At 35.3% G+C, this 52,500-nt stretch overlaps 2 protein-coding genes and 1 pseudogene across 2 annotated transcripts; 2 read left to right on the plus strand and 1 right to left on the minus strand.

Moving 5' to 3' along the window:
• Positions 1-84: 84 nt before the first annotated feature.
• Positions 85-10,160, minus strand: LOC113089372 (elongation factor 2-like; annotated as a pseudogene).
• Positions 10,161-11,129: 969 nt separating this feature from the next.
• LOC113089373 (armadillo repeat-containing protein 6-like) lies at positions 11,130-17,454 on the plus strand. Its single transcript, XM_026256000.1, has 8 exons — positions 11,130-11,218; positions 11,489-11,626; positions 12,280-12,365; positions 12,452-13,010; positions 14,408-14,553; positions 14,634-14,765; positions 15,830-15,967; positions 16,915-17,454. Exons 2-8 carry the CDS (start codon positions 11,506-11,508, stop codon positions 17,125-17,127), a joined length of 1,395 nt encoding a protein of 464 aa, XP_026111785.1. The 5' UTR covers positions 11,130-11,218; positions 11,489-11,505; the 3' UTR covers positions 17,128-17,454.
• Positions 17,455-18,299: 845 nt separating this feature from the next.
• Positions 18,300-28,711, plus strand: LOC113089371 (mitochondrial coenzyme A transporter SLC25A42). The gene is made up of 8 exons (XM_026255998.1): positions 18,300-18,618; positions 22,911-23,021; positions 24,380-24,491; positions 25,718-25,743; positions 26,062-26,228; positions 26,316-26,432; positions 27,237-27,388; positions 28,342-28,711. The coding sequence occupies exons 2-8, from the start codon at positions 22,932-22,934 to the stop codon at positions 28,665-28,667; spliced, it is 990 nt and encodes a 329-aa protein (XP_026111783.1). The 5' UTR covers positions 18,300-18,618; positions 22,911-22,931; the 3' UTR covers positions 28,668-28,711.
• The last annotated feature ends 23,789 nt before the right edge of the window (positions 28,712-52,500 follow it).

Below are 52,500 nucleotides of genomic sequence, written 5' to 3' on the forward strand. Positions count from 1 at the left end.
CTCTCTGTCCAGTTATATTTCTCTTCATGGACACATTATGACTCAACATCTGCACTGAGAGGCAATGAAGCTCCACACAAGCACTGGAGTAATTTTCCATTTTTATTTTATTTATTAGATTTACATAATCCACTGTTGTTTCCTGTCTGAAGGTGTGATGTGTTTGTGCCCTGTACGGTCCAGTCCCTGTGCTGAACTCTGAGGGAAGGAAGCGAGCGCAGGAGGGAAGGAATGACACGAGGAATGAGTGTAAAGCATTGAGGTCGTGCTGCAGAACGTCAGGTCGATTATAACTTGTCCAGGAAGTTGTCGAGTGCCGGGATGCCCTCCTTCAGGCCCTTACGCTTGCGTGTCTCGGCCACGACCTGGAAGGGTTTAGTCGCGGGGTCTTTGGGGTCACCCTGCAGGATCTGCCAGTGATCGAACACACACTGAGGGAAAGGCCTGAACCGCCGGTGTTAGAAGCGCAGGTCAGCGGTGAAACCTGCAGAAACACAAATTTAGTTTGTGAAAAGTTTTAAATTCACTTCCAAATTAAGGAGCTGTTATTTTCTCCTTAATTTGGAGTTTCAATGTGGAAATGATAAAATTGCAATTAATCACAATTAATAAAAAAAAAAATGCATGATTAGTATTTTTTTTTTTTTTATGATTGATAGCGCTGATGTTAACATTTCAAAGATGTTATTCTTGGTATATTCATTTAACTGCTATAAAAATAAAAAAAAAATTAAACTACAAACTTTAAAATTATACTAGGATCAAGTTAAATTAAAAGATTATACTAATAAATTACACTACCATTACAATTATTCTAGTGTAAAAAAAAAAAACCTAACACTATTACAATCGTGAATATTAACACACAAAAGAAACGAAGTAAAAAAAAAAAAATTAAAAAGAAATATACATCTCAGTAAAAGGACACTTGGTAAACAGATGCCATTAAACCCCACTTAAAATACACCCTCTGTGTTATGTGTTCATTAATTTGGAGTTCAGTGTGAAATTATAACAAATATATGCAATTAATCACAATTAATAAAAAGTGTGTGATTAGTTATTTTTTAAATGATTGAGCGCTGATGTTAACATTTCCAAGATGTTATTCTTGGTATATTTGTTTTTTAACGGCTTAAAAAAAAAAAAAAACCCACACTACAAACATTGAAGTTATACTAGTATTAAGTTAAATAAAAAAAAAATAAAAAAATAAAAATAAAATGATAATACTGCTAATTATAAAAATAAATAAAATTTTAACTTAAATTATACTAGGATCTAGTTAAATTAAAGATGCTACTAATAAAATTATACCATTTCAATTATTCTAGTGGAAAAAAAATAAATAAATTACAATTCGTGAATATTAGGTTAATGTACAAAAGGAAACACCAAGTTATAAAAAAAAATAAAATTAGAAATTTACCCAAATTAATTACCACTCCTAAAGAAATTAATAAAATAATTTGCTTGTGTAACTGACAGTGAGAGAGTTATTTGACTGTTTCAATCCAAAAACTAGAAACCGATCTGAACAGTTAAAGTGTAAAAGCAGGTCCTAAGTGTGTTGAACTTGAGTGAGTCAGGAATCACTCTGATGATGAATCTCCTCTACACTGCTGGCGCTGTATGTCTGTTGTCTGACGGAGAGATGGACACAATAGAAACACGAGCTGAACGTTTTCTCTTCTGTGTGCTGCAGCGTTCAGCTCTCTCAGCACTTTCATTCAGACTCGGCCTGAACCGGTCACTGACTCCGGACTGAAATGAGTCCGTGACAAAGGCTGACTCTGGTTTGCTCACACGGGTTTAAAAGATTAACAAGGACACAATAAATGACACGGTCGTCTTCTGTAGAGCTGAATCAACACTGAACTAGAGTCTCTTTGGAGAAAACCGGTCTGAATTCAAGTGAAGCGGAGCACAGCCAGTGGAGGTTTGGTATGCACACATTAACTTCGATAGAAAGCTCATTCAATGTGATGACTTACCGAAAGACTCATTGACGGGCAGGAAGGCCTTAACGACAAACATAGGTGTCCCATGACCTGAGACTCCTCAAAGACGTGTCCTCTCTTCCTGTTCAGCACGCCGTAGATGCCTCCGACCACCTGCTCCGGACACTGAGAGAGGAAGAGAGACGCAGGTGAGAGACTGGAGATCCCAGCGTGAGGTGCGTCTGAAGGACGAGGCGTCTCACCTGGATCTCCACCAGGTACACGGGCTCCATGAGCCGGGGCTCGGCCGTCAGCTGGCAGGCGTACAGCACCCTGCGGGCCGTGGGGATGATCTGACCCCCGCCGCGGTGGATGGCGTCCGTGTGGAGGGTCACGTCGTGGACGTCGAAGCGGACCGCACGCATGTTCTCTTCACACAGCACACCCTGAGCACAGAAACACAGCGGGACATCAAGAACAGAACCAGGAGCAAGACCGCCTCAAACAAGGGAACAAATCCCAACAAAAGATTCATATACTCTCATATATATATATATATATTTTTTTTTTTTTAGTATTTAATAACTTCTAATTGTTTGCATTTAATACAAATAATAAAAAGAATTAAAATACAAATACCTTTGTTTTTTATCATTGCATTTTATTTTTATGAAAAAATACAATAAAATCAAGCATTAATAAAACCGCAAAAGCTTACAAAAAAATGTATAACTATAAAAATAATTAAGTTTGCATAACAGGACTAAGTGTTACAGTCTTAGGACTATAATACAAATAAACAAAATATACACTATTTTACTGGTTTGTATTTTTTTATTTTACTTCTAGTAATTAAAAAAAAAATCAAGTCATTAACGAATACAAATGTGATTTTTTTTTGTTTGTTTTCTAGAAATACACAAAGCAGAACTTGCAAAAAAAATAAATGCATTTGTTTTTATTGCATTTTATTTGAAAAAATAAAAAGTGCTGTAAAACAGCAAAATTCTAATAAATTATTTTATTATTACTTATTTGCTTGTATCGTTTCTATATCGCATTAATTTTAAATGAATAAAATATTACACTAAAACATTCTACAATTGAAAGTTTAGGACGAGGTCTCAAAAGTGAATATAAATAACAAAATAAAATCAATATTTTTATGATTGATTCTAGAAATACAAAAAGCAGAACCTCAAAAAAAAAAAAAGTCTAATTGACGCTATTTAAAAAAAAATAATAATAAAAAAAAAGCAAAAATCCTAATAAAATATTTTAATATTAATACTTTGCGTGCATAGTTTCTATTATTTAGATCTTATTTATTTTGAATGGATAAGATCTATTCCACAGTGTAAAGTATTGCAGGTGTGTGCAGGTCTCAGATATTAGGTGTGATCCATCACTTCTTCAGAGTGGTGCATGGTTTCTCCTCACAGACCAGCAGCACATCAAGAGCACCGCTAGTAAACCAGACCCGAACATCTCACCTCTTTAGTGGCCCACTGGAAGCCCGCCACGACGCTGTCCTTGATCTCGTTCAGGTACTGCACTCCTTTGGTCACGTCCATCAGGAGGTTGGGTCCGGTTCCGTCCGGGCCGAAGCACCAGATCTTACGGGCCTCGGTGACCTCCCACTCGTATTTGTCGGCCAGGTAGCGTGCTCGAGCCTTGAGCTCCTGACGGGACGTCACCTCACCCTTGTCGATGTCTTCGGCGAGACCGTCGGGGAACGGCCTGGCCTTCATGTACAGACGGTTGTGTTTGTTAGGAGACTTGGACAAACACATCTGGTCTGATTCTTCGCTGACCGTCTCCCTGTAGGACACGACGGGGTCTGATTTCTGTTGGACAACCAGACACAGATTACATGCATTTCAGTTTATTACCACTTCAGCTTCAAAAGCTACGAGGAGACTGATATGGATTCAACTGCGCACCTTCAGCGGGATGCAAGCGTGGTCCTCCTCCAGATCTTTAAGGCAGATTTCCAGATGCAGTTCTCCAGCGCCGGCGATGATGTGCTCTCCGGACTCCTCGATGATGCACTGCACCATGGGGTCAGACTTGGCCAGGCGTTTGAGTCCCTCCACCAGTTTGGGAAGGTCAGCGGGGTTCTTGGCCTCCACTGCTACTCTGACCACAGGGCTGACGCTGAACTTCATCACACGCATGTTGTGTGCCTGCTCGAAAGTTGTGATGGTCCCGGTCTTCACCAGAAAACTGGTCCACGCCAACCAGACCCACGATGTTACCACAAGGCACGTCCTCAATGGGCTCCACATAGCGCCCCATCATCAAAATGGTCCTGGAATAAAAGAAAAGCTGTGCTTTAGAAACGTTAATTAGTGATGCACTGAATTTCAGCAAGTGGAAGAATCATTACAACCAATAAAAATCATTCAATAATAAATCACTTTGAAGAAAACCTCACTAAACTTTATTTGCAGCACACCTAATGTCCAATAATATCCATGGTTCATTACTTTTTATATTCATTTGATTCAAATTATCAATTTTAAATACAATAAAATGTCGTCTACACATTATTTTTGATGCACATTCATTATATGGTTTAATGCATGTTTAAATAAATCTGTCATGAAGTTATTAAAGCCACCTTTTAATTATTCATATTTCACCAACAAATTGAAGTAGAAAAAAAAAAACTTGTGTAATTCAAATGACCCGTTCATTTAGAGCGACTATCATTAAATAAATGATAAATTAAAGTGTACATACTTTTCAGCCCAAATGCTTCCTAAACATTTGTTTCGCCTCAGAACAATCTCATTTAATGCACATGAAATAAATGATTTTATAGCATTTAACATTAGTTATTAAGTGTGCATGTTAGTCCACAGTACATTAATTGTGAATATTACATTTAACATGAATAAATGCTGAATGAGTACAGCTCACAGAACTTCTCAAATTAAACGTTTTTAAGTGTTAGCAATATAAATAAAGCGACTTTAATCGTGGCTAAATGAAAACTAGTTGAGGTGTTAAAGAGTCAGGAGTAATGCACACCTCTGGATGGGTTTCAGATAGAGATCCTCTTTTTCCCAGGGGTGAAGTTTGGTCCCATGATTCGCACTTTCTGCCCAGTGGACACCACGCCAGAGAACACGCGTCCGAAAGCATAGAAACGACCCTTATCTGTGGTCGGCACCATCTTTGAGATGTACATCATGAGGGGAGCCTTAGGGTCACAGTTCTTGATACCTGCGCAGAACACAAACTAAGAATCACACACACTTCAAACACAACACACACCGAGACCCCGAGAACACGCGTGTCGTACCCATAGCAGCTTCATCATCTCCTGGTCCTTCGTAAAGCAGCTCGCAGCGGTACTTCTGGGCCGTGACGGGAGACGGCAGGTGGATGGTGATCATCTGAAGCAGAGCTTCTCCGGCGGGCAGCCAGCGACGCATCACGGCCTTCAGCAGAGGCTTGCCTTCCTTATCCTTGTCCTCCGTGTCCAGCTTGATGTCCAGCTTCTCGATCAGCTTGGCGGCTTCGTCCTTCTTGAAGTTCATGATGGCATCGAACACCTGGAGATGGAGGAAGTGAGGCGTGATCACCGGTGGATCAGAAGGAGACCTGCTCTAGTGTTTGAGGCTAACAGAAGACGAGGGGTACCTTGAAGATGGGGTCCAGGATGAGCTGGGCGAAGGTGCGGGGCAGTTTCTTTCCATCGGGGCCGTTGGCGGTCTTGCTGAACTTACCCGTGGCTGGGTCAAAATACCTGCACGAGCAGCAGAGAATGAGTAACATGCAACAAACCTAAAGGTCTAATTTACAACACCACTTAAAAAGGTTTACTGAACTTATCAAATTAGAACGAGCCAAGAGCGAACAGTTTGTGGTTTCAGTTCTGAAAGAAATGAGGTCCTGGTACGCTTCGTATTGATCAAAATAACAGTAATGCTTGAGTTCTGAACCAAGCGTTTTTTTTTTTTGGTATATGTATAGTATTATTTGGGAATTTAATTATGTAAATTACAGACATTTCGGTCTCTTGGTACATTAAAAAAAAAGTAACCATACAAAATTTGCTTTTCATTTATGTGATCTATGGCTAGCTCTGCGTTAAACTGGTTTAATTCTAAAACAGTTCTGTCATCTTTAAAATCAAACCAATGATGAAGTAGTGCCGTAAGATGACATTTTTTCCGAATACATGAATTTCAGCATTGATTGGAGTTAATTATCGATAGAGATAGTGAGATGAAAACTGAGTGATTTTATCACCTTGGTACTTAGAAATATAATGCTGTGACAAGTGTCTGTGCTCAATGTTTCCCTGGGCACAGTGCATTATTATAGAACGCTGATTAAGCAGTTTTAAAGCATCAGCCAATCAGAATAGAGCATGAATTCTATCCTTTAGAAAAGCTATAATTACTAAACATGAGCGATGAAATACTGCTTATTGTGAAGACGGATTTATAATGTTCCTTTTAATTAAAAATTTTGTCTAGTTCACTTTAAGTGAGTTGGGTTTGGTTCTTTTAAACAAACTATGTGAAAACACCTTTAGAATGATTTCTGAAGATCATGTGACACTGAAGACTGGAGGAATGATGCTGAAAATACAGCGGAGCATCACAGAAATAAATCACACTTTAACATTCACACAGAAAAGTTACTTTAAATTTACAATATTACAGATTAACAAAAATGCAATTTTGGAAAGCATCAAAACATTATTAAAATCTAGTGTGTGAGCTCAAGTCTTCTAGCAGATATTTAAATCAAATAAGTAAATGCAGAAGACGGAGCTCCTTCATCAGCTGAAACTGAACTGACTGTATTTCCTGTATATCTCTCACCTGTCACCCCAGAGCTTCTTCATCATGTCCTCCACTTTCTTACAGCGTTCAGCTGCACTCAGCTGACCTTCACCTTTAGCAGCGAACTTGGCCACGTACATCTCTGCAAACTGCTTCAGAGTGAAAGCCCAGCCGTGAAGACCGGATCCGAAACCCACGGTACCGATCACCGGATCGATCTGAGAGAGAGAGAGAGAGAGAGAGATGAGCACAAACGGTCCAGCTAAAGGAACAGATATAAGAGACTACGGCTCAGAAATCACTTCAGGATCAGCGCTGGTCTCAGATATTCTGGTTAGTTGTTCATCAGCTCATCAGAGTGGTGCATGGTTTCTCCTCACAGACCACACGGCGCACTTTAACCCTTCATATAAACAAAGGAGCGTGTTCTCACCATGATGTTTCCCATTGGTCCACCCTCGTCCTCTCCGTAGGTGGAGATGATGACGTTGACGTTCTCCACGATGCGCTGGAAGGTTTGGAACAGCTCCTCGGGCTCCAGCTGCAGCTCCAGCAGGGCACGGTCCATCTTATTCATCATCAGCACGGGCTTAATGCGCTCGGCGATGGCCTGTCTCAGCACCGTCTCAGTCTGCACGCACACACCTGAGCACAAGAGGCATTTAACATCCTGGAAATCGATGCATCTTACATTGCAAAATGTAAGACTTGTGGTCCAAATGAAGGCATTAATTTAAGGAAGGGAGACTTCAGAGCAGCATTAACCCTATGTAGGCCACATCAATGACCGCTCGATGTATAACCACAGTAAAAGGTTTACCTGAGACACAGTCCACCACAACCAGTGCTCCATCAGTGACACGCAGCGCAGCCGTGACCTCGGAGGAGAAGTCCACGTGGCCGGGAGAGTCAATCAGGTTAATGAGGAAACCAGATCCATCCTTGCACTGCTTGATGAAGGCCAGGTCGTTTTCGGACAGCTCGTAGTACATGGAGATGGCACTGAGAAAGAGGCACAACAGAGGGAAATCAACAACCAGCTCTTTGTGCATCAACATTAGACTCTCAGCTTGGCTTGTGTTTGTTGTAATGAGCGTGTCACAGATGATTGGCTACTATTAACTCAGAGTTTGGGTTATTTAGTGATAACTGAATTCGACAGGGTTTCTTTTTCTATAAGCAATAAGAAAATACATTGTAAATGACTTAAACCGCTTGCACTTTTCCCCTTCCTCACTACAGATATCTAAAGTTTTAAATATTGAGTTTTACTGAATGACGCACTCTAGGTTTACTTTATTAGTGAAGCAAGCTCAAATATTTACCATATTTTCGTTAAGTTAAATGGTTTAAACTTTCACACCACAGTTGCATTTTTGCATTGTGATTTTATGACAATATATTGTTAAAACCCTAACAAAAAGAAATTACTATATGACTCCATGCCATAAAACACTGAAAATGCAGTTAAACAACCTTTGATTTTCATGCACATCATAAACACCCTTCTGAACTCTGTTTCTAGTCATGCATGTTGCTTTTTAATCTAATTGCATTTAATGCAAACAACTGCCATTTTAATTACATGATATTGTCAGCAGAAGTTGACCGATAATTCATTTTACCGATACAGATTAATAAACCGATAGTTTTTAAAACTGATACATGACAAACTAAAAATAGCGCTTTAATATGCCCTGATTTCAAAATTTAGTTATGCATGGCGATGTATACATCTATTTAGTTGCATTTTTACGGTCTTACAATTTAAGAAAATCCCTGAAACTTATAAGCTTAGTTATGCATGAAAAGACTTACATTTAATTGCATTTTTATAGGTTTACATATTTTTAAAAAATCTAATACTTTCAGATTTAGTTATGCATTTTTTTCATATACTTACATTTGACAGATGCATGATACGGTTTAGATGCATATAATTGCATTTTATTTACGGTCTAGCGATCTTTAAGTCCCTGGACATTTGCTGGCGTCTTACGTGGATTTGATGGTGATGCAGCGCTCTTGCTCGTCTTTGCGTGTGTCAGTGAAGCGCGTCTCTCCGGCGCGGGCCGATGCGATGATTCCAGCCTTGGACACCAGAGAGTCGGTCAGTGTAGATTTCCCGTGGTCCACGTGCGCAATCACGGACATGTTACGGATGTTGGACTTCTTGTCCATGATGGCACGGATCTGGTCGACTGTGAAGTTCACCTGGAGGAGACACATTTGACATTCATCTTCCGAACTCATTTCACACTCAAAACAAAAGACTTCTGCATCTGACCAGAGTAGACCGTACACACATTTTCAATGTAGGGACTGAGAGCTCTCGGACTAAATCTAAAATATCTTAAACTGTTGAGATGAACGGAGGCCTCACGGGTTTGTAATGACATGAGTCATTAATGACTCACCCTTCTCGTGTTTGGGTGAACTAACCCTTTAACAATCCTGATGAGTGACAACTTTGATTAAATTGAGATTTCTAGAGGAGCATGGCAGAGCATCAACATTTCTAAAACGCATTTGTGTGGAATTGTGGCCATCTATAGAGAGCAAATTAGACATTTAGATGTTATTAGATTGAACATGACACCTGTTCAGAAGAGGCTGTACATTATTTAGCCGCGGTAAACGCAATGTCTTTTACTCAAAGGCCCCACTGAATAATTCTACGCTTTCACTGCGCAAACAATAGACGGCCACGTGCGTGATGAACCGCACGTGCGGGACAGACAGTAACATGTGACCCCCGTGAACCGGTTTTAAACATACCCGACACTGCCGTTATACCAACCGGCAAAGAGACCGAAACCGCTCAAAGGCCATCACAAACAGGAAACTAGTAACGGGATTAAAACACTAGGATATTAGGTTACAAAACTGACAACGGAGGTTTTCAGATGCGGTTTTCCTCAAACACGCGATACTTTCCACAATACGTGGCACGGTTAGCTAACATGCTAACGAGGCCCAGCCTGACAAACGCCGGTAAAACAAACCGAGCGACTCAAAATTAGGCGTTAAGGTCGTTGAATATATAATAAACTTGCGATTATAGAATCAGAAACAATAAATATCTGGTAAAGCGTTAAAGTAAAGAAATCAAGTCGCTGCCATTCTGTTTTGAGGGAAACTAGCCGGAATTTTCCCGCCCGCATCTTACAAAAAAAAAACCGTTAGACGCAGAAATATAGTGTCAGAAATTTAATTCTACCCGCTGCACAACTGTATCGAATCAATTAGTACATCTGATACGTACCATTTTGACAGATGGATCAAGATTCACTAGGCACTGATTTTACAATAGAGCGCGCTGCCTTCCGCTGGTGGGGACAGGCAGGGGAGAAGGACGCGTCACGCCGCTGCGCGCTTTTATATTCAGGCCGCGCGTTCAGCGTTGCGTCATGACGCACAAGACACGCTGTTTTCTTTGGCTCCTCCTAGCGTCACACACAAGCAAAATGACTGAAAAATCGAAATTAAATAAATAAACAGTAGTTATATAAGTAAATAAATATTTAAATAGTCACATCCATACACTTTATATAGGAAATGTAGCTGGATAATTATTATAAATAGTCGCATTCATGCTCATATATGGACATGAATTGTATAATATTGAAATAAATAATTGAAAAAGTATAAACAAATAAATAAATAGTCACATTCATGCTCATATAAATGCTTAAATTAGATATGAGTAGACATTTTGTCTCGCAATTCTGACTTTTTTCCTCGCAATTCTGACTTTTCTCACAAATGCGAGTTTGTATCTAGCAATTTTTGAGTTTTCTTGCAATTATGACTTTTTTCTTGATTTTTTTCCCTCGTAATTCTAACTTTTTTTTCTTCAGAATTGTGAGATAAAGACTATCACTATTCTAACTTTACTTTATTTCTCAGAACCGTGAGTTGTAATCTCGCAGTTTTTTCGAATTGTGAGATAATTTGTATATATTTTTTTAATTAAGTGTTGGAAACGATACAATATTATAAATAGTATTTGTGGTCAAAAAAATAATAATCCAAGACTGATGTGCGAAGAGCGACAGTACATTAATCAAAATGTAAATGTACCCAAGTTAACCTAAAGGATAATTTTCATTGGCAGTTTTATTTAGTTGAAATTGCATTCGTTTATTAATAATATGAAAAAAATACTTTTTACCCATCCGCATCCGTATGTATATTAAATCAAGCGGAACATATTTCTCTCACAAAACTCACCCGAGCCACAATAAAGAAGACGCAACCTCACGCTCTGCCCCAATTCGCGAAGCGTTTGCGTCAGTAAAATGCCGTACGTTCAGGCTCTGTTCTTTTACTGTCTATGGCTCTGTTCTCAGCTTACGTTGTTAGCGTACCGCCCGCTGTTCTTCTTTCAGTAGGATTGGTGAGGTTTTGTTTTGCTTTCTGTCCCAGTTAGCGTCATGTGTAGGTAGTACAACTTACATGAAGTGGCTTACGGTAATAAATAATGTTTCTGTGTTTGCCACGCTTTGATTGCAGTGAATTGTGTACCATCTGACAACATCAGATGCTAATATGTTAGATATAGCATGATACTGAGTGAATGCTTTCTGCTATGGTAGGCTAAAGGTATTTGTATTATTACCATGGTACGTTTCTAAAAACTATGGTGACACCATAGTTTCATATAACCTTCGTTTAATGTCCTGAACTGATAACCAAATACAGGCAAACATACGTAAATCTAATAAATGAATTGGTGGTCAGGCAGAAGCAGTGACGTCATGGCCTCGCGCAGGATCACACAGGAGACCTTCGATGCAGTGGTCAGAGAAAACCTCGAGGAGTTTGACCTGGACGAGAGCGAAGCTCTGAAGGAGGCCATCGAGCAGTTTGAGTCTCAGGGTGAGCTATTAAAAACATTAAAAGATACTTTAGTTTATTCTCATGTGTCTGCTTAATTATTTTGTGCAACCTTAGTGAATATATGCAGATGTATGTATATTAATTATAAAAATTTTAATTTTGAGATTTATTTAATTAATATAATTTTTTTATCAAATAAATCTTAAGTGAGCAGAAGACGTTCTGTCAGAAACATAAAAATAAAAAAATCTAAACCGTTGAGAGAAATAAATAAATAAATTAGTTAATAAATTAATAGTCATATTCATGCACAAAAAAATTGTTAAATATTATAAAACTAATGTCCTGTTTGAGGGACATTAATTGTATAATATTTAAGTAAATAACAGAATAAATTTAGAAACAAATAAAGATATAGTAACACTCATGCACATGTTTTTACACAATTTTTTTAAATAAACAATATCACTGTTTTAACTATTTTTTTATTTAATAAATGCAGACCTAACTAGCTAAAAAGGCTTATTAAAAAAAAAAACTCTTCTAAGCGTTTGGCCTTTTTGACTGCAGTGGAACATGCTGAACTCTATCTAAAAAAAGTTTAATCAACATTAACCTACTTATTTTCATTCATGATAAATGCACACAGATCTAGATGTATGATGATAAAGTGATTTGATTTGTCCTCACAGGTGTGGATCTCAGCTATATTGTTAAAGCAGTTCCCAAAGTTTGTTCTGAAGAAAACGCTGAGAATCAAACCCACGAGGTTCTTCAGGTACGTCTCCACACACGATGTTTTGCTGCAGGACTGAAAGACTTGTAGGTTTTGTGTTTAACATGTTCTCGGCGGTGTATTTTCAGGTTTTAGAGTCTCTCAAAAGCGCATCGTCTGCATCAGTTCTGGAGGATCTGAGGGTCTTCACCCAGCAGTGCTCTCTCGGCTTCGCACAGCGATTCCTGGCCGCTCAAAAAGAGGCGTATCCCGTGATCCTCGCCTGCTGCCAGAGAGCCGCTGGAGAGAAGGAAGCCCTCTCCGTGGCTCTGGCCGCGCTCTCGGCGCTAACCGACGGACAGCCGGATCTCCTGGACGCGGAAGGACGAGAGTTTATGATCGGCGTTTTAACCGTGCACCAGAAAGACGCCGCTCTCAGCTGTCTGTGTTTCCGCCTCGTGAGAAACTTCTGTGTGAAGCACGAGAACAACCGGCAGAATCTGGTGAAGGCAGGCGTGCTCCCACTGCTCACCGCCGGCATCACACGACACATCCAGCACCCCGAGGTCGTGAGGGAGGCCTGTGTCGCGCTGAGGGTCATGACCTTTGACGATGACATGCGTGTGGCCTTCGGAAGCGCTCATGAACACGCCAGGATGATCGTGCAGGAGCACAACGGACTCAAAGTGATCGTTGAAGCTGCGAAAGGTGAGCCGAGTTTCCTCTGGGCATGCAACGAGAAATAAATGCAGTGAGAAATAATATCTGCATGTATTATACAGCCCTGGTTGTTAATAAAAAAAATCAGATGAATTGCATAAAAGGCCTTATATTATCTAATTGGATAAAGCTGAGTTACAAAAATATCAGTTATTTAAAAAAAACATTTTTAGTGAACTGTTGGCCTTCTGGAAGGTGTATTAATTTACTGTACATGTACTCAATACATGGTAGAGGCTCCTTTTGCTTTAATTACTGCCTCAATTGGCATGGAGGTGATCAGTTGGTGGCACTGATGAAGTGGTCTGAAGGACAGGTTTATTTGACAGTTGCCTTCAGTTCATCTGCAGTGTCTGGTCTCTTGTTTCTCATCTTCCTCTTGACAATAGCTCATAGATTCTCTCTGGGGCTCAGGTCTGGTGACCAACACCATGCTCATTTAAACAACTTTTGGTGCTTTTGGCAGTGTGGTCAGGTGCTTAATCCTGCTGGAAAATGAAATCAGCATCTTCAGAAAGCTGGTCAGCAGAAGGAAGCATGAAGTGCTCCAAGATTTCTTGGTAAACGGGTGCAGTGACTTTGGATTTCAGAAAACACAATAGACCCAACAGCAGCAGATGACATTGCACCCCGAATCATCACCGACTGTGGAAACTTAACACTGGACTTACTCTGGGCTATGAGCTTCTCCATCCTTCATCCAGACTCTAGGACCTTGGTTCCCAAATGAAACACAAAACTTGCTCTCATCTGTAAAGAGGACTTTGGACCACTGGGCAACAGTACAGTTCTTCTTCTCATTAGCGCAGGTAAGACGCCTCTGATGTTGTCTGTGGTTCAGTAAATCTCTCGACACGTCTGTGTGTGGTGCTCTTGATGCCTTGACCCCAGCTTTAGTCCATTTCTTGTGAAGTTCACTCAAATACTTGAATCCAGTTTGCTTGACAATCCTCACAAGGCTGCGGTTCTCTTGGTTGGTTGTGCATCTTTTCCTTCCAGTCAACTTTCTGTTAACATGCGTTGATACAGCACTCTGTGAACAGCAGCTTCTTTCTATATTGTGAATTATTATTATTATTTAAAAAATTATGTAATGTAAGCATTAGGATTTTTTTGTTGAATCTGATTTGTTGAATTGCAAAAAAAAAAAATTATATTACCTAAATTGATGCTAAGTAAAAAAAAAATCAATGAAGATTTGATATATATAAATGGAGAATACAAGACTTCTTCACTGCACAAATTGTTTTAAAATAAAAAGTGCAACAAAATGCATAATATTTTGTGAGAAATTATGACAGACATTATTTTATGTTTGCATGCAGCACAGCAGATTTAGAAACGTGAAGCAGTGCTGATGAATGTTGATGATGTGTTGTCTTCAGCTCATCCAGAGAAGCCGTCAGTGCTCAGTGAACTCTGTGGGACTCTGTCCCGTCTGGCCGTGAGAGACGAGTTCTGTCAGGACATCGTAGACCTGGGGGGCCTGAGGTTCATGATCACGCTCCTGGCCGACAGTCTGGATCGTCCGGTGAGCTGAGGATCAGTGAGAGCTTCAGCTCCTGTGAACACAAACCAATCTCTTGTTGTTGTGGTGCGTCTGTCTTCCAGGAGCTTGTGAAGCAGGTGCTCGGCGCACTGAAGGCCATCGCTGGAAACGATGATGTCAAAGATGCCATTGTGAATGGCGGTGGGGCGGAGCTAATCGTCATGGCGATGAACCGTCACATGACCAATGCACAGGTGTGTCCTCCCAAGTGCAATAAAATGCCAATTATTATTATCTCCAGTTGTAAACTGCTTTTAAAATTAGTGTATTTTTATATAATAATAAATGAATGGTTTCATAGAAAAGTTGTTAATTTCTTGATTTAGAGAAATGTTTAATCATTTATTTTCATATATAAATAAAGAAAAAACTATAATTATTCAAATAAATAAATAAAAATAAATTAAATTTATATAATAAAATAAATAAATAATAAATATTAACATTAATAAAATAATATAAATATTAATATGAATAAAATAAAATAAATGTATATAAATAAAATAAATAATTAAAATAAACTGACCTAATTAATGATCCAATGATTTGTTGGATGTTGCACTAATGAAGTTAATCTGAATCACTTGTGAATTTAAAGGAGTCTGTTCTCAATCTCTGAGTCTCCTCATATCACATTTACATTACATTTATTCATTTAGAAGACGCTTTTATCCAAAGCAACTTACAGATGAGGAAAGTGGACAAAAAGAGCAATAATATATAAGTGCTATAACAAAGTCTCATTTAGCTTAAACGCAGAACACGTAGCATGGGCTTTTAAATAATATAATAAATAAAAAGAAAACAGATAGAATAGAGCAAGCTAGTGTTAGAGGTCTTTTTTTTATATAATTGGATAATAAATGAAAATAAAATAGAATGCAAAAAGATTAAAAAGGTAGTTAGATTTTTTTTTTATAGAATAGAATTAGAATAGTGAGTGTTAAAGTTCGAGGGTCAAATAAAGATGGAAGAGATGTGTTTTAAGCCGATTCTTGAAGATGGCTAAGGACTCAGCTGCTCGAATTGAGTTGAGGAGTTCATTCCACCAGAAGGGAACATTTAATTTAAAAGTCCGTAAAAGTGACTTTGTGCTTCTTTGGGATGAACAATCAAGCGACGTTCACTTGCAGAACGCAAGCTTCTAGAGGCACATAAGTCTGAAGTAATGAATTTAGGTAAATGTGTGCAGAGCCAGTGGTAGTTTTGTAGGCAAACATCAATGCCTTGAATAAACGGAGCTGCTCTGTGTGTTCAGGTGTGTGAGCAGGGATGTGCAGCGCTCTGTGTTCTCGCTCTACGCAAACCCAACAACTGTAAAGTCATCGTGGAGTGCGGCGGAGCGCTGGCGTCCGTGCAGGCCATGAAGAATCACCCGGATAAAGTCAATGTGCAGGTAAAGCATAATGTGAAACAGACCTTTAACCGTACATAATGTGAAAATCTAGTTTCTTTCTTTCTTTCTTATTCATCAAAAAGAACTTTCATGGTGTAAAATGTATTTATTTTTTTTTTATTTTTTTTTATTCTTGGTGAATACTTGGTTACGGTTATTATAGTTCAATTAAATAAAATATAGTTAAATAAATTGCATTAAAAGCATTTGCTATTCGAAATGAAATAAACTTTAACATGATAAATAAATAAAAACGCAATTTATTTCAGCTAGTTGCCACAGCAACATTTCTTGTTTTCATTCAGATTAATTTACTAAACATGTAAAACAAATAATAATTAAGAATGACAAAAACACACAACAAAAGTATTAAACTTTTATAATTATATATATATATATATATATATATATATATATATATATATATATATATATATATATATATATATATATATATATATATATATATATATATATTAAGCCTTTTTTGTTGTTGTTGTACATCCTTTCTCTTTGTTTTCTGAAAAAAATAAATAAATAAATAAATGTCTTATTTTATATTAAGAGGCCTTAAATACTACAGTATGTAGTACTTGCATTTAAATTAATAATTTGGTACAATGCACTTATTGTGCACATACATGTTTTTACACTGTACTTGTATTTGAAAAATATATGCATGTAATTTCTGTAATTACGTTTATAATCACACTTTTAACTCCTTAAACCGAACCATAGAACACACATCCCACCTCAATCGCAGCAAAAGTGTTTTGCAATACAGTATCAACATAATAAATACATTGCACTTATTTCTTGATGAAAGTACATAGCAGTTAAGGCCACTTAATATAAAGTGTGAGCTAACTAAATAACTGCTAAACCGTGGTTCTTCACACGGTCGTTCCTGGAAAGCAGAGCTTCAGTGGCTGCCATCTCTGTTTCAGACACAGTCGTGCATGCTGCTGAGGAACCTGGTGGCCCACACGCGTGACTTCAGTCCGCTCATCCTGGAGATGGGAGCCGAGGCGCTGATCTGGCAGGCTCTGGCGGCTCACAGGGACTGCGCTGATGTGGGTCGAGCCGCTCTCAGAGACCTCGGCTGTCAGGTGGAGCTGAGAGAGCTCTGGACGGGCAAGAAGGGAAGCCTGAGTCACTGATGAACGCCATCACGATCACATCCGAGGACGGCGTGGGATAACTGTGGAGCTCTTACTAAAGCGTCCACATGCACAGGTTACAGTGTAGATCTTTTTTAGTTTGTACGAGGGTTTTTATCATCCAGGAATGACCACTTGTGCTTCGGATTCTGCTGACTGTGAGAATCAAGTGTGATTGATTCAGAGCTGTGTTGCTGGATTTAACTCTTAACTTGTTTGATTTAAAAACCATCAACCATCATAAGTGTTTTGGTAAATAATATAATTGCTTTAATAGCTTTTTTTTATTATAGTTTTGCAAAGGTGTTGTGGTAGAGTAGTGGTATTAGATATTAATACACATAAATATGTCATGGATATTGATTATTAAAACTAAAACCATACATTATTCTTGTCGCTTAAAATAAAATGGACATTAACTGAACTAAAGTAAAATATATATACTGTATATATAAAACCTAAACTTATTTTATATTTATTCATGTTTTTAGTTTAGTTTAAAATGTTATAGTTTATTATTTTATGTATTTTGATTTAGTTTAAGTTGATGTAGTAAACTATATATATATATATATATAATGACTTTTGATTTGTTCTGTCATTTTAGACCAAAAAATTTATAGAAATTTTTAGAAATCTTACTTCTTCGGAACGGTAGAAAACTCAGTTACTAATTAAATTGGGTAAACCATGGAATTTCAGATGTTTTTCTTTTTTACTCCCACCAGAAGCAACTAATCTGCCTTAAAAAACTGGATTTGAAAGGCATTGACTCTATTTTAATACTGCCATGATTGAAAAAAAAATGTAATATTAGATTTTTTTATTTTTATTTCCAGTGATCATAATTATTGCACATGTTAAATAGCACAATAAAATTCTCTCAAAATACAAAATATTATCAAATATATATATATTACATTGATTTCACTGAAAATGTAAAAAAAAAAAAACTTCCCAAATCAACAATACCAGAGGGTTAAACCTTAATTCTTAAAAATAATGATTTAATTGCGCTTGTTATGTTGGTGAGCACACACCCATCGCTTCACATGACTTTCTCGCTAAAACTCCAAACACGCCCCTTCTACGGTTCGCCGCCCCCCGAACGAGCCAATCCACGTCAAGCGCGCTCCCGCACCGGACTACAACTCCCACAATGCACCTGGACTCGCCCTTCAAAGCAACATACTCGTGAAATGTGCGATTAAAGCATCTTGAAGTCGCAGCAGCAGCCGTGAAAGTGAAATAAAACACGTTTAACCGGCTCTAACCTGCAGAACGGACGCGTGTAGCCGCGCGCGCGAGTGAGTTTGACGCCGCTGGCGGGGTTTTCTGCGTTAGTTTGTGGACGCTGACTGGAGTTTCTCACTTCATCAGAAGCGTGTTAATGAACTGGAATGTGCGAGCAGACCGTCATCAGATTCCGGTAGAGTCGGTGTTTTTGTGCTGGTTTTACGCAGAGAGCTTCAACAGGTGTCAGACCCACAGGTGAGCGTCGAAGTGTCACGATAACGGTTGTTTTGCTAACACGCTAAAATGCTAACGCACTTTGACTGATATTGTGAAATATGTCATGAGTTCAGATCTGTCTCTGAGGAAATATTTAATAACAGACGATTTCATTTGACGTCAAAATATTAATCAGATGTTATTGTTGTCAAGTGTTTTATATTTTATCGTTTTACACTGTCAGTCATAATCCAGTGTCTTTCATAAATAAGATTCTGCTGACAGGTGCTTTTATCTTTTATTATTCAAACTGTTTTACAAAATAGACAACATCATTGTGACGTGTTTAATAAATACGCATTTATATATATTATTTTTATTTATGTACACATCATATTGTAAATATAAATGTGTATATATTTTTATTTAAATAAATTAATTAATATAAATAGATTCAAATACTGAGGGGAAAAAAAAGCATTTTCCAGTAAAATATATATAGCAAGTCAAAATTATATATATATATATTAGTTTATTGTTTTACACATTTATGTATATAATGTATATATAATTTTGCACAGTATAAATTGGGTTTTTATGGTAATATATGCAGCTGTCTTTGCACAAGGATGATTATATTTGGGGGATGCATCTGAAAGATTATAAAGCCTATTCTTTTAGATGTCTCGTTTATAGCCTGTCTTTATAAACATCAGATTTCTAAAATATTTTTTATTGATGTATAACAGCGTGCGAGCTGTTGCCCGTCTCTGTTTGTGTGCTCTTGTTATTTTTGTTGGCTGTCTGGTGTTTCCACTCCTTGCGAATCACAAAAGGCTTTCAGTGGATCTGATATCGGATCTGCTGGGAACACTGAAGACTGAGAAAGAGCGAGGCACACAGGACGGGAGAAGGGTTTTGGAAATGGTCCCACAGTTCAACACAGTGGGAAACAGATCTGGTGATTTAATCATTAAAGAAACCTCTTTACAGTTGAACTAGTTTAAATCCGAGTCAAATTTTAACCCTAGGTTAACAATCCTAGGTTCTAGGTTTAACACTGATGGTATTTTACGGAGCATGAAATACAAAGTTTTAAATACAAAAACAAATAGAATTCAGAAATTGAATTCAATCTAATAAATCTGTGTTGAAGCTACAGAGGTGATTTTGTGTTTGATTAACATTCATGACACAAAGGAGGAACAGGAACATTAAAATGCTGTGAACCAATATACTGTTACACATGCCATAAGCATCTGTGTTCACAAGGATACTTGCAGAGACATGCATTTTGCACACAAGTTCACAAATCAGTGTTCATGATGTGCATCAGGTTTAAAATTACTTTAAAACCAACAGGTTAAACTTTGCAATTAATTTAAGAATCAGCTGTATTTTGAACACTGGTACCTGCTCCACACGGGTTAACGATCACTAGACTAAACATCGCACATCACAATATCTGTGCTAAAAATGAAATGATGATATTTCGGGCAGCCCTACTTTTTTTAACAATTCCATGCATATAGCTCCCACTTGTGGAATGTTGCTTAACCCAGGGTTTAAAAGCTTTTAAAAGCCTATGATGAATTATTAAATTATTCTTGATCTTTCGTGCTAATGTCTCAGGATTGCTGTGAATGAGTGAATGCGCTACATGCGTTTTAAAGGGATAGTTCGCCTAAAAATGTAAATTACCCTCGAGCCATCCTAGGTGTGTGTAAGTTCTATTAAAAATGGTGATGTCTCTTCCAAGCTTTATAATGGCAGTGAATGGGTGTTTTTGACTATAGTCAAAAAGAAGTCCAATAAAGTGCATCCATCCATAATAAAAAAGTGCCTCACATGCCTCCGGTGAGTGAATAAAGGTGTTTTTGTGTGAAAAATATCCATATGTAAAACTATTTTAATTGTTATCTCTAGCTTGCGCTAACTACTGTACGTGCATTCATTCCAGCGGATGATGTAGATGTAGCGTAAGGTCCAGTAAAAACACATTGATTTGCCCCAGGAGGCCTTTATTCACTCACCGGAGGCGTGTGAGGCACTTTTTATTATGGATAGATGCACTACATTGGACTTTTTTTGGACTATTGAGGGGAAAAAAAATAACACCCATTAACTGCTATTATAATGCTTGGAAGAGCGAGGACGATATTTAATATAACTCCAATTGTGTTCGTCTGAAAGAAGGAAGTCATGTATATGAAGTGTGAGTTTAAATCTTTAGGTGAACTGTCTCTTTAAGGTTGAGTGTCTGCAGGACTCTGAAGTGTTCGTATGCACTGAATGTGTGTCAGCGGGAATGACCTTTCACCCACTGAGCTCTCGTTCCCGTTCACCTCCACCGCTGAGAGCAGAGAGATCAGGTTTGACTGACCTGCAAGGTTTAGATAGATAGATAGTTCACCCAAAAATAACAATTCTGTCATGTTGTTCCAAACCTGTGTGTTCTTTCATCCGCTGAGCACAAATGAAGATACTTTGAAGAATGTAAGCAACCAAAAAGTTGACGGTAGCCATTGACTTCCATAGTACAGAAATAAAAATGGGTGAACTATCAGTTTACCTTTTTATTTTTAACTTTTCTATTTTGAATTTGCTTTTATTTTTATATTTTCCATTTTCAGTTTTATTTTATATAAAACTGAATTTTTTTTTCTTTCTTTCTTATCTCTCTTGTACTTTTCAATTTTAGTTAATTTGGTCCTAAAACAACAAGGTCTCATTTGTTAACATTAGTAAACTAACAATGATGGAATATAACATATAGCATTTATTAACCTTTGTTAATATAAAAAAGGTTCATTAACTAACGTTAACCGATACAGCTTTAAACCTTAGAAATGTATTGTTAAAGGTTCAGATAAACATTGGTTATTAAGATTAATAAATGCTGTAGAAGTGTTGTTGATTGTTAGTTTAAGTAGTTAATGTATTTAACTAATGTTAACAAATGAAACCTTATTGTAAAGTGTTAATAACTTTTAACTTTTTTAACTAACTTTTTTTAACTTTTAATAAAAACATTTTTTTGTTTATTATTTCTATTGTTTTTAGTATTTATACATTTTCATTTTGATGAATTTTTGACTTCAGTTTTAATAATTTTAGTACTAGAACTTATTTAATTTAGATGCCAAGGCAACATTTCTAATTTTTCTAACACTTTTCATCTAATATTTATATTTTATTTGGTTTCATCTTTGTTTGACTTCCTGAAAATTATTTTTAGTAGTTTTAGTTATCAGTATATGCTGTTTGATTATGGCTTTTATATTCTAACGAGTGTCACAGAAGAAGTATCAAAATAAATCATGTTGCATTATATTTAGAAAACTAAATCAAGATGTATGTTATATCGAGCACTGTTCTCTGAAACCTTGTTCGTATCTCAGGCCGTCAAGACCCTGAATAATTCAGCATCTGTGCTATTATTAGAGGTGCGTCTGTGTGACCCTTTCAGATCTTATTTGATCCAGACGTGCATCTGCGTGCCAATTGGATTTTTATGCATGAGGGATTTTCATTTCGTCACAACTGTTAGATTAATACAGTGTTTGCCATTTATGGTGATGGAAATCCTGTGAATATGATTACAATGAAAAATAATCATGCAAAAATACAGAATAAAATACTTAATGTTCATTTCATTGTTTACTAATAGGTATTTTAAAATATATATATTTTTACATTATTTAATGCACTGTAAACTAACTTGAATAATCAATGAATGGTTGTATTTAACATTTAACAAGGATTTATAAATTATATAAAAAAAATGTTTGTTTATAAACTACAACGCTTATAAAAGTTACTTGAAACTAAATAAATATTAACAAGAATATATAATAAAAATATTTTTTTTATTTCAGCTACATTTGTCATTTTCAAATAGTTAACTTTAATGTATTAAAAAACTAAAACAAATAAAATTAATGAAAATTGTATAGACTTATTTAAGAAAAAAAAAAGTACAAAAATGCAATAAATCTAAAAATGCAAAATACAATTATTAAACAAAACAATAAATTAATTGCCTTTTGTGCATTGTGCATGAGAATTGAGCACATTTGATGTTTTACTAGATGTTAAATTGACTTAAATATAATGTCACAATGCAAAAAATCTGAATGGTCCACAAAAGCTTTAATTTTCTTCACGCAAAAAAATATCATTTCTTATTTTTTCCATTTCATCCTAGGCTAGACTTGATCTTGACATTCATCTCTTTTCTAGAAGACGTCTTTGCAGATTTTTGAATTGGTGTGTGATGTGTTAGATGTTATGGTGTTGCTTTCTAAGATTTCTCTCTCTTGTCGTTCCAGGTTTGGTTGTGGCTTGTATGAATGGATCAGGTTGGCATGGGGAACGCAGAACACCAGGGGGCGCTGACGAAGGGCGAAGCTCTGCCACGCCCCGCCTCCAGCCAATCAGAGGTGAGAATACTCCCTTCTGAACCGCCCACAGCAGAGAACAACCAATAAGAATGCACCATTCCATTCCAACTCTATATATTAGTTTTAATAGTCATTATTTACTCATCCTCATACCATTCTAAAACCATAAGACTTTATGAGCATAAACCTGTTTTGTGTGCATGTAAATGATGCAGAGCTCTTGCATTGTGTTTCTGTGTAAATAATTGCACAATCCCCAGATGAGTGCACTGTCATTGTGCTGTTAGAGATTGCAGACGTAAAAGCCGCTTTGTGAGGCAACAGGAAGAACTGAAGATTACATTTTTTAGTTAACATTTATTTGTTAAATTAATTCAATAATCCTGGCAGTCCGTGTGCATATCACAGCACGTACAAAATTCATTTTTTAATTAATGTTGTGCACTTAATATTTGTATTCTATAGTGACTGTTTTATAATTACAATAATACACTTGAGAGTGCTAGAATGTGACTCTATTCACTGTGTGTTGTCTATTCGCATACTAAGTGTGTCGTGTTGAAATATCATTATTTTGATCTTATTTCTAATTTTATGTGCGGTTATGAAGAAACGTGGGAAGAGTTCAAGCTCAGAATAATGTCAAGCTCTTATAATAAGAACAGGAAGAGTCAGTTCTGTTTCAGGAAGCTGTTATCATGATCTTATTTTAGTTTAGTTTAGTTTCCATGTGGGTTGCTGACCGGCTCATTTCCAGTAAAACCATCAATCATTGTTTAACGAGAACACATGAGCTGTTCGTGTCTGTATTAGGTCTTCAGTTAATTGAAATAAATATGACTTTTGATTTATTATTATTAATTCATAAAAGCTGCAAAACAGTGAAATATTAGGTTATATTTCCACTAATAATAATGATAATATTTATATGAATGATATTGATGATATCCATCATTTTTAGATTTTTATTTAGTAGCTATAATAATAATTTATTATAGTTATTATTTTTATAGACATAGATATTTAATCACAAAACTTTGTCCAAATTATGCAACTAAACAAAGCAGCCCGGAGAGCCTTATAAAGTTTTATGGGCAATTTTTCTTAATAATAAAATTAATAAATTAATATTTTTTATTATTGTTTTTTATTAATTCTATTATTTTATTTGAAATCTATTTTTTCAATTCACATTTTTATCTGAAAAACCCTTTTCTTCTTTTTCTGTCAGGATCATATTAGACGTTGTTTTTCGAATCCTTCATTTTTTTTATAAACCGGACAAAATCAATTAGTGACTGAGGGATGGACCTAGTTTCTTAGTCCTCCTGAATCAGAGCTAATGTGTTCTCTCTCTCTCTCTCTCTCTCTCTCTCTGTGTGTGTGTGTGTGTGCAGGGTTTTAAACCGGGTCGCTCGGTCTTGAACTCTTTGCTCTCGGGGGCTCTTGCAGGAGCCGTGGCCAAAACAGCCGTCGCCCCGCTGGACCGAACCAAAATTATCTTCCAAGGCAAGAAGACAAACTCATATTAACCTTCCTGGAGCGCCTGAATGAACATTGACCGATGAGTTAAAGTGTGTGAGCAGCAGTCAGATCTGTAGAGAGTCAAGCGAGAGTGGATCTGAACACCCAGGGGTGCAAACATGACACCTCTCAGTGGAAAGAAGCGTTTTTCAATCTTTGTGTCACTTATAATGTGTATTTGAAAAATGCAGTTCTCCAGCAATATCAGCAGATTTGTAACGAGAGTCATTTATAAGTCTGTTGACAGCAAAAGAGAAAGCTGTGAGGTTTAACATTTTGGAAGCAGAGAAGTGTATAAATATTACTTTTGTAATTTTACTGTAAAATAATTGCTGTTATTATTATTATTAAATACTTTATTTTAAAGTGCAATAGTATTATTACTGTTGTAAGATATATTTTTAATTTTTATTAAACAATATAAAATATTATTTAAATAAAAACAACATTATTATTGCTGTTATTACTATTGTTATTATATAATATAATTATTTATTGTTTGTTAAAAAATTTTTAAAACTTGGTGATATAAAATAATACTTTATTTTACAGTGTAATAGTACTACTACTATTGCAATATATTTCTTTAATGTAAATTCTTTTAACCTGGATATAAAATTATATTTAAATAAAAACAAGATTCATTACTTGTTATTATATACTTTATTTTACAGTACAATAGTATTATAACAGTATATATTATTTTAATAATAATAATAATAATAGTAAGTTATTATATTAGTTATATATATATAATTTTACAACTTAAAAAAATAATATTTAAACATACATTATTGCTATGTGCTTTATTTTACAGTGCAGTAATATTAAAATAAAAACAACTGTAGTATTATAATTATTATTATATTTTATTATACAGTGCAGTAGGATTATTACTATTGTAATATATTTATTTATTGTTTTAAAGTATATAAAATATTTAAATAAAATATATTATTAGTAGTAATAAAGTCTATTTAAGAATCGTATAAGATTTGTCATCGTCCAGAACACCAGCAATGAAGAGTGATGCCGTTTGGTGCAACTCTACAGATGTTTTTAAAGTAATAGACCTTGTATTTGCCCAATAAATGTTTTTGGCGACTGATGTTTTTGTTTTTGTTGCTTAAAAAAAAAAAGCAGTTTTAATTCCTTATCAGCTGAATGAACTCAGGAAACTGTTAAAACCTCTCTTTTTCTTCTCATTTCAGTCTCGTCGAATAGATTCTCCGCCAAGGTGAGTATTTTTTTCTGCACGGTTTTGCACATTAATAGAAACGTTTGACTTGTCTGGAGCACAAGTCTTGAGTCTCTGGGTGTATTTGTAGAAATAGACAACGATACATTGTATCGGTCACAATGATACATTTCTCTTTGAAGCCAAAAATCATTTGATATTAAGTAAAGATCGTGTTCCATGAAGATATTTAGTAAACTTCCTACCATAAATATAGCAAAATTTAATGTTTGATTAGTAATATGCATTGCTAAGAATTAATTTAAAACAACTTTAAAGATGATTTTTTTTAAAGATGATAAATTGTACGGGTTGCAGGAGGCGTACAGGTTAATCTACCGCACGTATCTGAAGGACGGCTTCTTCAGTCTGTGGAGGGGAAACTCAGCCACGATGGTGCGTGTCATTCCATACGCTGCCATCCAGTTCTGCGCTCATGAACAGTACAAGAGGATTCTGGGACAGTATTATGGCTTCCAGGGCAAGTGAGTGTGATTTACTCTGTGCTGCTTCACCGCTGCACGTTTAGATTGAATCATGAAGCCAAAGCTGAAGGAGATGTTGTCCTGCAGAGCTCTTCCTCCGGTGCCGCGGCTGCTAGCTGGATCTCTGGCGGGAACCACGGCTGCTATGATCACGTACCCCCTGGACATGGTCCGAGCTCGCATGGCCGTCACCCCCAAAGAGATGTAAGAGCGGTCACTTCATCACAAATCTGTAGATGATTAGACTTCAGCTCATGTTCTTCAGTGACGGCTGTCCAGCATCGATGCTGTGGATGTGAACTGAAACTGTTGAAAAACATGTTTATTAATGGAAATAAAGCGGAAATAAAATACAGTATGAATATCAGATGAAAAACATCAACTTGATAAACTAATTAAAAATGAGTTGAAGTGAATTAAAATAAAATTACGATAAAACAAAGCAAGTAACAAAATTACGAAAAAAAAATGCAATTAATTCTGTATTACATTTATTATTGATATTCAATATCACAATATTTATATATTTTTTTAATGATATATTATTTTATATTAAATATTAAGAAATACTATAATAGTATATAAATAATACTAAACACTGCAAATTATTTATTATTATTATTATTATTATTTTCACATGTTTGTCCATCTTGTCTAAATCCGCTGTCTGTTAAACATGTTTTGCTGGAGTGCAATACTTTCATTTTGTTGATAGTTTTAGAAAAGGATTTTAATCCTGTAAATCCAAATCTAGCTTTTATATATATATATATATATATATATATATATATATGAATATGCATGTTATGGGTAAAATGTAAAACATTTAATTCTTAAGTCTTTTTAGCTTTTCTGTTTCTAATATTATGCAAAGTAGTACCATATTGTTTAATTTCCTTTATAAAATGTTCACAATGTCTTTACATGAATATGATTTTTTTCCAAGTAAAATAATTAGTATGAAGTGTGATGTCACTGTGATGTCATTGTGATGTCATTGCGGCTCAGGTACAGTAACATCCTGCACGTGTTCGTCCGAATCTCTCGTGACGAGGGGCTGAAGACGCTCTACAGGGGGTTCACTCCCACAATCCTCGGCGTCGTGCCGTACGCTGGACTCAGCTTCTTCACGTACGAGACGCTCAAGAAGCTCCACGCAGGTACAGGCCTCCGCAGAGACGCCTTGCTTTCTAATAACTCACCGCTTTTACTTCACTTTTCCCATATTAACAACAATAGGCTTTATATTTCTCATAATATTTATTAATCTTTATTAACATTAAAATGAGGTCGTATTAGCTTAGGTCCATTAAATAATATTAACAGATGCGATGTTAACATTCACTAAAATTAATAAATGCTTTAAAGTGTTTTTCATTTTTAGTTAGACAGTTTTTGATTGTGAAAATGTATTTATGTACATTTATTAAAATATGTAATAAACAACATTTGTTAAAACATTAATTAAAATAAAAAAACTGCAAATATTATTTAATGGACCTGAGTTTGGAAATATTTGTATAAAAACGTAGTAATCTGAATTTTAATTCAACTTTATTAAAATAAAATAAAATTATCTTTTAATATTATTTAAAGGACTTAACATTAACAAAAAAAATTAATACCTTTAAATCATTTACTAAAGTACTTAAAATTTTTACTTGATTTTAGCTCAGGTCCATTAAATAATATTAACAGATGCAACTTTTGATGTAAATAATGTATTAATAAATGTGAAAATTAGCATTATTAATTTTAACTAATGTTAAGTAATTAAACCTTATTTTAAAGTGTTACCAAAAAAAACACTTTTTCTTTTTAATTTCTTTTTTTATTTATATTTTTTATTATTATTAATGTACATTATCATTTTAAATATTTAAATTGTTTATATATATATATATATATATATTCTTAACTGTTGTTATTATTATTAATGTACATTATCATTTGTTGTTTTATTACATTAGTATATATTACAAATGTTTTTATTTAATTGTCAATTTTCAACTGTTAGTTATTATGATGTATAATATTGTTTTCTTACATTTGCATATATTTATTCCACATGTTGTGATTGAATTGTCCATGTTTGGGTTGGTGTCTGTTTCAGAGCACACGGGCCGCTCTCAGCCGTTCTCGTACGAGCGTCTGGCGTTCGGTGCGTGCGCAGGATTGATCGGTCAGTCGGCCTCTTACCCGCTGGACGTGGTGCGCAGACGCATGCAGACGGCGGGGGTCACCGGACACACCTACAGCAGCATCTCGGGCACCATGCGTGAGATCGTGAGGGAGGAGGGCGTGATCCGCGGTCTCTACAAGGGCCTGAGCATGAACTGGGTCAAAGGGCCCATCGCCGTCGGCATCAGCTTCATGACCTTCGACCTCATGCAGATCCTGCTGCGCAAACTTCAGCAGCTGCGCTACAATGCACGGTAGCAGTCAGTGGCGCCCTCTACAGGAACAGGAAGTTGTAGGAAAAATGAACAAATGTTTTTTTTTTTTTGTTTTTTTTTTAACCTGAGCAAATGCTGCCGAGGAGGGGGATGGGAAACGCCTGGCGTCATGTGACTAGTCCAAGTTCAGTTTTTAATGCAGAAGCATATGTGCATTGAAAAATGTCTTTTGACTTGGTGTTTTGGTCTCGTTTTCCACTATAAACTGCTTAACAGTTCTAAATTAAAATGCATTTACTCGAGAAACAAAATGAGGTGAGTTTATGCTTAAAAATAGAAAAGATATCAGAAAAAAATCTTTCAAAGGGAAAACAAAATGTTTTTTCTTACTCCTCCTTTCTTGTTTTAACCCTGACTTGCTTCATTTTGAGAAGTTCTTTGTTGTTTTCCATCATTTTGCTTCTCGAGTCAGTGTGTCTTGATTTGAGAAGGTGTTGGTGTTTGTTCTGGGAAGCGAGACAGAGCTACAGGTTTAGAAACTGATTTATTGCGGTGTGTGTTTGCTGAATGTACGTGTCTCCGTCTCCTGACGTCGCTGGAAATGCAAAACTGACTTCTGGAAACAGTTGTTCACACACACACCAGGGGCTTTGTTGAGAATACACACATGCTTTTGGAGTGAACCGTAGAAGTTTATCTGAATATCACTGTCATATCAGGGTGAGTCTCATGAAAGAGGTCAAGAACACGTCCAGGTCATATTTCACAGAATATTTTCAGCTTTATTTTACATGAAGAGCATGTAGCCTGATTTAGGAACATTATGTATGTGTGTGTGTGTGTTTATAAATATATATATATAATTATATTTTTTTGTGTATTTTCACAACCGTTGAGTGCTTTTCCCACAAATGATTTAATTATATATTTAAAAGTATACTGTATGGTAGTAATTATAATTTATGATACATTAAAGTTGTAATTAAGTATATAAATAAATATATGTAATTTTAAATATACTCTTTTTTTTTTTTTTTTTGGACAATTAAAAATACACAGACCATTTTTTTCTGGTACTATTTTTTGTTCTTGCGTTTAAGATAATTTATATATATATATATATATATATAATTTTTAGGTAATTGTATTTACTTATACATTTTTGCATAATTTCCCCCTAAATTAAGTCTAAAACCCTAGAAGTCTTTATGGTTTAGTTCATGCAGAAGATTTTATTCACTTTCCCCTTTCAATATAAGGGAAAAAAATATTTGTTTAATTTATTTTGGGCTAAATATTTGGACTTAGATGTGTTTTTCTTCATGAGATTCACCCTTTTTATCCGTTACCGTTATTCGTGAACAGGAGAGGTGTGTGTGTGTGTGTGTGTGTGTGGCTCCTAAGTGCCTGAAGAGAGAAACCAAACCTACAAGCATCAGCAGCATCTCTCACAACAGTGTTACTGAGCGCTGTAACTAACTAATGTTCAACTAGTTACACCAATAGCATGTTCAGACCACGTTCGGTCTTTAATGATTCGTGTGTTTATTCATTTACTAGCACAAGAGGTTTTAAAACACTCGCACTCTTCATCTCCTCTTTAGGACTCCAACAAGTGTCTGAATCTGACTGGTTTGGTCTGGTTTCTGCATCGTTCTTTACAACAGATGACTTTTATTTTGATGTTTTCTCATCTGGTTCAGTGGCATTGAGACCGTTCGGATGTGTTTAGGACCTTTCAGGAATGTTGTATTTACTCATAAACACCGTCTCAGTCTTTTCTGAGCAAACTCAGATCCCTACTATCCTGAAAATCACTCTGAGCACGATGAGTATTATCCAGATGGCTTTTAAATTGCATTAAAAGCGTTTTAAATGTTACCCGACATCCTAGAGGCCTAATAAAGGGCTAAGATTCATTCGAATCGACTCAAAAGATTCGGTGTCTCGAGTCACAGATGATGTGCTTGTTCAGTGGAGTGTAAGTTCATGGATCCATCTCTCTGTGTTTGAGTGCAGAAGTGCTGTGTGTTTTGATGTTTCGGAGCAGAATCGCTGATATGATTCATTGATTCATTCGTTACAACAGTGACTCGTGTTCCAGTGATTCATTGTTGCTGTTCCAAATGAATCGAACAAATCTTTCACTGAAATGACTCGTTTGGAAGCACCTGACCGTTGTTTGTAAATTAAAAAGTTGTGTGCCAAATGAATGTATATTAAACGAATGACGTTATAATATAGCGTTTCCCGGTATTTATTCGTGTGTGTGTGTGTGTGTGTGTGTGTGTGTGTGTGTTTCAGTCACTAGATGGCAGCAGATGAAGCTTTTTTCTCTGCTGACACTGATTTGAGAAAAATAACCTTGCATTGAAATATAAAAATACAATCTAAGGTAACAAAAAAGCCTTTTTCCTTAACCTACAGATGATTAAAAACAAGGAAATAATGTCTATTAATAGCCTGAAATAGCAGTGCAAAGAGTTACAATGATGTTTTGCAGAACAGAAATGGTAATTAACTATTTAATACAAAATACGACAAAGGAAACACACACACACAAGAGAAGTAAGTGTGTGTATTATTGAGCATTCAAAACCCTGTGACAACTTGCCCCTATCACCTCTATATAACAAAGTGTAGCGCTTAGTTTATTTAGACATGTTTATTTCAATAACAAGTTGCTTTTCATAAAGCATGTAAAAAAAATTACAGAAAAACAATACATAATTTATTAACATTAAATCTAATTTAAAGGTTACTTTGAGTTTGAATTCAGTCTAAAAGATTTCAGCCCCATGAAGCTGCGTTATTATTATTATTAACAGTGTTTTATTTATTTATTTTTAAACGGGTTAATGGAAGTTAGATTTTAATAACAAAATGAATTGACAAATTTGAACACAAAATCAGAAAAATTTTATATATATATATATATATATATATATATATATATATATATATATATATATATATATATATATATATGAATGTGATTTTGGAAAGCCTGCACCATTTCGAACATTTTGTATAATTGATCTGAATCTGAATTATTTTCCTAGGATTTATACTCTTTATTTATTGTTTATTTTGTATAATTTATTAATAACACGTTAACTATAACAATCATTTTAAAATAATATACTTTTATTTATTGTGCAGTATAATGTAAAATAGTAAAATAGTTATAATTTATAATAATGTTATACATATTATATTATTATAAAATACTGTTGTTTATTATGTAGATTATTTATTATTGAAATATCAGCAACAAATTAATAATGATTGTTATTCATTATGCCGTATTTAATAATAATTATAATAATATAATTGTAAAATAATTCAATGTTTTTGAATATTATTATTATTGTATTATTTATACTGTATTTGTTGGATATTTACACAATCACGCAGAACTGCTGCTAATGCTGTGGGCGGGGTCACCGGGCGTTGCCATAGATACCTGGAACTGTGCCAATGTATTTGCACGTATTCAGATTGCTCATGAATAATTTACGTCCACTGCAGATGTCCTTCTCCTCTGCGACAGTGATGAAAACTGCCTTAAAATACCATCATAATCCTTCAGTCTCTCATATAATCCTCTTCTAATGCTGTGATCAGATAAATATTCCCACTATAACTAGATATAATGTAGAATTAAACTGTATTTAACAGTAAATGATGTCACAGTTGTGGAAACAGCTGACTGGAGGATGTCAGAAAGGGGCGTGTCCTCACTGGAGGGTATTTTTTTGTAATTTAAAGGGCCAGTGACTCAGAATCTCCCGCAGATGAACAGAGCAGATTTCTTTAATAATATAAAGGTGTTTTTGGTTTTATTTAAGTGTGACACGTTATGAATTTGAGCTGACTCTTTACTCTGTGCTCATAAAGGTATTTATTTTGGTGTATATAATAAATCTTCATGTCTTGGCTGTTACAGTGAATTATTAGAGACTCTGATCTGTCAGAATATTAAAGCAACAACAATCACCAATAACTTCTTCTAAAGGCATAAACCCTAATGTCAAACACACACCAGACAGAGCTATGTGTCAAAAGTAGAAGCTTTATTGAAGATCATCACACGTTCAGCTTTACTGGAGTTACAGCTTCACTGATATGCAGATACTCATTACAGTATTAATTAATCAGGTGAGTTTCTGAGGCTCATTGCATTAGTGAATCTAACATACAGCTCTGAGTTTTATTCAAATATTCATTTACAGATTTTATAATTCATCTAGAGACTTGAGATGAGTGTGTCAAATAGAGCTGTGCATATGTTGAAATAAAGGCATGGGCATTTCTCAAATCACTTCACTTACAGGAAGTGACATCATCGAAGCTCCACAGAGGCAGGTCAGATCAACTCAGTTCATCTTTCACCACTTTACTGCGGAAAACAACACAAAAACAACATCAATATAATATTTATATGATTCATACAGGTTAAATATTATACACACTTACAAAAAATACCATGGTATTACCATTTAAACATGGGTTCCATGTACTCTTATTGTTATTAATAATTATTCTTATTTTTGAACTGGCTTTAATACAATGCATAAAAAATAACACTATGAAAAAATATATATATAATAAATAATAACATAGCTAACAGATCAAAACAATGTTAAACTATTTAAAAACATTGTAACACTTTCTAAATGTATTTAATGTTTCCACAAACTGTGAATATACTGTATACAGTAATTACTTTTTTTCAATGTTATTTTATGTTTGTACTTTTGGAAATGGATCTTTACTATTGTGTGTGTGTGTGTGTGAGCGTGTGCGTGTGAGCGTGAGCGTGTGCGTGTGAGCGTGTGCGTGAGCGTGTGAGTGCGAGCGTGTGCGTGTGCGCGTGTGAGCGTGTGCGTGTGAGTGTGAGCGTGTGCGTGTGCGCGTGAGCGTGCGAGCGTGTGCGTGCGAGTGTGAGCGTGCACGTGCGCGTGTACGTGTGAGTGTGCGTGCGTCTGTCTGTGTCTCCTGATGATTATTTTTGAGGAAACCGTGATGTATTTATTATTTTCAGGATTCACAAAGGAATAGAAAGTTCAGAAGAACAGCATTTATTTGAGTAGTAATCTTTTGTAAGATTATGAATGCATTTAGTGTCACTTTAGATCAGTTTAATGCGTCTTTGTTACTGTAACACGTTATGAATGTACTGTGTGTTTGTGCACTGAATCTTTTCAGTCCGTCTGAAAAAGCTTTCTAGCCATTTGTACAGTTCCTAACCCAGTCTAACTTTCACGAAGCGCTGTATGATTGTGTTTAACGCTAGTGCGCTCTCTCCTTCGCTGGGATACTGTGTCTGGCCAACAAAGACGTCGCCCCTCATTAAAAATACATGTCATCGGATCACACCTCCACTGAATCCAGAGACTGAGCTGCATTAAGAGACCGTGACTGTGAACTGAATGAGAGCCGCAGAGCGCAGCGGGCCGGGGTCAGAGGTCACCGGCTGTCTGTTAAAGCCCTCAAATCCTTTATTCTGCATCCACTGCACAAACCAACTCTCAGCGGAGACACAGACAGAAACTCCAGACAACGCAGAATATTCCTGAACTCAGTGTGAAAGATTCAAAATCAGAATCAGAAATGTACTTTTCAATGTGAACATTTTTCAGTAAATCTGTGCTGTCTTCAGGGTTATTATATTTACTAAAATCAAAACTAAGACAAAGACAAAAAATAGCAACAACTACAAAAAATATGACGCTATTAAACGCTGCTTGATCTGTGCAGATTTCTCTCCTGATTCAGACCAGAACACTTCTTCACTGGAGGAAGTGTTATTCTGGATTATAGACTCTATGTGTTTGAGTTAAAATCATCTTAATGCTGGATGTGTTTCAGGTTTTGTCTTTACAGATGTTCACTGATGGACTGGAGTGCTGTGGATTATTGGGATGTTTTTATCATTCTGACGGCACCCATTCACTGCAGAGCATCCATTGATGACACACTGATGCAGTGCTACATTTCTACAAACCTGATGAAGACACAAACTCTCTGATGAACTGAAAGTGAGCAAAATGTTCATTTTTGGGCGAACTTTTCCTTTAAACATAGCTTCCTGATGCTCTCTCAGACTCTTCAGTGTGTTTGTGATTCAGGTCAAACTATTTCTGCTGACCAGGAGCGTCCAGTTCTGTTCTGACCGCTGGAGCCTCCAGAGACGCACAGAATGAGGACAGCGCTGAGCTCACAGCTGTCTCTCGTCTGCAGCGTTAATAAGAGCGCTCTGTGAGCTTTAATACAACATTCTCAACTAGCTTTTCATTATCAGCTTTTAAACCATGAAATGAGACCCAGAGGGCAAAAACTGATGTTACACGCACACACACACACACACACACACACACACACACACTGCTGTGCATCACAGAATTAAAGTAAGTTTACAGTTCCCAAACTTGTAAATACAGTAGCATATACTGTTAAGTCAGAGAGCTATATTACATTATTACTCAAAATGACTAAATAAACATTTTAATGGGATCATGTTACAACAGTGCTAAAGTCTATTGTCGTTTATTGCATTCTCTCACATTCTATTCTTAAGAAACCGCAGACAGTTTGCAGTTCACTAGTGTCCTCAGCACTGAGACAAGGACCCCAGGGTTTGTCCTTAGCTGTCCGGTCCATATGCCTGACGGTAAAAGCAGGTGGCCCAAACGCGCTGCTCATCTGCTTCCAAATATAATGTAGCGATGAGAAAGCAGAAACTGATTCAAGCCAACAGCTCAGCGAAATCTGTGACTTCTTCTGCACACCTTTAAACTTTCTCCAGACTTCAGGAGCTGAAATCAGCCGCAGCAGCGAGAGACAATGTGCATAATTATCATTCAAATGTATATTGCCATTTTACAAGCAAGTTAACATGCAAGTCGCACCATAAGCATAAAAATAAACACAAATATTGAATAAAACAGTAATTTTTATTTAGATGCAACTTTATATTATTGTTTTATATTACATATATATGTTATATTTTATTTTATATTATATATTTCAATAAAAAAATTATATTTAATAATATTATTATTTTTATATATTTATAAATAAACCACATGTGTATGCATATGTGTGTATAGGTGTATATATAAAAAAATAAATAAATATTTTTTATTAATATAGTATTCAATATTTATTTATATTAATATAATTATATAACATGTATATGGATATATAATTAATTTACATATAATAAAATTACATGCATACATTTTAATATACATACATATTAATTGATATGTAAATTTAAAAGAATAATATCTGATATGTATATATATTTGTTACTAAAAATATTACGTACATGCAAACATACGTATACATATCTATATATTTTTTTTGAAATATATATATATATATATATATGTAAGACACATACATACAGACATTGTAGTTATACAAATAAGATTAATTTGACTATATTATTATTATTAATACTAATACTACAGTAGTTTTATAACAATAGAATGAAATTACTATGAAAAATAATATTATGTAAATATAAATGTAAATGAATACACAAAGAAATTATGCCATTATTTTCGGTATATTATTGTTATTATTAATTAATTAATAATATAGTAGTCTCAGAATAGAATGAAAGTAGTATGAAAAATAATATGATTATTATGTGAATATCAATGTAAATTAATAATGTAAATATTCACATAATAATGTCCTTGTTTTTTAAATATTATTATTACTAACAGTAGAATGAAATAGTATGAAAATACAAATTAATAATATGTAAATATTAATATACATTTAAACATCATTTAAGTAATAATGACTTTTTTTACTATTATTATCATTAATATGCAGTAGTCTCATTTGAGCAGAATTACATTATTATTATGTAAATATTAGAGTGAATTAATGGTTTAGATATTAAATATTAAACAATATATATACAGTTGGGAAGAAACTGTAAAACTATATAATTATTGTAATTTGTCATATTAGTTTAATTCTCCTATAATGAGAATGTAAGGGTAATAAAAATTATTATTATTATTATTATTTTTTACATTTGATATGGAGGTGAAAATGACCTGTGCTCCAAAACAGAATTTCACAAGAAATGAGAAGAAAGCCCAGAACGATTAAAGACAGGAATATAACGAGTCTTCCCAGAATTCCATGGGCTTGCCCAGATAAACATCAGCTTATAAGAGTGTGTCACTTCAGAAACTGAAGAGATAAAGACTCAGACGTCTAAAGCGCTCTTCAGACCAGAATCACATAAAAGAATCGTGAACATTAATCAGCCGCCCAGACGGGCTTCACCTTTGACCTCTCGGGTCCTTCTTCTTCACCTGCTGCGCTGCATTCAGACGGCCACCACGCTCCCACGCTTCAGGAGGAAGAGCGTTCAGCTTCATATTTACCTTCAGATTAGTTTTGTTGTTGTTGTTTTTCCACTTTCAAACATTTAATCAAGCACTCAACATTTGTCACAATTAAAATGTATTATTATTCTTATTCCAGACTCTCTAAATGCCTCTTTTAGTTTCTACTTCCTTTTCAACACATAAAGGGTGACGTCAGCATCTCTCATCTGACTTCCTGTTCCTGCTCTGTTTTGATTGGCTGCTGTCGTACTCAGGAGAATACAGTGACATCACTACTATTTAGTGTGTTTTGTGCATGTGTGTCACTTTTCCCGCCCGTTTTTGCGTGATGCGCTTAATTTAGTCTGTGTTTCTCGAGGGGCGGGGCTTGCCGAGTCATTTGCATGTCTGCTTGTCACTGCATCTGTTCAGACTCAACGACATATGTGCACATGCACCGATCCAGACACCATTCTGTGCTAGCGACCCCCACATACACACACACACACACTCACACATGTGGATGCTTTTAATGTGTCTCATTCAAACCAGACAGATGCCCTCCTCCCCTAAAACACCCCAGACATGAACCCCAAACCCTCATGTTCAAGTGCAAATCACACAAACACTCGCACAGACAGACCGACGTGATGCACACAATCATCTTCAGCATTGCAAGTCATGCAAAGTCATGCATCACTATTATTACTGCTTTTAGTAATGTATATAAATGTTAGTGATGTTTTATACCTCTAAACTAAGTGTTAAAGTTTAAATGCTTTCATGCATATGATATCCACATGGCTATTTTACTGCAGCTTTAATCATATATATAATATATTCATGTTTTTCAATGTGCACTACTGTTACAAAAAAAAAGAAAAAAAAGAAGAAAAACTTTTTATTATTTTATTGCTCATCAAGGCTGCATTTATTTGCAAAAAATACACTAAAAACAATAGTATTGTGAAATATTACTACCATTTAAAATGTGTTGTTTTTTTAAAATACGTATTTTAAAAGTTAATTTATTTCTATGACGCAAAGCTGAATTTTACAGAATTTACCGAAAAGCTATTTTACTGTATATAAGAGATATTTAGATTTTTCAGCGTGCACTATTGTTCAAAAGAAGAGTTTTTGTATTTCTCTTCTGCTCGCCAATTCTCCATTTATTTAATCAAAAATACAGTAAAAGGTTTAATATTGTGATATATTATTAAGATTTAATATAACTAGTTTCTATGTGAATATATTTTAAGATATAATTTATTCCTGCGATGCAAGCCTGAATTTTCCAGTTTTCAGATTCACGTGCTATTAATATTGTATTTACTGATGTTTTTACTTGGCTATTTTACTGCGGCTGTGATTGTGTCTCATGTAGTCGTATTTTCTAACACAACGTGAGGAACAGGGATCTTGAAGTTTGCTTTTACTCTTACTGATGTATGAAGGGATGCTTGTCTCTATCCTCAAACCTGCAGGAGCTCTTCAAAGTCTGTGTGTTTCCACAAGAGGAACGAAAAACAGACAGTTTCTGTCCTACATTTCTGACAGCTTCGCTTCTAAAAATAAACGTGAAGCGACGGAATTAGAAACTAATTTAAAACCAGTTCATTTCAAGTCATTTATTTTAATAGTTTGAAATGAAAGTGATCTCAGATTGAACTAGGGCTGCACGATTTAGAGAAAAGTTGATAAAAAATGGAATTATTTTAATAAGAATTATTTATTTCATATGATTATGTATATTATTATTCTTACTATTACTACAAAAAAAGTAACACAATACAAGAAATATGGCTGTGGTATTATTTTGCTGTATCAATAAAAAAATAGTATTTAAGAAAAATATCAAACTAATTATGCATTATTATTGTTATTTTTATTATTATTAAATAACACATTTGTAATATTAATATTGTATTATTTTACTGTAAAATAAAAAATCTAGTACTTAAAAATAGATCTAGTAAATCTATAAATCTAATCTAGTGCTTGATAATATGCAATAATATTTAAATTTTACAGTACAGCTGTGGAATTACTCTAAAATCTGGAGCACATATTATATTATATTTATTCAATATATTTATTTATTTATTTAATAACTCACCATATCTGCCATTTGATAATCTGGATTTATGTTTTGTGTGTGTGTGTGATTAAGTGTGCATCCCAGGCTTCTCACTGTATAACAACTATTGACCCATTTAGGCTTATTTTTATGCAGACGTACTAATTAGGCTCCATCCTCCAATCAGCGGTCGTGTTCCGCTCTCCCTCCCTCCCATTGGTCGCTACAGTGAGAGATTTGCATAAGAAGGGCCTCCCACTTCACTTTCGACATGGCACCGTCTCAACTGTGCTGACAGCTCAGAAATGCCTCTGGATTGTTTCTCCCGTCGAGAGATTTGCATACTCGTTCAGGAGCGATTAGCTAAATCAAGGATATGCAAATGCAATTAGACAGAGTTTGTGACCAGCTAACGGCCGCACAGATGGCAAACGGAGAAAGGCATTTTCTCTTTCTCTAGAATCAGCGTTTGAATCGGTCATTGCTACATTAATACTGATGTTTTTAAAACACTGATCTGTTTTGACTCTCACATTTGTTTTTAATTCTTTAATTATTCTTTTGAGTAAGCAACCAACTAGCGGTATAGTGGAAACCAATGACAAAAACAAAAAACACAACAAAATTACTAAAACTAATAAATATTAATGTAAATTTATATTGACATTTGAAAAAGAAACTAATAAAAATTACAAAAACACAACAGAAATTATTAAAATTAACAGATAATAAAAAAAATATAGATATGTTTTTAAAAAATAAAAAATGACAAACATGACAAAAATAATATATATTTATGTAAACAATATAAAATAAAAATGAATGAAAGCTATTTAGATATATTTAGAAAAAAACTAATGAAAATAACAAAAACACAACAAAATGACTAAAACCAATTATTAAAAATTTATGAAAACTAGACATTGAAAAATGAATACAAACACACAACAAAATGACAAAAACCAACCACAAAAAACTATATATAAAAAAATATAAATAAAAAATGAAAAGGACAAAAGCACAATTTATATATATATATATATATATATATATATATATATACATTTCTTTTTTTATAAAAGTATTATATGATTTAGTATACTGATGTAAAGCTGTTTTGAAAAAATCTATATAGTGTAAGCACTATTGAAATAAATGCAAAGAAGCTTTTTAACAACAATATCTTTTATATTTATATATTTTACATTAATTCTGACAGATGTTTTTATGTTGCATTCAATGTATATATTTCTGTAATTACAGAGAAGACGGGTAGAATCTGTGTTTATGTATGTATTTGTTTAATCACGCATGCAGTTCTGAAGCAGAAGAGCTTTTATTTGTTTCCCTGCTGGTTTGTGCTTATAATTTGTAACCATGGTAACGACCCCCTTCTCCTTGCATCCTCACCATCGAGAGAAAGAAAGAAAGAAAGACAGAGAAGAGCTGAATGTGATGCATGCAGATACTGAGGCTGAGTTTGTGCTGATGCTGATCAGATCAGATGCTTTGATGCAGGAATAAAAGCGCTTTCGCAGCTCATTTCACTAGTTCACTGTGTCCGTCTGTAAAGGCCAGGGATGATAACGATAAAGATAGAGTTATAAACATCATTCTCAGTATTCAAGAATAGCAGAGTATCACTTTCAGAACTAATTCATTACTGCTTTTTCATTGCAGCCATTGCATGCATTTCTGAAGATGCTTTTTGAGACTGAAGGTCATGTTTAGAGCAGCACATCTGTCTTTTTTATATTATATTAACTTTTACTGTATATGAAATAGGGAATGTTAACAGGCATTAAATATCTAAATGAACTATTTAGAGAAACAACGGCTACAGAAATCTGACTATTAACTAACATTATTTCCACCTATATCAGACAAAAAATCAACATAATTTCAGAGTTTGAGCGTTAATTGACAAAAACAGACACATCTCCTCACAAACACTGATCACAGGAGAACCCCGTCCCATTTTACAGCTCTGAACTCTTCCTGCATGATAACTGTTGACTCGTTTTAATGGGAATATTAGAAGAAACAATTGAGGTAAAGTTGATACTTCAATGAAACACGATTGAGAAGCTCATAAAATCTTCAGAGCCATTAAAGAGCAAGTTCAGAGATTGAAAACTTTCTGCTGATTAGAAATGGCTGGAGAGTTACTCGATTTGTTATCGTACAATTCCATTCAATCGTTTGGTGTTGGTTAGATTGAGAAGTCTCTTCTGCTCACCAAAGCTGCATTTATTTGAATAAAATACAGTAAAAATAGTGTATCTAGTGTAAAGCATCACTTTTCTGTGTGAATCTGTGTTAAAGTGTAATGTATTTCTGTGATGCTCCGCTGTATTTTCAGCATCATTCCTCCAGTCTTCAGTGTCACATGATCTTCAGAAATCAGAATAATATGATCATTTACTGCTCAAGAAACATTTCTGATTATTATCAGTGTTGAACACAGTTGTGCTGCACAATATTTCTGTGAAACATTTTATTTTTCAGGATTCACAGATGAACAGAAAGTTCAAAAGAACAGCGTTTATTTGAAATAGAAATCTTTTCAACATAATATCACTTTTGATTATTTAATGCAGCTTTGATTAATAAAAGTATTCATTCTTAAATACAAAACATTTCCCCACATTCAAACGTGGGATGAATTCAAATTCAAGAAGGTTCTGAAGCGCTCCTCATTTACACACACACACACACACACACACACACACACACACAGCTGGCCCCCTATTATCACAGATCTTATTGAATGTCTGACAGTAAGACATTCCATCTAAGTTGCTATGTGTTGGTCTAACAGTCGTCCATCCGTCTGTGTGTCACTCCTCCTGAGACACAAGGCCAAGTTTAACTGGACAGATGGATGATGGGAAGGAATTAAGAAACCCCATATATATATATATAATGCTTCATTCTACTTCAGAGTATAATATCATGCATAAAGGCGTTTAACCGACTGTAGGTTGACTGGTCATATTAAATCATATTTTTGACTTGACCAGATCCGGTTATTTAATCAGTAAGCTACAGAAGGCCATGCCTTAGTGATTTCACCGTGATCATCTGTGTCTGGGAAAATCACTGTAATGCACAAATATGAGTGGCTTGCTGCTTTTATAAAATGCAAAGTAGCAATTCATTATAAAGTGGCAATACAATAAAAACACCTGTGTTTAATAAATAAGTCTGTACTGGATATGTGGCTCATCAAAACTGTTTTATATTTGAGGTGATGCAAAAGATTTTGCAATGCAAGTCAATGTTTCATCCAAAGCTTTATGCAGGAAACACAGACAAACAAAATGCATGAAATGAATGATCCGCATCTCTCTCTCTCTCTCTCTCTCGTCAGACAGCTCGTTAATTTGCACCACTTTGATATGCTCTCTTTCTCTCCCTGTATGTATATATCAGCAGTGTGACGTGACCCTGGCGGGCTGAGGGGCTGTCTTGTGTCTGGCTGGTCGTGGGAAAAAGAAGCCCACTCTTTTCACAGCTGCACAGCACCAATGGAGGCCTGGGCTCCCCCCCGATCCCAAACCACACGCCTTCATAAATACATCTCATTATTCAAGCTCTAGTTTGCATAGAAATGTTAAAGAGGGCTGCTTTCCTGGACACCCAAACAACAGCGTCCTCAAACGTACACGCAAACCGCTGTTTTCAGTTTAGCTGATCGTGCATTCAGACAAATTAATATCTTGTTTCTTTGTAGAGGTGCGTTTTAATAACTATGAGTTTCTGCTGTTATTTAACAATAAAATAGCAGTCTTTGGTTTAGGTGGTTGTGTATTCAGAAGTTGTTTAAGGAAGTGAATATGAATATTATTGAGTGTTTGTTGTTGTTCTTTAACACTGTTTTGATTTTGTTGCTTTTGCATTTGGAAACAGTTGTTTATAGATGTGCATTTGAATATTTAGGAATTTGTGTTGTTATTGAACACTGAAATAACATTGTTTTCGGTTTAGATAGTTGTGCATGCAGAAAGAGTCGTTTGTGGATATGCATTTTAATAATTATGAGTTTTGCTGTTTGTGCATTCAGAAAAAAAAAATGGTGCATGAGAATTAAGAGTTTTGGAGGTTTGTTGTTGTTTAGCACTAAAATAACACTGTGTTTTGTGTAGCTAGCTGTGCATTCAGAGAGAGACGTTTGTGAACGTGAATTGTGTTGTTGTTCTTTAACACTGTTTAGATTTTGTTGATTGTGCATTTGGAAAAGTTGTTTACTAACGTGAATTTTAAATATTATCAACAAAAAAATTACCACTAAAATAGCACTTTTTTTGGTTTAGTTGGTTTTGCATTTGTGCAATTATTAATGTGGTTTAGCACAAAAAAAATTCAGTTTGTGCATTTAGAAAAAATCATTTTTGGACATGAATTTTCACAATGACTGAGATTATTCTGCCATTTTTTGGAGGTCTTGTTCATATCAGCGATGAAATACACCATAAATCTGGCATAATGCATTCATTAATAGCACAAAGCTAGTTTCTACTGACTGTAGAACAGGGGAGATTCTGCTATGGGTCAACACACACACACACACACACACACACACTGAAGAGGGTTTACCTGAAGCAGAGCTCGTCTGTGAGACACTTTCAACACCTGCTGAAATTAGAGAGACAGAGGAAAGCATTTATGAGTCGTGTTGTGTGAATTATTATACATTTTCAGATTCTGTGCAGATAATGTGTATATTATGGGATATTCTCTTGGATTCATTAAACACTGAATTCACTGATGTGCTAGGGTTTCATGCTAACAGGGAACTTTCCGTCAAATACTGTATGAGCAAACATTCTTTGAGTGACATTAATAGAATAGAGTTCTCTGATCTTTAATAATGTTCTCAAATCATTAGAACAAAAATATGCTTTACACATCATTCATGGAACGACTTGTGTCAAAATGCTCTGAATATTTCCATAATGTTTAAAAAGCTGCATGTTTTGAATGTCCAGAGAACATAATTTCATAACTTACTAAGAACATAAAAAAAAAACATTCTTAGAATATATTTTTGTGGGCTTGGATTAGAGCCTGGATGCTGAGGAACACCTAAATGTTTTTATGAATGATGTCAGTCTTGCATTTCCATATTACTTCAAAACGTTAGCACAACAAAAAACCTTTATATGTACCGCATTCATGGAACATTTTTTTTATGTTGCTAATTGTTTCAGAGAACATTAGGATGCAACATTGCCATAACGTTTGCGAAATCATAAAATGCAACGTTCTAGTAACATTTAAAAACTGGACGTTTTGAATGCTCAGAGATCACTGCATTTTCATAACTTAATGGGAATGTTAGCAAAACGTTGTTTTTGCTAGCTGGGATTCAAGACTATATTATGGATATTAAGAAACACTTCAATGTTTTTATGCAAACTGTGGGCTGTCACTGGGGCAGCTCTTTTGTACCTTTTAGTTACTAATATGTGCATTTAAGGTGCCCTTTATATACAAATGTGCACCCCAGTGACAGCTTTTAGACCTTATTTCTTCTTCTGAGTGTGTATGATATCAGATTATTATGATTATTATAATTATTCCGATCCAGAACAAACTAGAAAGACTCTCATTGCTAGTGTTTCTTCAGAATCGTGAGTATGATTCAATATGAGATGAACAGCCGTGCATCTGAAACAAGCGCGTGATGCACACAGAGGAGCCATGCGCGCTCGCGTGCTCTACGTACACGCGCTCCCTACGTCATTAGCGGATTCCACACATATTTCTGTTGTCATTCAGTTTCAGGCACGCATTCTGTCCGTGCACTTCCATAAAAGCCTCTGTAACTGATCGAGTCCGTCTTCTCTCTCCGTCTCTGCGGTTCGTGAAGTCAGTGGGATGAGTTTCTACTTTCGGTTCTCTAGCTTTATGATATTTCATAAACTCATACAGCTAGATAACCAAAGAGAGAAACTCACCCGTGTGTGTTAAAGGAGCCTCGAACACATGCACAACTGTTTCACCACGATTCACTGAGGACTCAGAAACTACACAGTGTGCGTTTAGAACCACCCTCGTTTCTATTCATCAGCTTATGACAATTTAATAAAACCACACACACACACACACAGGTGCAGCAACTCAAACTCAGTATAGGTTTGCGTTGGAACAAGAACAATTAAAACTGATAGCATTTATATATTTGTGGACCTCAGACGTCGAACTGACATATTTATGGTTTATTATTTATATGAACTGATCAACATACTTTAAATAGTTCCCTATTAAAACATAACATAGCTTGTAACTGATCATTTGGTTCACTCCACATGCTTTTACAAATCCAAAGAGAGTATGGCTTCAGTTAGTGTTTTAATAATGCCAGACAGGTCTGAGCATCTAACTAAAGATGCTGATCATCTTCAGAGCAGCATCTAATGGAGCAGAAGCAACTGACCTCATTACAAATGAAGAGCCCAGCCCACATCCTGTGACTCCGCCTCCTTCTCACAACTCTACTTAAGTCGCTCAGTTCTCTAAATGAGGACAAAACAGACTTTTATTGCTTATATAAGCTGTAGACCACCCGAATACCTGTAAGAAATCCTGGATTTCAGAATAATACACACACAGACCTATTTATATATTTGTATATAACTTAAAACTAGATTCAAGATTTTATTTTATATGGAAAGCGGATTCATTTCTGGTTTTACACACAGGCCTCTGATTCTCAGTCAATTATCAGCATCATTTATAATTAGCTAAAATATGATTTATGATCCTGGCGTGAGTTTAGAGGCCTTTAACTAAACCAGTCTTCTTCATAATGCGCTATATTTAGCTGAACCATTTTAGACCACGTCATCAAAGATACACACACACACACACACACACACACACACACTGGTTTGCAATAATGGAATCGTCCAGTTCTATTGGTTTACATGGAGGAATGTTCCATTTACTGCATACAGTGTCATTAACACACAGAAGCATTTTTACATTTAGCACATCTCTACACCTTTATGTCTTTCTTATTTATCTCTTTTATTTTGTGAGTATAAAATGACATAACCTGCAGTTTAATACCATAAAATACACTAACTCAGAATAAACAGACCGAAGTATTTAAATAAACCAATATTTTTAATAAAAACATCCACTTCTCTAAGCTGCAAATGTGATTCGTTTTTGCTGCCGTTTCTAAAAAAAGAATTTATTATATGTTTCTTTTCTTTTCTTTCTTTCTCTTTGCACTGTTTTTTTTTTGACTGCTTTCAGTTATCGACAGAAAAATATGTTGCGTTTCATTTCGATTCCACAGAATGATTTACATGTCGATTCACGGGAATTGATTTATTATTTTTAAAGAAGACTTTTATGATGTTTTAATGCAGTTTTAATTTTTTTATACAGTTTTGTATATGTACGAAATTTTCCAGGTTAAACACTGTTTAATATTTTATTTTTAACATGTAGCAGGCATCAAACCATTTAAATATAAGTTATAAAATTGTTGTTAACATTTCCTTGCATTTTGCCAGTGAAGACGCTTTTGTATTTACTCAGATAATCTAAGCATAATCCAGATGTGTTTTAGCGAAATATCGTATAAAAGTATGTGGATCGAACAGAAATCATGTTTAGTAAATGCATCTGTAGAAATTCAGTCTGAAATCACATGCGTTTGCTGCAGGTATCACACACATCAGATTATTAAATAAACGACACGTTCATGATGAATCGTGTGTGTGTGTGTGTGTGTGTGTGTGTGTGTGTGTGACCAACCTAAACTTCTTTCTTAAGATTTGTATTTTGTCTATCATCTTTTTGTTCTAAAGCTGTCTGATATCTTCCATATTTTCAGCATGCATTAAAAGTTGCATCACCTAAATTATCAGCACCAAACAATAAAAATAAAAAAGCTGCTCAAGACTAAATAAAAATGGCTTCCTCAGAAAATAAAGAAATAAATAATGCATCAGGAGACATCACAGGCTTTACTTGATCTTTCTGATGATCTGAACACTGAATATATACAGAGAGGACTGAAGGCCTCATCAGCACCTGTTGATCAAATAGTCTCTTAAACATAAAAAATAAAGATGGCGCTCAAATATCTATTTCTGATTAATGCATGAATCTGTGAAAAAATAATACATTTAGTAGCTATCGAAAATGACAATTAAAATGATCATTGTTTATTTAACATAGTTAAAATAAAATATAAACAACATAAATTAAATCTATAGCCTAACATAAACTCCGACTCGTTAATTAAAGATCTTCTCTCCTCATCCAGAAACGCTATTATTCATCATCAGTCTATTGTTCTCCTCAAATACTCCTCGCTGAAGAACCGTGGGAAAAAACAGCACAAACAAGTCAGCGAGACAAATGAGGCCTGAAGAAAGAAGTCAACATCAAGTTCAACAACGAGCTGTTCCTCATTATCATCACAATTCAGTCTGGGCCACAGACACACAGTTCTCCTCTCAGAACGTTAGAAGCGTGATTATAACTACATTTATACACAGGTTGTGAATATGACATATGGCATATTTGTTTCAATGCAAAGAGCAGAAAACACTGCTTTCGAAGAAACCATTAATGCAACATAGAAAACTGAGAATGCAACTGCATATCTTTACCTAAAATAGTTTTTTTTTTTTTTGGAGTTAACTTAAAATGCACAACAAATTGCATTCAAAATCTGAAAGTTCAAGAGTGTTTTCATCAATCCCACACGTGCAAAAAAAATAAACGCACGTGCATTTGGGTATTTTAACTGTTTAAGCCTAAAAAAAGAGCTGTAGCATCTGATTTAATGTGCAACAGAACGCGTTTCGAATGCACATGCAGGTTTGAAGAATGTGCTCACCGCGTTCTCGTGTCTTCGGCTTCAGATGAAAGTGAAGGATGAAAGTTAGAGGAGGATCTGCAGCATCGCACGCACTGCTAAACGCTCCTCCATTCGGGCTCGACTGCTTTTGTTCGCGCTCTGCGTGCGCGAGCCGCTTTCCCTTCATTCATTTACATCCTTTCGCGTTTTTGTTCGTCAGCAAACAAGCGCCGAGCGCGAGAGACGAGAAAATGATGGACTGAGCGCGAGAGAATGAGATAGAGAACAGAAGGGGAGGGGCAGAGAGAGAGAGAGAGAGAGAGAGAGAGGCACAAAGCGAGCATCCACTCCCAGCAAAAAGGACCATTGCAGCAGATTGTGTGTGTGTGTGTGTGTGTGTGTGTGTTGCCAGGGAAAACTGCACATTTTATTAATGCTATTAACTGATTTTCATTACATAATGGCTTGATGCATCATGACCCTTGCTAAAATGTTTTCTTTCCTAACTCTCACATGACAAGCAGATAAGATACAGTATTTAAGTGCATTCTCTAAGCATCTGTTTTGCACATGCAGCACGCGCACTGAGTGATGCAGAAGTTCAATCCTAATTGAAACACTGAGCCACACATGCTTCACGTGTGTTACAGGACGCACATGTCTGGAGCAGATGCATGACTCGCCATGTTGAATAACCAAACAGCGCGAGCGCGAGCTCCGGTTGGTGTGTGTCGGTGTGGCGTGTGTATTTCACGCTGCGCGCGGCGCCTTCAAACCTGTGTGTGCGCGCGCGCGCCCTATAAACGCGAACGCGAAGAGAGAGTGAGATTACCCCGTGCCAGGGAGAAAATGACAGAAAATAATCAAATATACAGCAGCTGTGCATTATTAGGCTTAATAAATGATACGGTCGTCGAAATGATAAACATTAAAACAACATTAAACATCATAAAAGCATGGATTTTAAAAGAGTTTCCGTCTTAAACGATTTGATTGAATTTTTTATTTTATTTTTATTTGGGATTTTAATTGTGCAAATCTCTTGCAGTTTTAGGTTTACATCTGTAATTTAAGACGAAAACAACAGAATGCCGAAAAGAACTCTATTTAAGATCAAGTCAGAGCAGTGCTTTTGCTGTTAGAAAGGTTCAGTATTTAAAGTACACATGAAATCAAAATTACTATATTTACTTTGTTCGCCTAAATTGACCGTTTTGTGCTGAACAATTCATCCATGCGAGTCAATCCACACAAAAAATTTTTTTGGCTTCATAATCTTTAATCAAAATCTGAAAATGCCCCTCCCCTCTGCATTGGAGGACCTTCACTGATGACGTAGGCTTGAGGAATTGGGCGTCTGCTTAATCCGTAACCACGCCCCTCCAACTGACAGTAGACAGGCTGCCTGTGTGTTTGCGAGCATTGACAGCGCGTGAAAGGAGAGATGGCGAGGAGGTGCATTTTTGGTTGTGGAACTCACGGAACACTTTTCCCTTTCCCTAAAATTCCCTCGTTACGGTCCAGATAGCTCGATTTTATTACATTTCGAGGAAGGAGGGATAACAGAGTGTTCACGGATGTGCTCGAAGCACTTCACGCGCGAATACTCCAAAAATAGGACAGAACACGTAATGGGGTTTTGAGATATCTGTCATTAACAGATAACGCTGTCCCGTCAGTGTACACCGTTGGTACCTCACAAAGTTTGACGACGGTGAGTTGAAATGAACCATGTCTCATGCAATTGAACACACCTACTTATCTAGATCCAATCAGGTGCTAGTTGGAAAATAAGCCAGGCCCACTATTTTCCTCATTTATTATTCCGTTTCTCTCGGAAATACGTCACAACACTGGAGAAAAGCCGTTTGCAACTTCCGTTTCACGGGGACTTTAATTATTTTACATCATATTCAACCTGAAGATATTCTCACATTGCAACACACGTTATAAAACATCTGTAGAAGCAATTCAACATAAACTTTAAAAAAAGAGTAAATCAGGTAGTTCTTTGAATTGATATTTTGAATTCATCATCATTCAGCTGATTTCTTTCAGAAATTCATAAACAGTGACGTCCATCATCAGAAAGATACCAGCAGTTTGTAACTTTATGATGGGCCTGATTTCACATTTTAATGCGACATGCAGAAATCACAAAGGCCTCAGAATGGATCAGATTTGTTTCACACAAAAAGAGCGCTTTAGAGAGCGATGACGTCATTACTGTATCTCATTAACAGTAGCGCTCACCTCAGCCTTGTGTTGCATTATTATTTTAATGCACACACACACACACACACACACATATATATATATATATATGTGTGTGTGTGTGTGTGTGTGTGTGTTTGTGTGCATTAAAATAATAATGCAACACAAGGCTGGGGATTTTTTTGCGCTCAGCAGTGTCTGTTAGATTATACAATATCTATGAGAAAATATTTAGAAGCTGCACGTATATATATCTTAAAATATTATTATAAAGGATTATATTAATTTAGACTTTTTTTAGTTAAAACGTTTTATCTCCTTTAATGTTTAATTCTCTCGTTTTTTTCTGTAAAGAATTACTTTTAATAATCGAATGTTTCACGTGCTCGTCATTTTATGAAGATGTATATAATGATCTTTTTAAGGTTTGCTAATTCTGCAGATTAAAATATAAAGGCCATTAACATTCAAACATGTTTTAATTGATTCTGAGATCCTTGATCATGTTAATGTTGTGAATGTGAATGCTGCAGGTCTGAAACTCTAAAATTAAATCAAAAAAATGAGCAGAAGGACCGAGACTACGTTTACACAGAATGGGACTAAAACGAATTTACGACCGTTTAAGAGACAGATGAGGTTTATGATTCAACATAAATTATATATTGAGGTGTTTTTAAAATTCTGTTCGAGTCTTGTCATCATTTTTGTATATTCAGATTTATTCTCGTGCAATTACTAGAGACATTCCTAAATGTAATTTTTATAATGTGCATGCTTAGCTTTCTCTAATAAATTAAATAAGTAAATTGCCTTTCTATAGTTTAACTAGAAAACAAAACATGATATCTTTTAATACTACATGTATTTTAAAGTATTATTTATATTATATTTGGTATTTATTATATTTGTAGGAGAACAGAATATTGTAGATCAAGAAGAATCTGTGTTTCTGTGTCCCTGAACATTTATTGACAGAATATCGATCATATATATATATATATTTATATTTTTATTTATTTTAGGACAGTAATCAGAACTGTTGATCAATTCTGTTTTTGTTTTTGTTTTTCATGGTTCTATTTATAATGTTTTAAAACAAACTGAATTAATTCATGACATGTATTCTATAGGCGTTTATTATTACAAAGAATATTAAAAGTATTCTTGCTTCTGTCAGTACATTGCCAGAGAAAGAGTTCAGTGAAGCATCAGGGATTATGATATTTATTTGCATTTTAAATTATTTTGTTTCATGGATTAATTTTACAAAGCAATAACTAAAGTATATATTTGCATATGTGTGTGTGTGTGTGAGAATATATATATATAAACATTTGTCACTGCTCCAAATAAGTGGATAATTTTTACCACATATTTTTCTAAACTGCACTAATATGGAGCTGTAAAGTTTGTTTACCTCTCACCTTCATACATTAATCTCACTGAAATATTAGAATGTAAATAACAGAACACCTGCATCCTCTCTGAGGCGTTTCCTAAATCTTGTGAACACACTAAACATGCATTAATGCATTACGAGCTGCACCTGCGCTCACTGTACACCTGAGAACTCACCACTAATGAATGAACACCTGAACACAGCTAGAAAACTAATTCAGCATCATTCAAAGACACTTATTTCAGAAAACATGCTTCATCATGCTTTCATGCAGCAGGAAACCAAATGGTATGCATCACACGGACTAAACATGCTCGGATAGGATTTACATAGATGTCATAAAGGATAAAGTTTTGCAGGATACTGCAGAATCTATAAAATTCAGTCTGAGAGGAGCAGAAATCAGTAGAATATGCCGTTAAAATCTGTTTCTAAGATGCACTGTACAAAACGATTTTTCAAGGTTGTACATTTTCAGTCTTTCTTCTTCAGAATGTCATGTTGGTTTTAATGTGTTACCTGCCATTTCTTAGTAATTATTTGGTAAATTAACTAACAATTCCTGAGTGAAAGCTGCTTCTAAATAAATCGCACACCACTTTTTTTTGTCAGTTTCAAGGACTCCACAAATATCCCAGCAAACACAAAGCACAATCAATACATTTGAACATCTCACAGTCGAAGTAAAGAGCTTCACAGCTCATCATCATTTAACGGCTGGCTGTGATTGGACGAGAGCTGCTGTCACATGATCAAACGCTGAACTCTCATTGCACTCTGAATAAAACACATTTGGAATTATCTGCTCATAAAATGACAAAGACTTCCAATTAAAAAAAATATGCATGCAGTGTTTCAATGCACTTGTAAAATATCTAGATTTCTCCTGAAGCAATGAGGCTTTTGTCTAAGTTTGCTGCCTCTTGAATGTTTCTCAAGAAAAAGAGTAATCAACAATATGTCAAACTGTGCTCAGACAAGTTTGCA

The sequence above is a fragment of the Carassius auratus genome, unplaced genomic scaffold (assembly GCF_003368295.1).
Source record: "Carassius auratus strain Wakin unplaced genomic scaffold, ASM336829v1 scaf_tig00049724, whole genome shotgun sequence".
Lineage (NCBI taxonomy): Eukaryota > Metazoa > Chordata > Actinopteri > Cypriniformes > Cyprinidae > Carassius > Carassius auratus.

Bases quoted from the DNA above. Each gene is read 5' to 3' on its own strand.
- LOC113089373 (XM_026256000.1), top strand. From the start codon at position 11,506: ATGGCCTCGCGCAGGATCACACAGGAGACCTTCGATGCAGTGGTCAGA. The intron at 12,366-12,451 runs GTACGTCTCCAC...GTGTATTTTCAG, and splicing joins AAACCCACGAGGTTCTTCAG to GTTTTAGAGTCTCTCAAAAG. The intron at 13,011-14,407 runs GTGAGCCGAGTT...TGTTGTCTTCAG, and splicing joins GATCGTTGAAGCTGCGAAAG to CTCATCCAGAGAAGCCGTCA.
- LOC113089371 (XM_026255998.1), top strand. From the start codon at position 22,932: ATGGATCAGGTTGGCATGGGGAACGCAGAACACCAGGGGGCGCTGACG. The intron at 23,022-24,379 runs GTGAGAATACTC...GTGTGTGTGCAG, and splicing joins CCGCCTCCAGCCAATCAGAG to GGTTTTAAACCGGGTCGCTC. The intron at 25,744-26,061 runs GTGAGTATTTTT...TACGGGTTGCAG, and splicing joins CGAATAGATTCTCCGCCAAG to GAGGCGTACAGGTTAATCTA.